The following is a 72,089-nucleotide window of genomic DNA, read 5'->3' on the forward strand; positions in this document are numbered from 1 at the left end:
CCATTATAATAGCAAACACTGAGGAAACTTAGTGGCATCCTAAAAGTGGCTGTTGGACTTCATTAGTGTCCCACTGGTGCCAAGCAATTTCCAGCACCTCTTCATTGCGTCCTCAAGCTCATTTTTACTAAGCCATTATAATAGCAAACACTGAGGAAACTTTGTGGCATCCAAAAAGTGGCTGTTGGACTTCATTAGTGTCCCACTGGTGCCAAGGAATTTTCAACACCTCTGCATTGCACCCTCAAGCTCATTTTTACTAAGCCATTATAATAGCAAACACTGAGGAAACTTAGTGGCATCCTAAAAGTGGCTGTTGGACTTCATTAGTGTCCCACTGGTGCCAAGCTATTTCCAGCTCCTCTGCATTGCACCCTCAAGCTCATTTTTACTAAGCCATTATAAGAGCAAACACTGAGGAAACTTAGTGGCATCCTAAAAGTGTCTGTTGGACTTCATTAGTGTCCCACTGGTGCCAAGCAATTTTCAGCACCTCTGCATTGCACCCTCAAGCTCATTTTTACTAAGCCATTATAGTAGCAAACACTGAGGAAACTTAGTGGCTCCTAAAAATGGCTGTTGGACTTCATTAGTGTCCCACTGGTGCCAAGCAATTTTCAGTACCTCTGCATTGTACCCTCAAGCTCATTTTTACTAAGCCATTATAATAGCAAACACTGAGGAAACTTAGTGGCATCCTAAAATTGGCTGTTGGATTTCATTAGTGTCCCACTGGTGCCAAGCAATTTCCAGCACCTCTGCATTGCACCCTCAAGCTCATTTTTACTAAGCCATTATAATAGCAAACACTGAGGAAACTTAGTGGCATCCTAAAAGTGTCTGTTGGACTTCATTAGTGTCCCACTGGTGCCAAGCAATTTCCAGCACCTCTTCATTGCACCCTCAAGCTCATTTTTACTAAGCCATTAAAATAGCAAACACTGAGGAAACTTTGTGGCATCCAAAAAGTGGCTGTTGGACTTCATTAGTGTCCCACTGGTGCCAAGGAATTTTCAACACCTCTGCATTGCACCCTCAAGCTCATTTTTACTAAGCGATTATAATATCAAACACTGAGGAAACTTAATGGCATCCTAAAAGTGGCTGTTGGACTTCATTAGTGTCCCACTGGTGCCAAGCTATTTCCAGCACCTCTGTATTGCACCCTCAAGCTCATTTTTACTAAGCCATTATAGTAGCAAACACTAAAGAAACTTACTGGCATCCTAAAAGTGGCTGTTGGACTTCATTAGTGTTTCACGGGTGCCAAGCTATTTCCAGCACCTCTGCATTGAACCCTGAAGCTCATTTTTACTAAGCCATTAAAATAGCAAACACTGAGGAAACTTAGTGGCATCCTAAAAGTGGCTGTTGGACTTCATTAGTGTCCCACTGGTGCCAAGCAATTTTCAGCACCTCTGCATTGCACCCTCAAGCTCATTTTTACTAAGCCATTATAATAGCAAACACTGAGGAAACTTAGTGGCATCCTAAAAGTGGCTGTTGGACTTCATTAGTGTCCCACTGGTGCCAAGCTATTTCCAGCACCTCTGCATTGCAACCTGAAGCTTAATTTTACTAAGCCATTATAATAGCAAACACTGAGGAAACTTTGTGGCATCCAAAAAGTGGCTGTTGGACTTCATTGGTGTCCCTCTGGTGCCATGCAATTTTCAGTACCTCTGCATTGTACCCTGAAGCTCATTTTTACTAAGCCATTATAATAGCAAACACTGAGGAAACTTAGTGGCATCCTAAAAGTGGCTGTTGGATTTTATTAGTGTCCCACTGGTGCCAAGCTATTTCCAGCACCTCTGCATTGCACCCTCAAGCTCATTTTTACTTAGCCATTATAATAGCAAACACTGAGGAAACTTAGTGGCATCCTAAAAGTGGCTGTTGGACTTCATGAGTGTCCCACTGGTGCCAAGCTTTTTCCAGCACCTCTGCATTGCACCCTCAAGCTCATTTTTACTAAGCCATTATAATAGCAAACACTGAGGAAACTTAGTGGCATCCAAAAAGTGGCTGTTGGACTTCATTAGTGTCCCACTGGTGCCAAGCAATTTTCAGCACCTCTGCATTGCACCCTCAAGCTCATTTTTAATAAGCCATTATAATAGCAATCACTGAGGAAACTTAGTGGCATCCTAAAAGTGGCTGTTGGACTTCATTCGTGTCCCACTGGTGCCAAGCTATTTCCAGCTCCTCTGCATTGCACCCTCAAGCTCATTTTTACTAAGCCATTATAAGAGCAAACACTGAGGAAACTTAGTGGCATCCTAAAAGTGTCTGTTGGACTTCATTAGTGTCCCACTGGTGCCAAGCAATTTTCAGCACCTCTGCATTGCACCCTCAAGCTCATTTTTACTAAGCCATTATAATAGCAAACACTGAGGAAACTTAGTGGCATCCTAAAAGTGGCTGTTGGATTTCATTAGTGTCCCACTGGTGCCTAGCAATTTCCAGCACCTCTGCATTGCACCCTCAAGCTCATTTTTACTAAGCCATTATAATAGCAAACACTGAGGAAACTTAGTGGCATCCTAAAAGTGGCTGTTGGACTTCATTAGTGTCCCACTGGTGCCAAGCAATTTCCAGCACCTCTTCATTGCACCCTCAAGCTCATTTTTACTAAGCCATTAAAATAGCAAACACTGAGGAAACTTTGTGGCATCCAAAAAGTGGCTGTTGGACTTCATTAGTGTCCCACTGGTGCCAAGGAATTTTCAACACCTCTGCATTGCACCCTCAAGCTCATTTTTACTAAGCGATTATAATATCAAACACTGAGGAAACTTAATGGCATCCTAAAAGTGGCTGTTGGACTTCATTAGTGTCCCACTGGTGCCAAGCTATTTCCAGCACCTCTGTATTGCACCCTCAAGCTCATTTTTACTAAGCCATTATAGTAGCAAACACTAAAGAAACTTACTGGCATCCTAAAAGTGGCTGTTGGACTTCATTAGTGTTTCACGGGTGCCAAGCTATTTCCAGCACCTCTGCATTGAACCCTGAAGCTCATTTTTACTAAGCCATTAAAATAGCAAACACTGAGGAAACTTAGTGGCATCCTAAAAGTGGCTGTTGGACTTCATTAGTGTCCCACTGGTGCCAAGCAATTTTCAGCACCTCTGCATTGCACCCTGAAGCTCATTTTTACTAAGCCATTATAATAGCAAACACTGAGGAAACTTAGTGGCATCCTAAAAGTGGCTGTTGGACTTCATTAGTGTCCCACTGGTGCCAAGCTATTTCCAGCACCTCTGCATTGCAACCTGAAGCTTAATTTTACTAAGCCATTATAATAGCAAACACTGAGGAAACTTTGTGGCATCCAAAAAGTGGCTGTTGGACTTCATTGGTGTCCCTCTGGTGCCATGCAATTTTCAGTACCTCTGCATTGTACCCTGAAGCTCATTTTTACTAAGCCATTATAATAGCAAACACTGAGGAAACTTAGTGGCATCCTAAAAGTGGCTGTTGGATTTTATTAGTGTCCCACTGGTGCCAAGCTATTTCCAGCACCTCTGCATTGCACCCTCAAGCTCATTTTTACTTAGCCATTATAATAGCAAACACTGAGGAAACTTAGTGGCATCCTAAAAGTGGCTGTTGGACTTCATGAGTGTCCCACTGGTGCCAAGCTTTTTCCAGCACCTCTGCATTGCACCCTCAAGCTCATTTTTACTAAGCCATTATAATAGCAAACACTGAGGAAACTTAGTGGCATCCAAAAAGTGGCTGTTGGACTTCATTAGTGTCCCACTGGTGCCAAGCAATTTTCAGCACCTCTGCATTGCACCCTCAAGCTCATTTTTAATAAGCCATTATAATAGCAATCACTGAGGAAACTTAGTGGCATCCTAAAAGTGGCTGTTGGACTTCATTCGTGTCCCACTGGTGCCAAGCTATTTCCAGCTCCTCTGCATTGCACCCTCAAGCTCATTTTTACTAAGCCATTATAAGAGCAAACACTGAGGAAACTTAGTGGCATCCTAAAAGTGTCTGTTGAACTTCATTAGTGTCCCACTGGTGCCAAGCAATTTTCAGCACCTCTGCATTGCACCCTCAAGCTCATTTTTACTAAGCCATTATAATAGCAAACACTGAGGAAACTTAGTGGCATCCTAAAAATGGCTGTTGGACTTCATTAGTGTCCCACTGGTGCCAAGCTATTTCCAGCACCTCTGCATTGGACCCTCAAGCTCATTTTTACTAAGCGATTATAATAGCAAACACTGAGGAAACTTAGTGGCATCCTAAAAGTGGCTGTTGGACTTCATTAGTGTCCCACTGGTGCCAAGCTATTTCCAGCACCTCTGCATTGCACCCTGAAGCTCAATTTTACTAAGCCATTATAATAGCAAACACTGAGGAAACTTAGTGGCATCCTAAAAGTGGCTGTTGGAATTCATTAGTGTCCCACTGGTGCCAAGCAATTTCCAGCACCTCTGCATTGCACCCTCAAGCTCATTTTTACTAAGCCATTATAATAGCAAACACTGAGGAAACTTTGTGGCATCCAAAAAGTGGCTGTTGGACTTCATTAGTGTCCCATTGGTGCCAAGCAATTTCCAGCACCTCTGCATTGCACCCTCAAGCTCATTTTTACTAAGCCATTATAATAGCAAACACTGAGGAAACTTAGTGGCATCCTAAAAGTGGCTGTTGGACTTCATTAGTGTCCCACTGGTGCCAAGCAATTTCCAGCACCTCTTCATTGCACCCTCAAGCTCATTTTTACTAAGCCATTATAATAGCAAACACTGAGGAAACTTTGTGGCATCCAAAAAGTGGCTGTTGGACTTCATTAGTGTCCCACTGGTGCCAAGGAATTTTCAACACCTCTGCATTGCACCCTCAAGCTCATTTTTACTAAGCGATTATAATAGCAAACACTGAGGAAACTTAATGGCATCCTAAAAGTGGCTGTTGGACTTCATTAGTGTCCCACTGGTGCCAAGCTATTTCCAGCACCTCTGTATTGCACCCTCAAGCTCATTTTTACTAAGCCATTATAGTAGCAAACACTGAAGAAACTTACTGGCATCCTAAAAGTGGCTGTTGGACTTCATTAGTGTTTCACGGGTGCCAAGCTGTTTCCAGCACCTCTGCATTGAACCCTGAAGCTCATTTTTACTAAGCCATTATAATAGCAAACACTGAGGAAACTTAGTGGCATCCTAAAAGTGGCTGTTGGACTTCATTAGTGTCCCACTGGTGCCAAGCAATTTCCAGCACCTCTTCATTGCACCCTCAAGCTCATTTTTACTAAGCCATTATAATAGCAAACACTGAGGAAACTTAGTGGCATCCTAAAAGTGGCTGTTGGACTTCATTAGTGTCCCACTGGTGCCAAGCTATTTCCAGCACCTCTGCATTGCACCCTGAAGCTTAATTTTACTAAGCCATTATAATAGCAAACACTGAGGAAACTTTGTGGCATCCAAAAAGTGGCTGTTGGACTTCATTGGTGTCCCTCTGGTGCCATGCAATTTTCAGTACCTCTGCATTGTACCCTGAAGCTCATTTTTACTAAGCCATTATAATAGCAAACACTGAGGAAACTTAGTGGCATCCTAAAAGTGGCTGTTGGACTTCATTAGTGTCCCACTGGTGCCAAGCAATTTCCAGCACCTCTTCATTGCACCCTCAAGCTCATTTTTACTAAGCCATTATAATAGCAAACACTGAGGAAACTTTGTGGCATCCAAAAAGTGGCTGTTGGACTTCATTAGTGTCCCACTGGTGCCAAGGAATTTTCAACACCTCTGCATTGCACCCTCAAGCTCATTTTTACTAAGCGATTATAATAGCAAACACTGAGGAAACTTAATGGCATCCTAAAAGTGGCTGTTGGACTTCATTAGTGTCCCACTGGTGCCAAGCTATTTCCAGCACCTCTGTATTGCACCTTCAGGCTCATTTTTACTAAGCCATTATAATAGCAAACACTGAAATAACTTACTGGCATCCTAAAAGTGGCTGTTGGACTTCATTAGTGTTTCACGGGTGCCAAGCTATTTCCAGCACCTCTGCATTGAACCCTGAAGCTCATTTTTACAAAGCCATTATAATAGCAAACACTGAGGAAACTTAGTGGCATCCTAAAAGTGGCTGTTGGACTTCATTAGTGTCCCACTGGTGCCAAGCAATTTTCAGCACCTCTGCATTGCACTCTCAAGCTCATTTTTACTAAGCCATTATAATAGCAAACACGGAGGAAACTTAGTGGCATCCTAAAAGTTGCTGTTGGACTTCATTAGTGTCCCACTGGTGCCAAGCTATTTCCAGCACCTCTGCATTGCACCCTGAAGCTTAATTTTACTAAGCCATTATAATAGCAAACACTGAGGAAACTTTGTGGCATCCAAAAAGTGGCTGTTGGACTTCATTGGTGTCCCTCTGGTGCCATGCAATTTTCAGTACCTCTGCATTGTACCCTGAAGCTCATTTTTACTAAGCCATTATAATAGCAAACACTGAGGAAACTTAGTGGCATCCTAAAAGTGGCTGTTGGACTTCATTAGTGTCCCACTGGTGAAAAGCAATTTCCAACACCTCTTCATTGCACCCTCAAGCTCATTTTTACTAAGCCATTATAATAGCAAACACTGAGGAAACTTTGTGGCATCCAAAAAGTGGCTGTTGGACTTCATTAGTGTCCCACTGGTGCCAAGGAATTTTCAACACCTCTGCATTGCACCCTCAAGCTCATTTTTACTAAGCCATTATAATAGCAAACACTGAGGAAACTTAGTGGCATCCTAAAAGTGGCTGTTGGACTTCATTAGTGTCCCACTGGTGCCAAGCTATTTCCAGCTCCTCTGCATTGCACCCTCAAGCTCATTTTTACTAAGCCATTATAAGAGCAAACACTGAGGAAACTTAGTGGCATCCTAAAAGTGTCTGTTGGACTTCATTAGTGTCCCACTGGTGCCAAGCAATTTTCAATACCTCTGCATTGTACCTTCAAGCTCATTTTTACTAAGCCATTATAATAGCAAACACTGAGGAAACTTAGTGGCATCCTAAAAATGGCTGTTGGACTTCATTAGTTTCCCACTGGTGCCAAGCTATTTCCAGCACCTCTGCATTGGACCCTCAAGCTCATTTTTACTAAGCGATTATAATAGCAAACACTGAGGAAACTTAGTGGCATCCTAAACGTGGCTGTTGGACTTCATTAGTGTCCCACTGGTGCCAAGCTATTTACAGCACCTCTGCATTGCACCCTGAAGCTCAATTTTACTAAGCCATTATAATAGCAAACACTGAGGAAACTTAGTGGCATCCTAAAAGTGGCTGTTGGACTTCATGAGTGTCCCACTGGTGCCAAGCAATTTCCAGCACCTCTGCATTGCACCCTCAAGCTCATTTTTACTAAGCCATTATAATAGCAAACACTGAGGAAACTTTGTGGCATCCAAAAAGTGGCTGTTGGACTTCATTAGTGTCCCACTGGTGCCAAGCAATTTCCAGTACCTCTGCATTGTACCCTCAAGCTCATTTTTACTAAGCCATTATAATAGCAAACACTGAGGAAACTTAGTGGCATCCTAAAAGTGGCTGTTGGATTTCATTAGTGTCCCACTGGTGCCAAGCAATTTCCAGCACCTCTGCATTGCACCCTCAAGCTCATGTTTACTAAGCCATTATAATAGCAAACACTGAGGAAACTTAGTGGCATCCTAAAAGTGGCTGTTGGACTTCATTAGTGTCCCACTGGTGCCAAGCAATTTCCAGCACCTCTTCATTGCACCCTCAAGCTCATTTTTACTAAGCCATTATAATAGCAAACACTGAGGAAACTTAGTGGCATCCTAAAAGTGGCTGTTGGACTTCATTAGTGTCCCACTGGTGCCAAGCTATTTCCAGCTCCTCTGCATTGCACCCTCAAGCTCATTTTTACTAAGCCATTATAAGAGCAAACACTGAGGAAACTTAGTGGCATCCTAAAAGTGTCTGTTGGACTTCATTAGTGTCCCACTGGTGCCAAGCAATTTTCAGCACCTCTGCATTGCACCCTCAAGCTCATTTTTACTAAGCCATTATAATAGCAAACACTGAGGAAACTTAGTGGCTCCTAAAAATGGCTGTTGGACTTCATTAGTGTCCCACTGGTGCCAAGCAATTTTCAGCACCTCTGCATTGCACCCTCAAGCTCATTTTTAATAAGCCATTATAATAGCAATCACTGAGGAAACTTAGTGGCATCCTAAAAGTGGCTGTTGGACTTTATTAGTGTCCCACTGGTGCCAAGCTATTTCCAGCTCCTCTGCATTGCACCCTCAAGCTCATTTTTACTAAGCCATTATAATAGCAAACACTGAGGAAACTTTGTGGCATCCAAAAAGTGGCTGTTGGACTTCATTAGTGTCCCACTGGTGCCAAGGAATTTTCAACACCTCTGCATTGCACCCTCAAGCTCATTTTTACTAAGCCATTATAATAGCAAACACTGAGGAAACTTAGTGGCATCCTAAAAGTGGCTGTTGGACTTCATTAGTGTCCCACTGGTGCCAAGCTATTTCCAGCTCCTCTGCATTGCACCCTCAAGCTCATTTTTACTAAGCCATTATAAGAGCAAACACTGAGGAAACTTAGTGGCATCCTAAAAGTGTCTGTTGGACTTCATTAGTGTCCCACTGGTGCCAAGCAATTTTCAATACCTCTGCATTGTACCTTCAAGCTCATTTTTACTAAGCCATTATAATAGCAAACACTGAGGAAACTTAGTGGCATCCTAAAAATGGCTGTTGGACTTCATTAGTGTCCCACTGGTGCCAAGCTATTTCCAGCACCTCTGCATTGGACCCTCAAGCTCATTTTTACTAAGCGATTATAATAGCAAACACTGAGGAAACTTAGTGGCATCCTAAACGTGGCTGTTGGACTTCATTAGTGTCCCACTGGTGCCAAGCTATTTACAGCACCTCTGCATTGCACCCTGAAGCTCAATTTTACTAAGCCATTATAATAGCAAACACTGAGGAAACTTAGTGGCATCCTAAAAGTGGCTGTTGGACTTCATGAGTGTCCCACTGGTGCCAAGCAATTTCCAGCACCTCTGCATTGCACCCTCAAGCTCATTTTTACTAAGCCATTATAATAGCAAACACTGAGGAAACTTTGTGGCATCCAAAAAGTGGCTGTTGGACTTCATTAGTGTCCCACTGGTGCCAAGCAATTTCCAGTACCTCTGCATTGTACCCTCAAGCTCATTTTTACTAAGCCATTATAATAGCAAACACTGAGGAAACTTAGTGGCATCCTAAAAGTGGCTGTTGGATTTCATTAGTGTCCCACTGGTGCCAAGCAATTTCCAGCACCTCTGCATTGCACCCTCAAGCTCATGTTTACTAAGCCATTATAATAGCAAACACTGAGGAAACTTAGTGGCATCCTAAAAGTGGCTGTTGGACTTCATTAGTGTCCCACTGGTGCCAAGCAATTTCCAGCACCTCTTCATTGCACCCTCAAGCTCATTTTTACTAAGCCATTATAATAGCAAACACTGAGGAAACTTAGTGGCATCCTAAAAGTGGCTGTTGGACTTCATTAGTGTCCCACTGGTGCCAAGCTATTTCCAGCTCCTCTGCATTGCACCCTCAAGCTCATTTTTACTAAGCCATTATAAGGGCAAACACTGAGGAAACTTAGTGGCATCCTAAAAGTGTCTGTTGGACTTCATTAGTGTCCCACTGGTGCCAAGCAATTTTCAGCACCTCTGCATTGCACCCTCAAGCTCATTTTTACTAAGCCATTATAATAGCAAACACTGAGGAAACTTAGTGGCTCCTAAAAATGGCTGTTGGACTTCATTAGTGTCCCACTGGTGCCAAGCAATTTCCAGCACCTCTGCATTGCACCCTCAAGCTCATTTTTACTAAGCCATTATAATAGCAAACACTGAGGAAACTTAGTGGCATCCTAAAAGTGGCTGTTGGACTTCATTAGTGTCCCACTGGTGCCAAGCTATTCCAAGCTCCTCTGCATTGCACCCTCAAGCTCATTTTTACTAAGCCATTATAAGAGCAAACACTGAGGAAACTTAGTGGCATCCTAAAAGTGTCTGTTGGACTTCATTAGTGTCCCACTGGTGCCAAGCAATTTTCAATACCTCTGCATTGTACCTTCAAGCTCATTTTTACTAAGCCATTATAATAGCAAACACTGAGGAAACTTAGTGGCATCCTAAAAATGGCTGTTGGACTTCATTAGTGTCCCACTGGTGCCAAGCTATTTCCAGCACCTCTGCATTGGACCCTCAAGCTCATTTTTACTAAGCGATTATAATAGCAAACACTGAGGAAACTTAGTGGCATCCTAAACGTGGCTGTTGGACTTCATTAGTGTCCCACTGGTGCCAAGCTATTTACAGCACCTCTGCATTGCACCCTGAAGCTCATTTTTACTAAGCCATTATAATAGCAAACACTGAGGAAACTTAATGGCTCCTAAAAATGGCTGTTGGACTTCATTAGTGTCCCACTGGTGCCAAGCAATTTTCAGCACCTCTGCATTGCACCCTCAAGCTCATTTTTAATAAGCCATTATAATAGCAATCACTGAGGAAACTTAGTGGCATCCTAAAAGTGGCTGTTGGACTTTATTAGTGTCCCACTGGTGCCAAGCTATTTCCAGCTCCTCTGCATTGCACCCTCAAGCTCATTTTTACTAAGCCATTATAAGAGCAAACACTGACGAAACTTAGTGGCATCCTAAAAGTGTCTGTTGGACTTCATTAGTGTCCCACTGGTGCCAAGTAATTTTCAGCACCTCTGCATTGCACCCTCAAGCTCATTTTTACTAAGCCATTATAATAGCAAACACTGAGGAAACTTAGTGGCATCCTAAAAATGGCTGTTGGACTTTATTAGTGTCCCACTGGTGCCAAGCTATTTACAGTACCTCTGCATTGCACCCTGAAGCTCAATTTTACTAAGCCATTATAATAGCAAACACTGAGGAAACTTAATGGCATCCTAAAAGTGGCTGTTGGACTTCATGAGTGTCCCACTGGTGCCAAGCTATTTCCAGCACCTCTGCATTGCACCCTCAAGCTCATTTTTACTAAGCCATTATAATAGCGAACACTGAGGAAACTTAGTGGCATCCTAAAAGTGGCTGTTGGAATTCATTAGTGTCCCACTGGTGCCAAGCAATTTCCAGCACCTCTGCATTGCACCCTCAAGCTCATTTTTACTAAGCCATTATAATAGCAAACACTGAGGAAACTTTGTGGCATCCAAAAAGTGGCTGTTGGACTTCATTAGTGTCCCACTGGTGCCAAGCAATTTTCAGTACCTCTGCATTGTACCCTCAAGCTCATTTTTACTAAGCCATTATAATAGCAAACACTGAGGAAACTTAGTGGCATCCTAAAAGTGGCTGTTGGATTTCATTAGTGTCCCACTGGTGCCAAGCAATTTCCAGCACCTCTGCATTGCACCCTCAAGCTCATGTTTACTAAGCCATTATAATAGCAAACACTGAGGAAACTTAGTGGCATCCTAAAAGTGGCTGTTGGACTTCATTAGTGTCCCACTGGTGCCAAGCAATTTCCAGCACCTCTTCATTGCGTCCTCAAGCTCATTTTTACTAAGCCATTATAATAGCAAACACTGAGGAAACTTTGTGGCATCCAAAAAGTGGCTGTTGGACTTCATTAGTGTCCCACTGGTGCCAAGGAATTTTCAACACCTCTGCATTGCACCCTCAAGCTCATTTTTACTAAGCCATTATAATAGCAAACACTGAGGAAACTTAGTGGCATCCTAAAAGTGGCTGTTGGACTTCATTAGTGTCCCACTGGTGCCAAGCTATTTCCAGCTCCTCTGCATTGCACCCTCAAGCTCATTTTTACTAAGCCATTATAATAGCAAACACTGAGGAAACTTAGTGGCATCCTAAAAATGGCTGTTGGACTTCATTAGTGTCCCACTGGTGCCAAGCTATTTACAGTACCTCTGCATTGCACCCTGAAGCTCAATTTTACTAAGCCATTATAATAGCAAACACTGAGGAAACTTAATGGCATCCTAAAAGTGGCTGTTGGACTTCATGAGTGTCCCACTGGTGCCAAGCTATTTCCAGCACCTCTGCATTGCACCCTCAAGCTCATTTTTACTAAGCCATTATAATAGCGAACACTGAGGAAACTTAGTGGCATCCTAAAAGTGGCTGTTGGAATTCATTAGTGTCCCACTGGTGCCAAGCAATTTCCAGCACCTCTGCATTGCACCCTCAAGCTCATTTTTACTAAGCCATTATAATAGCAAACACTGAGGAAACTTTGTGGCATCCAAAAAGTGGCTGTTGGACTTCATTAGTGTCCCACTGGTGCCAAGCAATTTTCAGTACCTCTGCATTGTACCCTCAAGCTCATTTTTACTAAGCCATTATAATAGCAAACACTGAGGAAACTTAGTGGCATCCTAAAAGTGGCTGTTGGACTTCATTAGTGTTCCACTGGTGCCAAGCAATTTCCAGCACCTCTTCATTGCGTCCTCAAGCTCATTTTTACTAAGCCATTATAATAGCAAACACTGAGGAAACTTTCTGGCATCCAAAAAGTGGCTGTTGGACTTCATTAGTGTCCCACTGGTGCCAAGGAATTTTTAACACCTCTGCATTGCACCCTCAAGCTCATTTTTACTAAGCCATTATAATAGCAAACACTGAGGAAACTTAGTGGCATCCTAAAAGTGGCTGTTGGACTTCATTAGTGTCCCACTGGTGCCAAGCTATTTCCAGCTCCTCTGCATTGCACCCTCAAGCTCATTTTTACTAAGCCATTATAAGAGCAAACACTGAGGAAACTTAGTGGCATCCTAAAAGTGTCTGTTGGACTTCATTAGTGTCCCACTGGTGCCAAGCAATTTTCAGCACCTCTGCATTGCACCCTCAAGCTCATTTTTACTAAGCCATTATAGTAGCAAACACTGAGGAAACTTAGTGGCTCCTAAAAATGGCTGTTGGACTTCATTAGTGTCCCACTGGTGCCAAGCAATTTTCAGTACCTCTGCATTGTACCCTCAAGCTCATTTTTACTAAGCCATTATAATAGCAAACACTGAGGAAACTTAGTGGCATCCTAAAAGTGGCTGTTGGATTTCTTTAGTGTCCCACTGGTGCCAAGCAATTTCCAGCACCTCTGCATTGCACCCTCAAGCTCATTTTTACTAAGCCATTATAATATCAAACACTGAGGAAACTTAGTGGCATCCTAAAAGTGGCTGTTGGACTTCATTAGTGTCCCACTGGTGCCAAGCAATTTCCAGCACCTCTTCATTGCACCCTCAAGCTCATTTTTACTAAGCCATTAAAATAGCAAACACTGAGGAAACTTTGTGGCATCCAAAAAGTGGCTGTTGGACTTCATTAGTGTCCCACTGGTGCCAAGGAATTTTCAACACCTCTGCATTGCACCCTCAAGCTCATTTTTACTAAGCGATTATAATATCAAACACTGAGGAAACTTAATGGCATCCTAAAAGTGGCTGTTGGACTTCATTAGTGTCCCACTGGTGCCAAGCTATTTCCAGCACCTCTGTATTGCACCCTCAAGCTCATTTTTACTAAGCCATTATAGTAGCAAACACTAAAGAAACTTACTGGCATCCTAAAAGTGGCTGTTGGACTTCATTAGTGTTTCACGGGTGCCAAGCTATTTCCAGCACCTCTGCATTGAACCCTGAAGCTCATTTTTACTAAGCCATTAAAATAGCAAACACTGAGGAAACTTAGTGGCATCCTAAAAGTGGCTGTTGGACTTCATTAGTGTCCCACTGGTGCCAAGCAATTTTCAGCACCTCTGCATTGCACCCTCAAGCTCATTTTTACTAAGCCATTATAATAGCAAACACTGAGGAAACTTAGTGGCATCCTAAAAGTGGCTGTTGGACTTCATTAGTGTCCCACTGGTGCCAAGCTATTTCCAGCACCTCTGCATTGCAACCTGAAGCTTAATTTTACTAAGCCATTATAATAGCAAACACTGAGGAAACTTTGTGGCATCCAAAAAGTGGCTGTTGGACTTCATTGGTGTCCCTCTGGTGCCATGCAATTTTCAGTACCTCTGCATTGTACCCTGAAGCTCATTTTTACTAAGCCATTATAATAGCAAACACTGAGGAAACTTAGTGGCATCCTAAAAGTGGCTGTTGGATTTTATTAGTGTCCCACTGGTGCCAAGCTATTTCCAGCACCTCTGCATTGCACCCTCAAGCTCATTTTTACTTAGCCATTATAATAGCAAACACTGAGGAAACTTAGTGGCATCCTAAAAGTGGCTGTTGGACTTCATGAGTGTCCCACTGGTGCCAAGCTTTTTCCAGCACCTCTGCATTGCACCCTCAAGCTCATTTTTACTAAGCCATTATAATAGCAAACACTGAGGAAACTTAGTGGCATCCTAAAAGTGGCTGTTGGACTTCATTAGTGTCCCACTGGTGCCAAGCTATTTCCAGCACCTCTGCATTGGACCCTCAAGCTCATTTTTACTAAGCGATTATAATAGCAAACACTGAGGAAACTTAGTGGCATCCTAAAAGTGGCTGTTGGACTTCATTAGTGTCCCACTGGTGCCAAGCTATTTCCAGCACCTCTGCATTGCACCCTGAAGCTCAATTTTACTAAGCCATTATAATAGCAAACACTGAGGAAACTTAGTGGCATCCTAAAAGTGGCTGTTGGACTTCATTAGTGTCCCACTGGTGCCAAGCAATTTCCAGCACCTCTGCATTGCACCCTCAAGCTCATTTTTACTAAGCCATTATAATAGCAAACACTGAGGAAACTTTGTGGCATCCAAAAAGTGGCTGTTGGATTTCATTAGTGTCCCACTGGTGCCAAGCAATTTCCAGCACCTCTGCATTGTACCCTCAAGCTCATTTTTACTAAGCCATTATAATAGCAAACACTGAGGAAACTTAGTGGCATCCTAAAAGTGGCTGTTGGACTTCATTAGTGTCCCACTGGTGCCAAGCAATTTCCAGCACCTCTTCATTGCACCCTCAAGCTCATTTTTACTAAGCCATTATAATAGCAAACACTGAGGAAACTTTGTGGCATCCAAAAAGTGGCTGTTGGACTTCATTAGTGTCCCACTGGTGCCAAGGAATTTTCAACACCTCTGCATTGCACCCTCAAGCTCATTTTTACTAAGCGATTATAATAGCAAACACTGAGGAAACTTAATGGCATCCTAAAAGTGGCTGTTGGACTTCATTAGTGTCCCACTGGTGCCAAGCTATTTCCAGCACCTCTGTATTGCACCCTCAAGCTCATTTTTACTAAGCCATTATAGTAGCAAACACTGAAGAAACTTACTGGCATCCTAAAAGTGGCTGTTGGACTTCATTAGTGTTTCACGGGTGCCAAGCTGTTTCCAGCACCTCTGCATTGAACCCTGAAGCTCATTTTTACTAAGCCATTATAATAGCAAACACTGAGGAAACTTAGTGGCATCCTAAAAGTGGCTGTTGGACTTCATTAGTGTCCCACTGGTGCCAAGCAATTTCCAGCACCTCTTCATTGCACCCTCAAGCTCATTTTTACTAAGCCATTATAATAGCAAACACTGAGGAAACTTAGTGGCATCCTAAAAGTGGCTGTTGGACTTCATTAGTGTCCCACTGGTGCCAAGCTATTTCCAGCACCTCTGCATTGCACCCTGAAGCTTAATTTTACTAAGCCATTATAATAGCAAACACTGAGGAAACTTTGTGGCATCCAAAAAGTGGCTGTTGGACTTCATTGGTGTCCCTCTGGTGCCATGCAATTTTCAGTACCTCTGCATTGTACCCTGAAGCTCATTTTTACTAAGCCATTATAATAGCAAACACTGAGGAAACTTAGTGGCATCCTAAAAGTGGCTGTTGGACTTCATTAGTGTCCCACTGGTGCCAAGCAATTTCCAGCACCTCTTCATTGCACCCTCAAGCTCATTTTTACTAAGCCATTATAATAGCAAACACTGAGGAAACTTTGTGGCATCCAAAAAGTGGCTGTTGGACTTCATTAGTGTCCCACTGGTGCCAAGGAATTTTCAACACCTCTGCATTGCACCCTCAAGCTCATTTTTACTAAGCGATTATAATAGCAAACACTGAGGAAACTTAATGGCATCCTAAAAGTGGCTGTTGGACTTCATTAGTGTCCCACTGGTGCCAAGCTATTTCCAGCACCTCTGTATTGCACCTTCAGGCTCATTTTTACTAAGCCATTATAATAGCAAACACTGAAATAACTTACTGGCATCCTAAAAGTGGCTGTTGGACTTCATTAGTGTTTCACGGGTGCCAAGCTATTTCCAGCACCTCTGCATTGAACCCTGAAGCTCATTTTTACTAAGCCATTATAATAGCAAACACTGAGGAAACTTAGTGGCATCCTAAAAGTGGCTGTTGGACTTCATTAGTGTCCCACTGGTGCCAAGCAATTTTCAGCACCTCTGCATTGCACTCTCAAGCTCATTTTTACTAAGCCATTATAATAGCAAACACTGAGGAAACTTAGTGGCATCCTAAAAGTTGCTGTTGGACTTCATTAGTGTCCCACTGGTGCCAAGCAATTTCCAGCACCTCTGCATTGCACCCTCAAGCTCATTTTTACTAAGCCATTATAATAGCAAACACTGAGGAAACTTAGTGGCATCCTAAAAGTGGCTGTTGGACTTCATTAGTGTCCCACTGGTGAAAAGCAATTTCCAACACCTCTTCATTGCACCCTCAAGCTCATTTTTACTAAGCCATTATAATAGCAAACACTGAGGAAACTTTGTGGCATCCAAAAAGTGGCTGTTGGACTTCATTATTGTCCCACTGGTGCCAAGGAATTTTCAACACCTCTGCATTGCACCCTCAAGCTCATTTTTACTAAGCCATTATAATAGCAAACACTGAGGAAACTTAGTGGCATCCTAAAAGTGGCTGTTGGACTTCATTAGTGTCCCACTGGTGCCAAGCTATTTCCAGCTCCTCTGCATTGCACCCTCAAGCTCATTTTTACTAAGCCATTATAAGAGCAAACACTGAGGAAACTTAGTGGCATCCTAAAAGTGTCTGTTGGACTTCATTAGTGTCCCACTGGTGCCAAGCAATTTTCAATACCTCTGCATTGTACCCTCAAGCTCATTTTTACTAAGCCATTATAATAGCAAACACTGAGGAAACTTAGTGGCATCCTAAAAGTGGCTGTTGGATTTCATTAGTGTCCCACTGGTGCCAAGCAATTTCCAGCACCTCTGCATTGCACCCTCAAGCTCATTTTTACTAAGCCATTATAATAGCAAACACTGAGGAAACTTAGTGGCATCCTAAAAGTGGCTGTTGGACTTCATTAGTGTCCCACTGGTGCCAAGCAATTTCCAGCACCTCTTCATTGCACCCTCAAGCTCATTTTTACTAAGCCATTATAATAGCAAACACTGAGGAAATTTTGTGGCATCCAAAAAGTGGCTGTTGGACTTCATTAGTGTCCCACTGGTGCCAAGGAATTTTCAACACCTCTGCATTGCACCCTCAAGCTCATTTTTACTAAGCGATTATAATAGCAAACACTGAGGAAACTTAATGGCATCCTAAAAGTGGCTGTTGGAATTCATTAGTGTCCCACTGGTGCCAAGCTATTTCCAGCACCTCTGTATTGCACTCTCAAGCTCATTTTTACTAAGCCATTATAGTAGCAAACACTGAAGAAACTTACTGGCATCCTAAAAGTGGCTGTTGGACTTCATTAGTGTTTCACGGGTGCCAAGCTATTTCCAGCACCTCTGCATTGAACCCTGAAGCTCATTTTTACTAAGCCATTATAATAGCAAACACTGAGGAAACTTAGTGGCATCCTAAAAGTGGCTGTTGGACTTCATTAGTGTCCCACTGGTGCCAAGCAATTTTCAGCACCTCTGCATTGCACCCTCAAGCTCATTTTTACTAAGCCATTATAATAGCAAACACTGAGGAAACTTAGTGGCATCCTAAAAGTGGCTGTTGGACTTCATAAGTGTCCCACTGGTGCCAAGCTATTTTCAGCACCTCTGCATTGCAACCTGAAGCTTAATTTTACTAAGCCATTATAATAGCAAACACTGAGGAAACTTTGTGGCATCCAAAAAGTGGCTGCTGGACTTCATTAGTGTCCCACTGGTGCCAAGCAATTTTCAGCACCTCTGCATTGCACCCTCAAGCTCATTTTTACTAAGCCATTATAATAGCAATCACTGAGGAAACTTAGTGGCATCCTAAAAGTGGCTGTTGGACTTCATTCGTGTCCCACTGGTGCCAAGCTATTTCCAGCTCCTCTGCATTGCACCCTCAAGCTCATTTTTACTAAGCCATTATAAGAGCAAACACTGAGGAAACTTAGTGGCATCCTAAAAGTGGCTGTTGGACTTTATTAGTGTCCCACTGGTGCCAAGCTATTTCCAGCACCTCTGCATTGCACCCTCAAGCTCATTTTTACTAAGCCAATATAATAGCAAACACTGAGGAAACTTAGTGGCATCCTAAAAGTGGCTGTTGGACTTCATGAGTGTCCCACTGGTGCCAAGCTATTTCCAGCACCTCTGCATTGCACCCTCAAGCTCATTTTTACTAAGCCATTATAATAGCAAACACTGAGGAAACTTAGTGGCATCCAAAAAGTGGCTGTTGGACTTCATTAGTGTCCCACTGGTGCCAAGCAATTTTCAGCACCTCTGCATTGCACCCTCAAGCTCATTTTTACTAAGCCATTATAATAGCAATCACTGAGGAAACTTAGTGGCATCCTAAAAGTGGCTGTTGGACTTCATTCGTGTCCCACTGGTGCCAAGCTATTTCCAGCTCCTCTGCATTGCACCCTCAAGCTCATTTTTACTAAGCCATTATAAGAGCAAACACTGAGGAAACTTAGTGGCATCCTAAAAGTGTCTGTTGGACTTCATTAGTGTCCCACTGGTGCCAAGCATTTTTCAGCACCTCTGCATTGCACTCTCAAGCTCATTTTTACTAAGCCATTATAATAGCAAACACTGAGGAAACTTAGTGGCATCCTAAAAATGGCTGTTGGACTTCATTAGTGTCCCACTGGTGCCAAGCTATTTCTAGCACCTCTGCATTGGACCCTCAAGCTCATTTTACTAAGCGATTATAATAGCAAACACTGAGGAAACTTAGTGGCATCCTAAAAGTGGCTGTTGGAATTCATTAGTGTCCCACTGGTGCCAAGCAATTTCCAGCACCTCTGCATTGCACCCTCAAGCTCATTTTTACTAAGCCATTATAATAGCAAACACTGAGGAAACTTTGTGGCATCCTAAAAGTGGCTGTTGGATTTCATTAGTGTCCCACTGGTGCCAAGCAATTTCCAGCACCTCTGCATTGCACCCTCAAGCTCATTTTTACTAAGCCATTATAATAGCAAACACTGAGGAAACTTAGTGGCATCCTAAAAGTGGCTGTTGGACTTCATTAGTGTCCCACTGGTGCCAAGCAATTTCCAGCACCTCTTCATTGCACCCTCAAGCTCATTTTTACTAAGCCATTATAATAGCAAACACTGAGGAAACTTTGTGGCATCCAAAAAGTGGCTGTTGGACTTCATTAGTGTCCCACTGGTGCCAAGGAATTTTCAACACCTCTGCATTGCACCCTCAAGCTCATTTTTACTAAGCGATTATAATAGCAAACACTAAGGAAACTTAATGGCATCCTAAAAGTGGCTGTTGGACTTCATTAGTGTCCCACTGGTGCCAAGCAATTTTCAGTACCTCTGCATTGTACCCTCAAGCTCATTTTTAATAATCCATTATAATAGCAAACACTGAGGAAACTTAGTGGCATCCTAAAAGTGGCTGTTGGATTTCATTAGTGTCCCACTGGTGCCAAGCAATTTCCAGCACCTCTGCATTGCACCCTCAAGCTCATTTTTACTAAGCCATTATAATAGCAAACACTGAGGAAACTTTGTGGCATCCAAAAAGTGGCTGTTGGACTTCATTAGTGTCCCACTGGTGCCAAGCTATTTCCAGCACCTCTGTATTGCACCCTCAAGCTCATTTTTACTAAGCCATTATAGTAGCAAACACTGAAGAAACTTACTGGCATCCTAAAAGTGGCTGTTGGACTTCATTAGTGTTTCACGGGTGCCAAGCAATTTCCAGCACCTCTTCATTGAACCCTGAAGCTCATTTTTACTAAGCCATTATAATAGCAAACACTGAGGAAACTTAGTGGCATCCTAAAAGTGGCTGTTGGACTTTATTAGTGTCCCACTGGTGCCAAGCTATTTCCAGCACCTCTGCATTGCACCCTCAAGCTCATTTTTACTAAGCCAATATAATAGCAAACACTGAGGAAACTTAGTGGCATCCTAAAAGTGGCTGTTGGACTTCATGAGTGTCCCACTGGTGCCAAGCTATTTCCAGCACCTCTGCATTGCACCCTCAAGCTCATTTTTACTAAGCCATTATAATAGCAAACACTGAGGAAACTTTGTGGCATCCAAAAAGTGGCTGTTGGACTTCATTAGTGTCCCACTGGTGCCAAGCAATTTTCAGCACCTCTGCATTGCACCCTCAAGCTCATTTTTACTAAGCCATTATAATAGCAATCACTGAGGAAACTTAGTGGCATCCTAAAAGTGGCTGTTGGACTTCATTCGTGTCCCACTGGTGCCAAGCTATTTCCAGCTCCTCTGCATTGCACCCTCAAGCTCATTTTTACTAAGCCATTATAAGAGCAAACACTGAGGAAACTTAGTGGCATCCTAAAAGTGTCTGTTGGACTTCATTAGTGTCCCACTGGTGCCAAGCATTTTTCAGCACCTCTGCATTGCACTCTCAAGCTCATTTTTACTAAGCCATTATAATAGCAAACACTGAGGAAACTTAGTGGCATCCTAAAAATGGCTGTTGGACTTCATTAGTGTCCCACTGGTGCCAAGCTATTTCTAGCACCTCTGCATTGGACCCTCAAGCTCATTTTACTAAGCGATTATAATAGCAAACACTGAGGAAACTTAGTGGCATCCTAAAAGTGGCTGTTGGAATTCATTAGTGTCCCACTGGTGCCAAGCAATTTCCAGCACCTCTGCATTGCACCCTCAAGCTCATTTTTACTAAGCCATTATAATAGCAAACACTGAGGAAACTTTGTGGCATCCTAAAAGTGGCTGTTGGATTTCATTAGTGTCCCACTGGTGCCAAGCAATTTCCAGCACCTCTGCATTGCACCCTCAAGCTCATTTTTACTAAGCCATTATAATAGCAAACACTGAGGAAACTTAGTGGCATCCTAAAAGTGGCTGTTGGACTTCATTAGTGTCCCACTGGTGCCAAGCAATTTCCAGCACCTCTTCATTGCACCCTCAAGCTCATTTTTACTAAGCCATTATAATAGCAAACACTGAGGAAACTTTGTGGCATCCAAAAAGTGGCTGTTGGACTTCATTAGTGTCCCACTGGTGCCAAGGAATTTTCAACACCTCTGCATTGCACCCTCAAGCTCATTTTTACTAAGCGATTATAATAGCAAACACTGAGGAAACTTAATGGCATCCTAAAAGTGGCTGTTGGACTTCATTAGTGTCCCACTGGTGCCAAGCAATTTTCAGTACCTCTGCATTGTACCCTCAAGCTCATTTTTACTAATCCATTATAATAGCAAACACTGAGGAAACTTAGTGGCATCCTAAAAGTGGCTGTTGGATTTCATTAGTGTCCCACTGGTGCCAAGCAATTTCCAGCACCTCTGCATTGCACCCTCAAGCTCATTTTTACTAAGCCATTATAATAGCAAACACTGAGGAAACTTTGTGGCATCCAAAAAGTGGCTGTTGGACTTCATTAGTGTCCCAATGGTGCCAAGCTATTTCCAGCACCTCTGTATTGCACCCTCAAGCTCATTTTTACTAAGCCATTATAGTAGCAAACACTGAAGAAACTTACTGGCATCCTAAAAGTGGCTGTTGGACTTCATTAGTGTTTCACGGGTGCCAAGCAATTTCCAGCACCTCTTCATTGAACCCTGAAGCTCATTTTTACTAAGCCATTATAATAGCAAACACTGAGGAAACTTAGTGGCATCCTAAAAGTGGCTGTTGGACTTCATTAGTGTCCCACTGGTGCCAAGCAATTTTCAGCACCTCTGCATTGCACCCTCAAGCTCATTTTTACTAAGCCATTATAATAGCAAACACTGAGGAAACTTAGTGGCATCCTAAAAATGGCTGTTGGACTTCATTAGTGTCCCACTGGTGCCAAGCTATTTCTAGCACCTCTGCATTGGACCCTCAAGCTCATTTTACTAAGCGATTATAATAGCAAACACTGAGGAAACTTAGTGGCATCCTAAAAGTGGCTGTTGGAATTCATTAGTGTCCCACTGGTGCCAAGCAATTTCCAGCACCTCTGCATTGCACCCTCAAGCTCATTTTTACTAAGCCATTATAATAGCAAACACTGAGGAAACTTTGTGGCATCCTAAAAGTGGCTGTTGGATTTCATTAGTGTCCCACTGGTGCCAAGCAATTTCCAGCACCTCTGCATTGCACCCTCAAGCTCATTTTTACTAAGCCATTATAATAGCAAACACTGAGGAAACTTAGTGGCATCCTAAAAGTGGCTGTTGGACTTCATTAGTGTCCCACTGGTGCCAAGCAATTTCCAGCACCTCTTCATTGCACCCTCAAGCTCATTTTTACTAAGCCATTATAATAGCAAACACTGAGGAAACTTTGTGGCATCCAAAAAGTGGCTGTTGGACTTCATTAGTGTCCCACTGGTGCCAAGGAATTTTCAACACCTCTGCATTGCACCCTCAAGCTCATTTTTACTAAGCGATTATAATAGCAAACACTGAGGAAACTTAATGGCATCCTAAAAGTGGCTGTTGGACTTCATTAGTGTCCCACTGGTGCCAAGCAATTTTCAGTACCTCTGCATTGTACCCTCAAGCTCATTTTTACTAATCCATTATAATAGCAAACACTGAGGAAACTTAGTGGCATCCTAAAAGTGGCTGTTGGATTTCATTAGTGTCCCACTGGTGCCAAGCAATTTCCAGCACCTCTGCATTGCACCCTCAAGCTCATTTTTACTAAGCCATTATAATAGCAAACACTGAGGAAACTTTGTGGCATCCAAAAAGTGGCTGTTGGACTTCATTAGTGTCCCAATGGTGCCAAGCTATTTCCAGCACCTCTGTATTGCACCCTCAAGCTCATTTTTACTAAGCCATTATAGTAGCAAACACTGAAGAAACTTACTGGCATCCTAAAAGTGGCTGTTGGACTTCATTAGTGTTTCACGGGTGCCAAGCAATTTCCAGCACCTCTTCATTGAACCCTGAAGCTCATTTTTACTAAGCCATTATAATAGCAAACACTGAGGAAACTTAGTGGCATCCTAAAAGTGGCTGTTGGACTTCATTAGTGTCCCACTGGTGCCAAGCAATTTTCAGCACCTCTGCATTGCGCCCTCAAGCTCATTTTTACTAAGCCATTATAATAGCAAACACTGAGGAAACTTAGTGGCATCCTAAAAGTGGCTGTTGGACTTCATTAGTGTCCCACTGGTGCCAAGCTATTTCCAGCACCTCTGCATTGCACCCTGAAGCTCAATTTTACTAAGCCATTATAATAGCAAACACTGAGGAAACTTAGTGGCATCCTAAAAGTGGCTGTTGGAATTCATTAGTGTCCCACTGGTGCCAAGCAATTTCCAGCACCTCTGCATTGCACCCTCAAGCTCATTTTTACTAAGCCATTATAATAGCAAACACTGAGGAAACTTTGTGGCATCCAAAAAGTGGCTGTTGGACTTCATTAGTGTCCCACTGGTGCCAAGCAATTTTCAGTACCTCTGCATTGTACCCTCAAGCTCATTTTTACTAATCCATTATAATAGCAAACACTGAGGAAACTTAGTGGCATCCTAAAAGTGGCTGTTGGACTTCATTAGTGTCCCACTGGTGCCAAGCTATTTCCAGCACCTCTGCATTGCACCCTGAAGCTTAATTTTACTAAGCCATTATAATAGCAAACACTGGGGAAACTTTGTGGCATCCAAAAAGTGGCTGTTGGAATTCATTGGTGTCCCTCTGGTGCCATGCAATTTTCAGTACCTCTGCATTGTACCCTGAAGCTCATTTTTACTAAGCCATTATAATAGCAAACACTGAGGAAACTTAGTGGCATCCTAAAAGTTGCTGTTGGACTTTATTAGTGTCCCACTGGTGCCAAGCTATTTCCAGCACCTCTGCATTGCACCCTCAAGCTCATTTTTACTAAGCCATTATAATAGCAATCACTGAGGAAACTTAGTAGCATCCTAAAAGTGGCTGTTGGACTTCATTCGTGTCCCACTGGTGCCAAGCTATTTCCAGCTCCTCTGCATTGCACCCTCAAGCTCATTTTTACTAAGCCATTATAATAGCAAACACTGAGGAAACTTAGTGGCATCCTAAAAATGGCTGTTGGACTTCATTAGTGTCCCACTGGTGCCAAGCTATTTCCAGCACCTCTGCATTGGACCCTCAAGCTCATTTTTACTAAGCGATTATAATAGCAAACACTGAGGAAACTTAGTGGCATCCTAAAAGTGGCTGTTGGACTTCATTAGTGTCCCACTGGTGCCAAGCTATTTCCAGCACCTCTGCATTGCACCCTGAAGCTCAATTTTACTAAGCCATTATAATAGCAAACACTGAGGAAACTTAGTGGCATCCTAAAAGTGGCTGTTGGAATTCATTAGTGTCCCACTGGTGCCAAGCAATTTCCAGCACCTCTGCATTGCACCCTCAAGCTCATTTTTACTAAGCCATTATAATAGCAAACACTGAGGAAACTTTGTGGCATCCTAAAAGTGGCTGTTGGATTTCATTAGTGTCCCACTGGTGCCAAGCAATTTCCAGCACCTCTGCATTGCACCCTCAAGCTCATTTTTACTAAGCCATTATAATAGCAAACACTGAGGAAACTTAGTGGCATCCTAAAAGTGGCTGTTGGACTTCATTAGTGTCCCACTGGTGCCAAGCAATTTCCAGCACCTCTTCATTGCACCCTCAAGCTCATTTTTACTAAGCCATTATAATAGCAAACACTGAGGAAACTTTGTGGCATCCAAAAAGTGGCTGTTGGACTTCATTAGTGTCCCACTGGTGCCAAGGAATTTTCAACACCTCTGCATTGCACCCTCAAGCTCATTTTTACTAAGCGATTATAATAGCAAACACTGAGGAAACTTAATGGCATCCTAAAAGTGGCTGTTGGACTTCATTAGTGTCCCACTGGTGCCAAGCTATTTCCAGCACCTCTGTATTGCACCCTCAAGCTCATTTTTACTAAGCCATTATAGTAGCAAACACTGAAGAAACTTACTGGCATCCTAAAAGTGGCTGTTGGACTTCATTAGTGTTTCACGGGTGCCAAGCAATTTCCAGCACCTCTTCATTGAACCCTGAAGCTCATTTTTACTAAGCCATTATAATAGCAAACACTGAGGAAACTTAGTGGCATCCTAAAAGTGGCTGTTGGACTTCATTAGTGTCCCACTGGTTCCAAGCAATTTTCAGCACCTCTGCATTGCACCCTCAAGCTCATTTTTACTAAGCCATTATAATAGCAAACACTGAGGAAACTTAGTGGCATCCTAAAAGTGGCTGTTGGACTTCATTAGTGTCCCACTGGTGCCAAGCTATTTCCAGCACCTCTGCATTGCACCCTGAAGCTCAATTTTACTAAGCCATTATAATAGCAAACACTGAGGAAACTTAGTGGCATCCTAAAAGTGGCTGTTGGAATTCATTAGTGTCCCACTGGTGCCAAGCAATTTCCAGCACCTCTGCATTGCACCCTCAAGCTCATTTTTACTAAGCCATTATAATAGCAAACACTGAGGAAACTTTGTGGCATCCAAAAAGTGGCTGTTGGACTTCATTAGTGTCCCACTGGTGCCAAGCAATTTTCAGTACCTCTGCATTGTACCCTCAAGCTCATTTTTACTAATCCATTATAATAGCAAACACTGAGGAAACTTAGTGGCATCCTAAAAGTGGCTGTTGGATTTCATTAGTGTCCCACTGGTGCCAAGCTATTTCCAGCACCTCTGCATTGCACCCTGAAGCTTAATTTTACTAAGCCATTATAATAGCAAACACTGAGGAAACTTAGTGGCATCCTAAAAGTGGCTGTTGGACTTCATTAGTGTCCCACTGGTTCCAAGCAATTTCCAGCACCTCTGCATTGCACCCTCAAGCTCATTTTTACTAAGCCATTATAATAGCAAACACTGAGGAAACTTAGTGGCATCCTAAAAGTGGCTGTTGGACTTCATTAGTGTCCCACTGGTGCCAAGCTATTTCCAGCACCTCTGCATTGCACCCTGAAGCTTAATTTTACTAAGCCATTATAATAGCAAACACTGAGGAAACTTTGTGGCATCCAAAAAGTGGCTGTTGGACTTTATTGGTGTCCCTCTGGTGCCATGCAATTTTCAGTACCTCTGCATTGTACCCTAAAGCTCATTTTTACTAAGCCATTATAATAGCAAACACTGAGGAAACTTAGTGGCATCCTAAAAGTGGCTGTTGGACTTTATTAGTGTCCCACTGGTGCCAAGCTATTTCCAGCACCTCTGCATTGCACCCTCAAGCTCATTTTTACTAAGCCATTATAATAGCAATCACTGAGGAAACTTAGTAGCATCCTAAAAGTGGCTGTTGGACTTCATTCGTGTCCCACTGGTGCCAAGCTATTTCCAGCTCCTCTGCATTGCACCCTCAAGCTCATTTTTACTAAGCCATTATAAGAGCAAACACTGAGGAAACTTAGTGGCATCCTAAAAGTGTCTGTTGGACTTCATTAGTGTCCCACTGGTGCCAAGCATTTTTCAGCACCTCTGCATTGCACCCTCAAGCTCATTTTTACTAAGCCATTATAATAGCAAACACTGAGGAAACTTAGTGGCATCCTAAAAATGGCTGTTGGACTTCATTAGTGTCCCACTGGTGCCAAGCTATTTCCAGCACCTCTGCATTGGACCCTCAAGCTCATTTTTACTAAGCGATTATAATAGCAAACACTGAGGAAACTTAGTGGCATCCTAAAAGTGGCTGTTGGACTTCATTAGTGTCCCACTGGTGCCAAGCTATTTCCAGCACCTCTGCATTGCACCCTGAAGCTCAATTTTACTAAGCCATTATAATAGCAAACACTGAGGAAACTTAGTGGCATCCTAAAAGTGGCTGTTGGAATTCATTAGTGTCCCACTGGTGCCAAGCAATTTCCAGCACCTCTGCATTGCACCCTCAAGCTCATTTTTACTAAGCCATTATAATAGCAAACACTGAGGAAACTTTGTGGCATCCTAAAAGTGGCTGTTGGATTTCATTAGTGTCCCACTGGTGCCAAGCAATTTCTAGCACCTCTGCATTGCACCCTCAAGCTCATTTTTACTAAGCCATTATAATAGCAAACACTGAGGAAACTTAGTGGCATCCTAAAAGTGGCTGTTGGACTTCATTAGTGTCCCACTGGTGCCAAGCAATTTCCAGCACCTCTTCATTGCACCCTCAAGCTCATTTTTACTAAGCCATTATAATAGCAAACACTGAGGAAACTTTGTGGCATCCAAAAAGTGGCTGTTGGACTTCATTAGTGTCCCACTGGTGCCAAGGAATTTTCAACACCTCTGCATTGCACCCTCAAGCTCATTTTTACTAAGCGATTATAATAGCAAACACTGAGGAAACTTAATGGCATCCTAAAAGTGGCTGTTGGACTTCATTAGTGTCCCACTGGTGCCAAGCTATTTCCAGCACCTCTGTATTGCACCCTCAAGCTCATTTTTACAAAGCCATTATAGTAGCAAACACTGAAGAAACTTACTGGCATCCTAAAAGTGGCTGTTGGACTTCATTAGTGTTTCACGGGTGCCAAGCAATTTCCAGCACCTCTTCATTGAACCCTGAAGCTCATTTTTACTAAGCCATTATAATAGCAAACACTGAGGAAACTTAGTGGCATCCTAAAAGTGGCTGTTGGACTTCATTAGTGTCCCACTGGTTCCAAGCAATTTTCAGCACCTCTGCATTGCACCCTCAAGCTCATTTTTACTAAGCCATTATAATAGCAAACACTGAGGAAACTTAGTGGCATCCTAAAAGTGGCTGTTGGACTTTATTAGTGTCCCACTGGTGCCAAGCTATTTCCAGCACCTCTGCATTGCACCCTCAAGCTCATTTTTACTAAGCCATTATAATAGCAATCACTGAGGAAACTTAGTAGCATCCTAAAAGTGGCTGTTGGACTTCATTCGTGTCCCACTGGTGCCAAGCTATTTCCAGCTCCTCTGCATTGCACCCTCAAGCTCATTTTTACTAAGCCATTATAAGAGCAAACACTGAGGAAACTTAGTGGCATCCTAAAAGTGTCTGTTGGACTTCATTAGTGTCCCACTGGTGCCAAGCATTTTTCAGCACCTCTGCATTGCACCCTCAAGCTCAATTTTACTAAGCCATTATAATAACAAACACTGAGGAAACTTAGTGGCATCCTAAAAATGGCTGTTGGACTTCATTAGTGTCCCACTGGTGCCAAGCTATTTCCAGCACCTCTGCATTGGACCCTCAAGCTCATTTTTACTAAGCGATTATAATAGCAAACACTGAGGAAACTTAGTGGCATCCTAAAAGTGGCTGTTGGACTTCATTAGTGTCCCACTGGTGCCAAGCTATTTCCAGCACCTCTGCATTGCACCCTGAAGCTCAATTTTACTAAGCCATTATAATAGCAAACACTGAGGAAACTTAGTGGCATCCTAAAAGTGGCTGTTGGAATTCATTAGTGTCCCACTGGTGCCAAGCAATTTCCAGCACCTCTGCATTGCACCCTCAAGCTCATTTTTACTAAGCCATTATAATAGCAAACACTGAGGAAACTTTGTGGCATCCTAAAAGTGGCTGTTGGAATTCATTAGTGTCCCACTGGTGCCAAGCAATTTCCAGCACCTCTGCATTGCACCCTCAAGCTCATTTTTACTAAGCCATTATAATAGCAAACACTGAGGAAACTTAGTGGCATCCTAAAAGTGGCTGTTGGATTTCATTAGTGTCCCACTGGTGCCAAGCTATTTCCAGCACCTCTGCATTGCACCCTGAAGCTTAATTTTACTAAGCCATTATAATAGCAAACACTGAGGAAACTTAGTGGCATCCTAAAAGTGGCTGTTGGACTTCATTAGTGTCCCACTGGTTCCAAGCAATTTCCAGCACCTCTGCATTGCACCCTCAAGCTCATTTTTACTAAGCCATTATAATAGCAAACACTGAGGAAACTTAGTGGCATCCTAAAAGTGGCTGTTGGACTTCATTAGTGTCCCACTGGTGCCAAGCTATTTCCAGCACCTCTGCATTGCACCCTGAAGCTTAATTTTACTAAGCCATTATAATAGCAAACACTGAGGAAACTTTGTGGCATCCAAAAAGTGGCTGTTGGACTTCATTGGTGTCCCTCTGGTGCCATGCAATTTTCAGTACCTCTGCATTGTACCCTAAAGCTCATTTTTACTAAGCCATTATAATAGCAAACACTGAGGAAACTTAGTGGCATCCTAAAAGTGGCTGTTGGACTTTATTAGTGTCCCACTGGTGCCAAGCTATTTCCAGCACCTCTGCATTGCACCCTCAAGCTCATTTTTACTAAGCCATTATAATAGCAATCACTGAGGAAACTTAGTAGCATCCTAAAAGTGGCTGTTGGACTTCATTCGTGTCCCACTGGTGCCAAGCTATTTCCAGCTCCTCTGCATTGCACCCTCAAGCTCATTTTTACTAAGCCATTATAAGAGCAAACACTGAGGAAACTTAGTGGCATCCTAAAAGTGTCTGTTGGACTTCATTAGTGTCCCACTGGTGCCAAGCATTTTTCAGCACCTCTGCATTGCACCCTCAAGCTCATTTTTACTAAGCCATTATAATAGCAAACACTGAGGAAACTTAGTGGCATCCTAAAAATGGCTGTTGGACTTCATTAGTGTCCCACTGGTGCCAAGCTATTTCCAGCACCTCTGCATTGGACCCTCAAGCTCATTTTTACTAAGCGATTATAATAGCAAACACTGAGGAAACTTAGTGGCATCCTAAAAGTGGCTGTTGGACTTCATTAGTGTCCCACTGGTGCCAAGCTATTTCCAGCACCTCTGCATTGCACCCTGAAGCTCAATTTTACTAAGCCATTATAATAGCAAACACTGAGGAAACTTAGTGGCATCCTAAAAGTGGCTGTTGGAATTCATTAGTGTCCCACTGGTGCCAAGCAATTTCCAGCACCTCTGCATTGCACCCTCAAGCTCATTTTTACTAAGCCATTATAATAGCAAACACTGAGGAAACTTTGTGGCATCCTAAAAGTGGCTGTTGGATTTCATTAGTGTCCCACTGGTGCCAAGCAATTTCCAGCACCTCTGCATTGCACCCTCAAGCTCATTTTTACTAAGCCATTATAATAGCAAACACTGAGGAAACTTAGTGGCATCCTAAAAGTGGCTGTTGGACTTCATTAGTGTCCCACTGGTGCCAAGCAATTTCCAGCACCTCTTCATTGCACCCTCAAGCTCATTTTTACTAAGCCATTATAATAGCAAACACTGAGGAAACTTTGTGGCATCCAAAAAGTGGCTGTTGGACTTCATTAGTGTCCCACTGGTGCCAAGGAATTTTCAACACCTCTGCATTGCACCCTCAAGCTCATTTTTACTAAGCGATTATAATAGCAAACACTGAGGAAACTTAATGGCATCCTAAAAGTGGCTGTTGGACTTCATTAGTGTCCCACTGGTGCCAAGCTATTTCCAGCACCTCTGTATTGCACCCTCAAGCTCATTTTTACAAAGCCATTATAGTAGCAAACACTGAAGAAACTTACTGGCATCCTAAAAGTGGCTGTTGGACTTCATTAGTGTTTCACGGGTGCCAAGCAATTTCCAGCACCTCTTCATTGAACCCTGAAGCTCATTTTTACTAAGCCATTATAATAGCAAACACTGAGGAAACTTAGTGGCATCCTAAAAGTGGCTGTTGGACTTCATTAGTGTCCCACTGGTTCCAAGCAATTTTCAGCACCTCTGCATTGCACCCTCAAGCTCATTTTTACTAAGCCATTATAATAGCAAACACTGAGGAAACTTAGTGGCATCCTAAAAGTGGCTGTTGGACTTTATTAGTGTCCCACTGGTGCCAAGCTATTTCCAGCACCTCTGCATTGCACCCTCAAGCTCATTTTTACTAAGCCATTATAATAGCAATCACTGAGGAAACTTAGTAGCATCCTAAAAGTGGCTGTTGGACTTCATTCGTGTCCCACTGGTGCCAAGCTATTTCCAGCTCCTCTGCATTGCACCCTCAAGCTCATTTTTACTAAGCCATTATAAGAGCAAACACTGAGGAAACTTAGTGGCATCCTAAAAGTGTCTGTTGGACTTCATTAGTGTCCCACTGGTGCCAAGCATTTTTCAGCACCTCTGCATTGCACCCTCAAGCTCATTTTTACTAAGCCATTATAATAGCAAACACTGAGGAAACTTAGTGGCATCCTAAAAATGGCTGTTGGACTTCATTAGTGTCCCACTGGTGCCAAGCTATTTCCAGCACCTCTGCATTGGACCCTCAAGCTCATTTTTACTAAGCGATTATAATAGCAAACACTGAGGAAACTTAGTGGCATCCTAAAAGTGGCTGTTGGACTTCATTAGTGTCCCACTGGTGCCAAGCTATTTCCAGCACCTCTGCATTGCACCCTGAAGCTCATTTTTACTAAGCCATTATAATAGCAAACACTGAGGAAACTTAGTGGCATCCTAAAAGTGGCTGTTGGACTTCATTAGTGTCCCACTGGTGCCAAGCAATTTCCAGCACCTCTTCATTGCACCCTCAAGCTCATTTTTACTAAGCCATTATAATAGCAAACACTGAGGAAACTTTGTGGCATCCAAAAAGTGGCTGTTGGACTTCATTAGTGTCCCACTGGTGCCAAGGAATTTTCAACACCTCTGCATTGCACCCTCAAGCTCATTTTTACTAAGCGATTATAATAGCAAACACTGAGGAAACTTAATGGCATCCTAAAAGTGGCGGTTGGACTTCATTAGTGTCCCACTGGTGCCAAGCTATTTCCAGCACCTCTGTATTGCACCCTCAAGCTCATGTTTACTAAGCCATTATAGTAGCAAACACTGAAGAAACTTACTGGCATCCTAAAAGTGGCTGTTGGACTTCATTAGTGTTTCACGGGTGCCAAGCAATTTCCAGCACCTCTTCATTGAACCCTGAAGCTCATTTTTACTAAGCCATTATAATAGCAAACACTGAGGAAACTTAGTGGCATCCTAAAAGTGGCTGTTGGACTTCATTAGTGTCCCACTGGTTCCAAGCAATTTTCAGCACCTCTGCATTGCACCCTCAAGCTCATTTTTACTAAGCCATTATAATAGCAAACACTGAGGAAACTTAGTGGCATCCTAAAAGTGGCTGTTGGACTTCATTAGTGTCCCACTGGTGCCAAGCTATTTCCAGCACCTCTGCATTGCACCCTGAAGCTCAATTTTACTAAGCCATTATAATAGCAAACACTGAGGAAACTTAGTGGCATCCTAAAAGTGGCTGTTGGAATTCATTAGTGTCCCACTGGTGCCAAGCAATTTCCAGCACCTCTGCATTGCACCCTCAAGCTCATTTTTACTAAGCCATTATAATAGCAAACACTGAGGAAACTTTGTGGCATCCAAAAAGTGGCTGTTGGACTTCATTAGTGTCCCACTGGTGCCAAGCAATTTTCAGTACCTCTGCATTGTACCCTCAAGCTCATTTTTACTAATCCATTATAATAGCAAACACTGAGGAAACTTAGTGGCATCCTAAAAGTGGCTGTTGGATTTCATTAGTGTCCCACTGGTGCCAAGCTATTTCCAGCACCTCTGCATTGCACCCTGAAGCTTAATTTTACTAAGCCATTATAATAGCAAACACTGAGGAAACTTAGTGGCATCCTAAAAGTGGCTGTTGGACTTCATTAGTGTCCCACTGGTTCCAAGCAATTTCCAGCACCTCTGCATTGCACCCTCAAGCTCATTTTTACTAAGCCATTATAATAGCAAACACTGAGGAAACTTAGTGGCATCCTAAAAGTGGCTGTTGGACTTCATTAGTGTCCCACTGGTGCCAAGCTATTTCCAGCACCTCTGCATTGCACCCTGAAGCTTAATTTTACTAAGCCATTATAATAGCAAACACTGAGGAAACTTTGTGGCATCCAAAAAGTGGCTGTTGGACTTCATTGGTGTCCCTCTGGTGCCATGCAATTTTCAGTACCTCTGCATTGTACCCTGAAGCTCATTTTTACTAAGCCATTATAATAGCAAACACTGAGGAAACGTAGTGGCATCCTAAAAGTGGCTGTTGGACTTTATTAGTGTCCCACTGGTGCCAAGCTATTTCCAGCACCTCTGCATTGCACCCTCAAGCTCATTTTTACTAAGCCATTATAATAGCAAACACTGAGGAAACTTAGTAGCATCCTAAAAGTGGCTGTTGGACTTCATGAGTGTCCCACTGGTGCCAAGCTATTTCCAGCTCCTCTGCATTGCACCCTCAAGCTCATTTTTACTAAGCCATTATAAGAGCAAACACTGAGGAAACTTAGTGGCATCCTAAAAGTGTCTGTTGGACTTCATTAGTGTCCCACTGGTGCCAAGCAATTTTCAGCACCTCTGCATTGCACCCTCAAGCTCATTTTTACTAAGCCATTATAATAGCAAACACTGAGGAAACTTAGTGGCATCCTAAAAATGGCTGTTGGACTTCATTAGTGTCCCACTGGTGCCAAGCAATTTCCAGCACCTCTGCATTGGACCCTCAAGCTCATTTTTACTAAGCCATTATAATAGCAAACACTGAGGAAACTTAGTGGCATCCTAAAAGTGGCTGTTGGACTTCATTAGTGTCCCACTGGTGCCAAGCAATTTCCAGCACCTCTTCATTGCACCCTCAAGCTCATTTTTACTAAGCCATTATAAAAGCAAACACTGAGGAAACTTTGTGGCATCCAAAAAGTGGCTGTTGGACTTCATTAGTGTCCCACTGGTGCCAAGGAATTTTCAACACCTCTGCATTGCACCCTCAAGCTCATTTTTACTAAGCGATTATAATAGCAAACACTGAGGAAACTTAATGGCATCCTAAAAGTGGCTGTTGGACTTCATTAGTGTCCCACTGGTGCCAAGATATTTCCAGCACCTCTGTATTGCACCCTCAAGCTCATTTTTACTAAGCCATTATAGTAGCAAACACTGAAGAAACTTACTGGCATCCTAAAAGTGGCTGTTGGACTTCATTAGTGTTTCACGGGTGCCAAGCAATTTCCAGCACCTCTTCATTGAACCCTGAAGCTCATTTTTACTAAGCCATTATAATAGCAAACACTGAGGAAACTTAGTGGCATCCTAAAAGTGGCTGTTGGACTTCATTAGTGTCCCACTGGTGCCAAGCAATTTTCAGCACCTCTGCATTGCACCCTCAAGCTCATTTTTACTAAGCCATTATAATAGCAAACACTGAGGAAACTTAGTGGCATCCTAAAAGTGGCTGTTGGACTTCATTAGTGTCCCACTGGTGCCAAGCTATTTCCAGCACCTCTGCATTGCACCCTGAAGCTCAATTTTACTAAGCCATTATAATAGCAAACACTGAGGAAACTTAGTGGCATCCTAAAAGTGGCTGTTGGAATTCATTAGTGTCCCACTGGTGCCAAGCAATTTCCAGCACCTCTGCATTGCACCCTCAAGCTCATTTTTACTAAGCCATTATAATAGCAAACACTGAGGAAACTTTGTGGCATCCAAAAAGTGGCTGTTGGACTTCATTAGTGTCCCACTGGTGCCAAGCAATTTTCAGTACCTCTGCATTGTACCCTCAAGCTCATTTTTACTAATCCATTATAATAGCAAACACTGAGGAAACTTAGTGGCATCCTAAAAGTGGCTGTTGGATTTCATTAGTGTCCCACTGGTGCCAAGCAATTTCCAGCACCTCTGCATTGCACCCTCAAGCTCATTTTTACTAAGCCATTATAATAGCAAACACTGAGGAAACTTAGTGGCATCCTAAAAGTGGCTGTTGGACTTCATTAGTGTCCCACTGGTGCCAAGCTATTTCCAGCACCTCTGCATTGCACCCTGAAGCTTAATTTTACTAAGCCATTATAATAGCAAACACTGAGGAAACTTTGTGGCATCCAAAAAGTGGCTGTTGGACTTCATTGGTGTCCCTCTGGTGCCATGCAATTTTCAGTACCTCTGCATTGTACCCTGAAGCTCATTTTTACTAAGCCATTATAATAGCAAACACTGAGGAAACTTAGTGGCATCCTAAAAGTGGCTGTTGGACTTTATTAGTGTCCCTATGGTGCCAAGCTATTTCCAGCACCTCTGCATTGCACCCTCAAGCTCATTTTTACTAAGCCATTATAATAGCAAACACTGAGGAAACTTAGTAGCATCCTAAAAGTGGCTGTTGGACTTCATGAGTGTCCCACTGGTGCCAAGCTATTTCCAGCTCCTCTGCATTGCACCCTCAAGCTCATTTTTACTAAGCCATTATAAGAGCAAACACTGAGGAAACTTAGTGGCATCCTAAAAGTGTCTGTTGGACTTCATTAGTGTCCCACTGGTGCCAAGCAATTTTCAGCACCTCTGCATTGCACCCTCAAGCTCATTTTTACTAAGCCATTATAATAGCAAACACTGAGGAAACTTAGTGGCATCCTAAAAATGGCTGTTGGACTTCATTAGTGTCCCACTGGTGCCAAGCTATTTCCAGCACCTCTGCATTGGACCCTCAAGCTCATTTTTACTAAGCGATTATAATAGCAAACACTGAGGAAACTTAGTGGCATCCTAAAAGTGGCTGTTGGACTTCATTAGTGTCCCACTGGTGCCAAGCTATTTCCAGCACCTCTGCATTGCACCCTGAAGCTCAATTTTACTAAGCCATTATAATAGCATACACTGAGGAAACTTAGTGGCATCCTAAAAGTGGCTGTTGGACTTCATGAGTGTCCCACTGGTGCCAAGCTATTTCCAGCACCTCTGCATTGCACCCTCAAGCTCATTTTTACTAAGCCATTATAATAGCGAACACTGAGGAAACTTAGTGGCATCCTAAAAGTGGCTGTTGGAATTCATTAGTGTCCCACTGGTGCCAAGCAATTTCCAGCACCTCTGCATTGCACCCTCAAGCTCATTTTTACTAAGCCATTATAATAGGAAACACTGAGGAAACTTAGTGGCATCCAAAAAGTGGCTGTTGGACTTCATTAGTGTCCCACCGGGGGCAAGCAATTTCCAGCACCTCTGCATTGCACCATCAAGCTCATTTTTCTAAGCCATTATAATAGCAAACACTGAGGAAACTTAGTGGCATCCTAAATGTGTCTGTTGGACTTCATTAGTGTCCCACTGGTGCCAAGCAATTTCCAGCACCTCTGCATTGCACCCTCAAGCTCATTTTTACTAAGCCATTATAATAGCAAACACTGAGGAAACTTAGTGGCATCCAAAATGTGGCTGTTGGACTTCATTAGTGTCCCAGCGGGGGCAAGCAATTTCCAGCACCTCTGCATTGCACCCTCAAGCTCATTTTTCTAAGCCATTATAATAGCAAACACTGAGGAAACTTAGTGGCATACTAAAAGTGGCTGTTGGACTTCATTAGTGTCCCACTGGTGCCAAGCAATTTCCAGCACCTCTGCATTGCACCCTCAAGCTCATTTTTACTAAGCCATTATAATAGCAAACACTAAGGAAACTTAGTGGCATCCTAAAAGTGGCTGTTGGACTTCACTAGTGTCCCACTGGCGCCAAGCAATTTCCAGCACCTCTGCATTGCACCCTCAAGCTCATTTTTACTAAGCCATTATAATAGCAAACACTAAGGAAACTTAGTGGCATCCAAAAAGTGGCTGTTGGACTTTATTAGTGTCACACTGGTGCCAAGCTATTTTCAGCACCTCTGCATTGCACCCTGAAGCTCATTTTTACTAAGCCATTATAATAGCAAACACTGAGAAAACTTAGTGGCATCCTAAAAGTGGCTGTTGGACTTCATTAGTGTCCCACTGGTGCCAAGCTATTTCCAGCACCTCTGCATTGCACCCTGAAGCTCATTTTTACTAAGCCATTATAATAGCAAACACTGAGGAAACTTTGTGGCATCCAAAAAGTGGCTGTTGGACTTCATTAGTGTCCCTCTGGTGCCAAGCAATTTTCAGTACCTCTGCTTTGTACCCTCAAGCTACTTTTTACTAAGCCATTATAATAGTAAACTCTGTGGAAACTTAGTACTTGGCACCAGTGGGACACTTTTAGTATGCAGAAGTTTTTTGCCCCCTGAAACAATTATGTGGGCTTCGCCATATTTTTGTATGCTAGCCAGGTACAGCTGGCAGATACGGCTGCCCCTAACCCCCAGTTGCCTATTTGTACCCGGCTGGGAACCAAAAATAAAGGAAAGCCCTTTTTTATTATTTCATGAATTTCATGAAATAATTAGAAAACAAATGACGTAGGCTTCGCCCCATTTTTGTGTCCAGCCAGGTACAACTAGGCAGCTGGGGATTGGAATCCGCAGCACAGGTTGGCCTGAGCTTTCTGGGCCCCACTGCTGCGAATTGCAGTCTGCAGCCGCCTCAGAAAATGGCACTTTCATAGAAGCGCCATCTTCTGGCGCTGTATCCAACTCTTCCAGGACCTGCCTGCAATACCTGGCTAGCATACAAAATATGGCGAAGCTCACGTCCTTTTTTTGTAGTTTTTTGGCAAAAAAAAATAAAAAATGCTTCCCTGGATTTTCCATTGCCAGTGAAGGTAACACCAAGCAGTGGGGGTTAGCAGCCAGTAGCTTCTTGGATTACCCTTAGCTAGCAATACAAAAAATGCAGCCCATATATATTTTTTTTAATTATTTATTTAAATAACTAAAAACAAAATGGGCTTCCAAGTATTTTGATTGCTGGACATCACAGTGCTGTAAAAATAAATCTTTAAAAAGCGCAGATAAAGCAGACAGCTATGGGTTGCCACCCCCATCTGCCTGCCGTTACCTTGGTTGGCAATCAAAATACAGGGAAGCCCATTCATTTTTTCTATTTAAAAAATAGTTAAAAAAAAATGACGTTGGGTCCCCCCATTTTTGATAGCCAGCTAGGGTAAAGCAGACGGCTGTAGCTTGAAAACCAAAGCTGGCAGCTTTACCGTGGTTGGGGATCCAATGTGGAGGTCCCCCTAGGCTCTTTTTTTATAATTATTTTATAAATATTAATAATTATACAAAAAAAGTAGGGTCCCCCTAAAATTGGATCACCAGCCAAGGTAAAGCGGACAGCTGTGGTCTGGTATTCTCAGGGTGGGAAGGTCCATAGTTATTGGGCCTTCACAGCCTAAAAATAGCAGGCCGCAGGCACCCCAGACGTGGCGCATCCACTAGATGCGCCAATCCTGGCGCTTCACCCCAGCTCATCCCGTGCCCTGGTGCAGTGACAAACGGGGTAATAAATCGGGTTGATACTAGCTGTAAGGTCACCTGACATCAAGCCCAGCAGTTTGTGATGTCATGGCGTCTATTAGATACCCAATATCATAAACTGTCAGTACTAACAAAAAAAAAATCGACAAAAGAAATTTATTTGAAAAAACAGTCTCCAAAACATTTCCTCTTTCACCAATTTATTGTAAGAAAAAATATAAAGGGGTCCCACGACGACTCTGGACCATCTAGAATATGGGGGGAGACACTCAGGGAACGTATCCCCCATTTTTTGGAGTGCAGACCCTTCATGTGAGGAGTGTGGATGCAATGAATCTGCACTCACTCTCCCCGGGTCCACAGCAGCAGAGTCCATGTCGTAATGGTTGCTACCAAAGCTGCAATGCCCTGCTCATGAGGTAAGGGCATGCCTAATCAGGAGAACTATTCTACATTTCCAAATATTGGTATTTGCTGATATTATTGCTATTCCACCTACTATATATTGGGGATAGGATCTTGGAGATGGAATACCCCTTTAAGTCCAGTTATCCAGCTGAATGAATACTTAACAACAGAGCTCGCTATTTAGATGTGTTTTCTTGTGGCGGACTCTCATGTTTGGTAGTCATTCAGCAGGGAAACTATAAAAGCAAATCCCTCCATTTGGAAATGTAGTATATAGCTCTCCTGATCAATTATGTTCCTTACCTCATGAGCAGGGCATTGCAGTAAAAATAATAATTTATTCATTTATATAGCGTTATTAATTCTATAGCGCTGTATGTCTTTGGAGTGTGGGAGGAAACCGGAGTACCCGGCGGAAACCCACGCAAATACGGGGAGAACATACAAACTCCTTGCAGATGGTGTCCTTGTTGAGAATTGAACCCAGGACCTCAGCGCTGCAAGACTGCAGTGCTAACCACTGAGCCACCGTGCCGCCCATTTAGCTTACAGATGCATAACCACCACTCTTTTTGTCTGAACACAGGAAGCTGAGCTGACAGCCGCTCTGTGCATGCGGCAGCGTCTATTGTGAAGGAGAGGGCCGTGGGGGGGATCAACGCTGCACAGGTACCGTGGGACACCGGGGAACACCAGTGGAGTTATAGAGGGTGACCTGGCAGGGCCTGGGGAGGAGTTTTCTGTCGCATGTGTCATGGCACATGCGACAAAAATCAGAGGAGTAGGGTGAATGCGGCCGGCGCGCTGCTGTGCGTGCGGCCATCTTGGATTTCTGAGAGGGCATCAGGGGGGGCACTTTGGCGACACCGGGGGACCGGAGAGGACCAGGGAGGAGATTTATCATGTTTGTTCATGCCATATGGGAGATAAATAATTTTTTACCGGCGCTGTCATTTACTGTAACGTGATCATCGGTGTACGGTGTATACCTGTGATCACGTGAGCGGGGACCGGAAAAACCGTCCTGAATCATGATCTCCAGGGTCTCAGCTAGCCCTGAAACCCCGGAGATTTTCTGACGCTAAGGGGCGTTATTCACTTATTTCTGCCTGCTGTTTATAAATGGCAGATCAGAATAAGGCTACATTAACACGACCGATCCATTTTTGCGGTCTGCAAAAAACAGTCCATTTTTTTTCACGGGTGCATCCGTGTGGCATCCGTTTCCATTCGGTAGACGGTCCGTATGTCATCTGTTTGTCATCCGTGTGCCTTCCGTTTTTTGTATGTACTGCAAAAAAACTGAAGGAGGGTAAATGCATAAATTTACCCAGGATCCATAGCTTCATCCTACATGAGGCGGTCACATGTTCACTCCAGTGCCATTTTCTACTGCTTTTCACAGCGTAGAGCGCTCTGGTGATTTTCTTGTGCTTGTGCACTTCATATCAGTCTTTTCTGTCATTATAATGGCAGAAAGACACATAATGTCGCACTCTCCTGCATTTTGTAATTTTGCACCCTTTGGTGCCTTTCATGTGGCACTAAGGGGTGCTTAGCTTTGTATTTAGCCAAAAAAATGAAAAACAAAATGACGTAGGGTTCCCCCTATTTTTGTAGCCAGCTAGGGTAAAGCAGACGGCTGCAGCCTGCAGACCACAGCTGGCAACCTCACCTTGGCTGGTAATCCAAAACTGAAGGCACCTCACGCTGTTATTTTAAATTAAATAAATAATTAAAAAAAAAAAACCATGTAGGGGTCCCCCCAAAATTGGATCACCAGCCAAGGTAAAGCAGACAGCTGGGGTCTGATATTCTCAGACTAGGGAGGTCCATGGTTCTTGGACTCTCCCCAGCCTAAAAATAGCAGGCCGCAGCCGCCCCAGAAGTGGCGCATCCATTAGATGTGCCAATCATGGTGCTTCGCCCCAGCTCATCCCGCGCCCTGGTGCGGTGGCAAACGGGGTAATATATGGGGTTAATACCAGATGTGTAATGTCACCTGGCATCAAGCCCTGGGGTTGGTGAGTTCAGGCGTCTATCAGATACCCGACATCACCAACCCAGTCAGTAATAAAAAAAAATAGACGACAAACACATTTTTATTTGAAAAAACACTCCCCAATACATTCCCTCTTTAACCAATTTATTAGAAAGAAAAACAAATCCAGGTCTGGTGTAATCCAAGGGGTTGCCATGATGATCCACACTGTCCCAGTCAATGAAGAGCAGGATGTTCCCCATTGGCTGGGAGAGCAGTGCAGTGACCTGAGCTAACATCAATGGGTCAGCCCAGGTCACTGCAGGGGATGACAAATGCTGCTGTCAGCGAGGTACATTACCTGCGCTGATCTCCTGCACTGCTGACAGCACCTGTCACTGAGTTCAATGACCGCCGCCTTCACAGCCAAGTATCGCGAGTGGCCCGTGACGTCACCGCTAGCCACAGTCTCGGGTCGGAAGCGAGAAAAGGTGATGTGACAAGCGGCAGCCATGGAGGACAGTGACAGCGCTGAGGTTGGGACTTCATCACCGCAGGTGAGCCGAGCGGGACCATGTGTGCAGAGTGCAGGTGGGCGGAGCCATGTGTGCTGGCGGCGGAGTGCGAAGTGGGTGGCGCTGAGGACGTCAGTGTAGTGGACTGCTTGGCTGGGGACAGGTGAGTGTGAGTGTGAGTGTGTGTGTGTGTGTGTGTGTGTGTGTACATGCCGCGTGCAGGAGGGGGCGGAGTGAGCTGAGCGGGGAAGTGTGGGCTTCCTGCACGTAACTAGGATAAACATCGGGTTCCTAACCAAAGCGCTTTGCTTGGATAACCGATGTTTATCTTGGTTACCAGCTTCTGGCAGGCTGCCAGCGATGGCTCCTGCACACTGTAGCTGTGAAAAGCCCTGCTTTTTGCTGCTAGAACCATTCTTGAATGTATCTAGAACTATCGAGCTTTAGCAAAAAGCTTGAGTTCTAGTTCGATCTAGAACAGCCCCCAAAATCACTCGAGCCGCGAACTGGAGAACCTCGAACCGCGAACCGCGCTCAACTCTAATCCCAAGTACAGGCAAAGAAAGAGGCTGAAAGTAAGCGTAACATTTATGATGATGATGTTGACCATGATGAAAAACTATCATAGCAGGACTTAGAAAGTTAACCAAAGGGGCCTTTGCTCGTGTTGAGGTATAAAGTGAACCGAAGGGGCCTTTGCTTGTGTGCAGTATGGCAATATGTATGATCAATTGTTTATGATATTGTAGTCATATCATTAGCATTGGGCAAAATGACAACTATATGACAGCTATGCTTTTAGTTTCTAAATAAAAAAGCAACATGTAGGAATTTTTTAAGCTTCTGATAGAGTGTCAAAACTGGAAGGATAAAATATCCTTCATGCCTGGCAAAGGTTACTCATACCAGACGTCTGCCAACTATATGGCTGACCAGGAAAGCCCTCTTCCCTCATCGCTAAGCCAACATTATCTAGCATGTGCCAGAAGTTTGTATATAGCAATTAGCAAAGGAAGCTGTAATTACAGTTTACAAGAATTAATGGACCAGTTGTTTTATCTAACATTGCTCCAACCTGATGCAGTTCAGCAAAAAGGATGTACTATCTGAACAAGCAGGTTCAGTTGTACCTTGATTGTGTCCTTTCTTCGAAATCTTAGCCCCAACCATTTGGACTTTAGTGTTAGCTCACTGGACGATGAGCAAGAAATAGCCCAGTTTTCCAAGGGCAAAATGTGTTGTCCAGCTTCTAATGTACTGCCAGAGAGTGACTGGCATGGATCAGATTGTATACCAAATGTTCAAATTCTCAAGCATCACAAAAAGCAAACATACAGATCCCATTAGGATTAGTTGGCTAAAGCTGTCCCTTTAATGCACATACATTATTGGGCAAACCCAATGGATCAGGAAACAATATAAACAGCAACTGGTTGCCCCGTACGTCACATTATAAAGTTGTTGAGGACTTAAAAAAATTACAACTGTTTGGAATACGTATGTATAACATTGTTTACTCTGGATTTACTTTGCTTCTAGCTTCTATCGGAAAACTACTGTAATGTTCCATAAAACATTGGACAGGATTATGCAAAGTATTGACTAAATGTGATTACAAATAGAATATATCAAAATGTGCTAGATAGCTAATGCTTGCTGAAAAAAGTATTCCCAGTATAAGGAATTATTTCAGTATTATTTTTAATCTTCAGGACATAATCTAATTATATATCTATTGTGAATTCAACATTTCAGAAGGGCTATAGCATTGCTAGAAAATTGAATTCTACACTGCTGAAATGAAGAACAACTGGTGAAATATTAGCACTAGGTTTGACAGATTCCAATAAAACTACTTAAAAGTACAGCAGAGCATACCGCAATATATCACCATAAAAAATATTAAAATGTGATATTCTCCTGCTGTTCCTGATCAGAAATAATGACATTATTTTCATAAACTCTTGGGTATGTTTATGTCTTATGTCAATGTTGTTATATCATGTTTAGAGCTAATACTGTGAAAATGTATATATTATTTTCTTTTGATATTTCCTAAAAGTGTATATAAAAGGGGCATCTTTTATGTCATCTTTTAACATTGTGTATACAAAATAGATTAATAGTAAAGTAACCTCTTTCTAGAAGCCCATTTAACACAGATGGAAATGCATACGACCTTACTGTCAAGTTTAACATTTAACACAAATTAGTTTCTGATATTATTATCTTGAGGTTATTTATCATGTGCCCTTTTAAATACACAAGAGGAAATCTTGTCATAAACTCAGCAGGGCAGATGTTCAAATATTACTCGGAGCCTTGTGACAAAGTTGCAGTTTTTTGTAGGCAGCCTAAATCAGGAACTTTTCAGAAGCCAGATCTATGACGCTAAATATCTTACTGCATGAGCTTTATGACAGATCTGATCAACGCAAAAGTCAGAGTAATGAAAATTGGCTTTGTCCCAATGGAATCATTTGCTTAGAAATTATAATTTGATTACCATGGTCAAAAATATTTTTGAGAAAAATATAAATAAGCACACACATACCATCTATTTATTATTAACCCCTTAAAGCAAAATTACATACATTTACATTATTATGGGGATTCCAATGTTTGGAGAGGGCTGAGGAATTGAGCTTTTTTCCACAATAATTCACAATCAAAAAATAATAATTGTGCTTTAGAGCTGAGAAAGCCTTGGAGAAGAATCCGCAGGTAATCATACGTCCAGAGGGAGACCTTTGCATGAGGATGACAACAAACCCAGAATCCTCTTGGAAGGACTGCCTGTTCACTTCAGATCTATGTAAGATGGGAGCAGAAGAGAAGGACTGCTTAAGGTAAAGAAACACCTCTTTGGTTTCAGGAGATCAGGTCTTGGCATTTTCTCCCTTTCGAGTCATAGCCAAGATAGGAGTGGTCCGAGCAGAGAAGTAAAGAATTAACTGATAGTAATAATTAGCAAAAACAAGAAACTGCTGAATAGCCATACCTCCCACGGGACAAGGCCATTTGCAAACAGAAGACACTTCCTAGGACTCTATCTTCAATCCCGTGTTGGAGAACACATGACCAAAGAAAGGAAAGGAAGTCCGTACGAAGATACCCTTTTCAAACTTAGCATAAAAGTGGTTTTCCCTGAGTCTCTGTAAGACCTGGCAAACATCTGTCCTATGAGTAGGGAGGTCCAAGGGTAAAACCAGGGTATCATCAGATAAGCCACCATGCTAGTATAAAGGAGGTCTCATAAAACATCATCAACCAACACCTGGAAGACCGACTGGAGCATTACTGAACCTGAACGACAGGATCCTTATAGTGGCCATCCCGCGTGTTAAAGGCAGTCTTCCATTTGTCACTCTTTCGAATGCAGATAAGGTTGTACACCCCACAATGGTCTAACGTGGTGAATATTTGGGCTTTTCAATTGTACGGTCAATGTCGGGGCAAGACCTTAGCCTCTTTCTTGTCGAAGACATCTGTAAAAGACCAATAGACAGATGGAAAACCAGGCAGATTTGATAGAGACAGCGGTCACTAAACAGGTCGTATTTAGAGGAGACACTTCTTCTCATGGTATGACTGGCCCAAATTGATTACCTCTCCAGTACGCCAGTCAAGAACGGGTGTGTGAGTCCACACCAACGGCAGGCACAAAAGGAGTAGATGAGCCAGATCTGGTAGTAAGTAGAAGGTAATCCTCTCCGTGCGTAACGTGCCTATCTGGAGTTCCATAGTCTCGGTAACGAAGTGAACGGATTCAGACAGGGCTTTCCATCAACAGAAGAAATCAACAAGGGATTCTAAAGAGAGGTAACTGGGATCTGATTTTTGTCCACCACAGCCTACTGCATGAAGTTCCCAGCCAAATAGCAATCCAGATATCCCACCTCCATAAGCCAAGCCATAACAAATTATACTAGCATGGTTACAACAAGAGGTGAAGAGATGTCATTTTCTCCTAGGGTGGCCTCTCCAACCAGACCTAAGCTTTGGAGTTTACCAGGTTCTCAAAGTGGATAAGATGTGCTGCACTCCCACAGTAAAAACACAACCTTTTGATCAAAAGATCCTCCTGGTATTGTTCATCCATCTTAACATGATCGACCTCCATACGCTCTGGAGGAGAAGCGAATGCATCTGGCTGAGATGGGAGCAACTTCTGGAAGGAAGGTGCTAGATGCATGTGTCTTCTATCTCGAGACACCTCTCTAGATTGCACGTGGAACCTCGGGTCAATCTGGTTGTTAAGAGAGACTAAAGGGTGCTTTACACGCTGTGATATTGCTAGCGATAGCAAGCGATGTCGAGCACGATAGCACCCGCCCCCGTCGTACGTGCGACATTTGGTGATCGCTGCCGTAGCGAACATTATCTCTAAGGCAGCGTCACATGCACATACCTGTGCAGCGACGTTGCTGTGACCGCCGAACAATTCTTCATTCAAGGTGGAGGTGAATTCGGCGTCCCCGCGACGTCACCGCGACATCACTAAGCGGCCGTCCAATAGAAGCGGAGGGGCGGAGATTAGTGGTAACTAACATCCCGGCCACCTCCTTCCTTCCGCATTGCCAGTGGATGCAGGTAAGGAGATGTTTGTCATTCCTGCGGTGTCACACATAGCGATGTGTGCTGCCGCAGGAACGACAAACAACATCATACCTGCAGCAGCAATGATATTAAGGAAAGGAGCAACGTGTCAACGATCACCATTTTTGGACGATTTTGTGATCGTTGATCGTCACTCCTTAGTGTCACATGCTGAGATGTCGCTACCGGCGCCGGATGTGCGTCACTAATGACGTGACCCCGACGATATATCGGTAGCGATGTTGCAGCGTGTAAAGCACCCTTATGTTGTCCAGAGTAGTTGGAACATCACGACCAGCCTGTTCATCCTTACTCCTGTGCGATAATAACCAGGAAAGCGGCAAAAAGAGCCTCATTGTTGCAGGCCAGTTTCGAAAAGAGTGCGGAAGTGTATGGCATACTGGCCAATGGTGAGAATTCTGTGATGCAGTCTAAGCAGCAAATATGCTACTGAGGTGACTCGACCCAGCTTATGGAACACCTTTCAAAATATCTCCAATAAACCTTGCAAATTCAAGATGACCGAATCGCCTCTCTCTCATAGGGGATTTACAAGGTAAATGCCTCTCTTTCCAGATGGGCCATGAAAAAGGCCATTATGGTTTGGTCAGAGGCGTGAAGTGGTGAAGAAGAAGCATAAAACGCAGTGTGCACTCATTTAGAAATTCTCTACATAAGTTGAGATCAATTTTTTAAGCAACTAGATTCACCAGTTGGTGACTCTGCAGGGACAATACTCACAAACAATTTAGGTAGACAGCACCAGTGAGAAATAATTCTAAAACTTAGCCTTTAATTTTATTCATTAAAATGTGTAATATATTAAAATACATACAAATTTGGATCACCCTGCGGGTAGCCAAGGCCCGTATTCTTACACTGAGTCGGGATACCAATGGACAAACACCATTAGGGGATAACAATATAGTGTGTTTAGGGTAATGGTAAGACTCTTATATTGCACAGTAATACAGGGATGATGGACAGTGGTCCTGCTATTAGCATGCAGTATATATCTATATAGCATCAAATCCCACAGTTACTGGCCACAGAGAATAGCCTTATACCTCTTTTAGATTATTAAACACACAGATAATAACAAATTGGAAGGGTCTCACCCATTTAGATGATCTTCCTAAGTTTTGCACAGCATTTCCACATTGGAGGGGTCACAGCGGGGCTTGAAATCCGGGCTCGATGTAACTTGCCCTATGCCCCCTTGACTCCCGTCCTTACAAGGACGGTCCACATCTGAACCTAAGTCCTTGTGCACAGCTGCCCCACATGCCTCCCTACGCGTTTCGTCACAATGAAGTAACTCATCAGGGGACCGGGCATGAAAGAAAAAGTATGGAGGGCCAAAGAGTGGTGTGACACCTGCAAGGTCCATACACCAAATGCTGCAACCCGTTAGCCCCATAGGTGATGGCTTATAAACCTATAATCAGGACCCATACCACCAATCCAAACGGCCTCCGATCAAGTGCATTCAATAGTCACAGGTGGTCATATAATTAGATCGACACTTTCCACCACCGGGTAACACGTGTCGTAGCGATTCTCCATTATGCAAACTCCATATTCCCGGTGCGTGCATCGCATTTCCGGGTTGTATATGCGAAAGTGAGGCTTGTACCTCATCACGTGGTGCAGAAAGCACCACGTGATCAGACATGTGATTTCCCGCGTCACCGCTGAAAACCAGGAAGCGATATAGTGTAAGGACGCTCTGCGAGAACGAGGCTTGGACCGCGTCATGTGGTGCAAACAGCACCACATGACCCAACATGTGATCTGCCGCGTCATCGCTGAATCAAAGAATGCGTTCTCATTTAGAAACACGCCCCAAAAACATTCATTCAAACTGGAGAAGGAATCAAAACGCCCATTGCATGACATAGTCGGCCATGGAACATCGCAGGGCTCACTTAAATATACAAAGCTCACAATTATCTGAACCCTCTAGGTGGTCCAAAGGCACGATCAGGTCACATCATTTGACATTAGCCTGTGATAGGGCACAAAAGGACACACATCACTAATTCCTTCCCAAGGCGATAGAACGCCCCCAAATCGTATGTAGGGGCGGTTATCAATAGCCTGACATGATATTCCACTTAAACAAAGATAGTTCTGATGGAACATGTACGTATAAGTCCATACACCCCATTATTGTACAGGGTGGTTATACCACATACACACCAGTTTACATCTTCATTATCTTAAGACAAACTAAGTCATAGGGGAAGATTAGAGTATGACCTCCTAGTGAGTGTGTTAGAGGTTGATGCATTTTCAATATATATTTAGTTTTTTATATTTAGAATGCGGCGGAAAAAACTTTTCACCGCAATGGTATCAGGGGCCAATTCATGACCCTAAACTGTCCATTGATAATATTTTTGGCAAAGCCAAGACGTTACAGAAAAGTATGCTGGTTGAGGATTCAGGAGTGGATACAAAAGGGCATACACTATATCCCAGAATAAATTAGATATAGCAGCCAAACTGTAGCTGCTCATTAAGGCCCCGAGGTGTCACAGTGTCAAGCCTAAAAATCCACCTGGCTTCACGTTGCAAAATTAGACGATCCCAGTTCCCCCCCTTGTGGGTGGATCAATCTTGTCAATACCAATAAATGAGATCACACTCTTTTTCCCACCATGTATGTTGTTAACATGGCGGGCCAAGGGGGTCTCTCTCTTATGTTCCATGAACTAAAATGGGGAGACAAAAGGGCGCAATAGGGTCTTACCCGATATAACATATGATGTTAGAGAAGGTACAGTAACACTCACCTGGTGGGGTTGTGCCAGTCACAACTCCTTCAAAGACATGTGAGTGTCCGCGTGGTTCAAGCAGCGGCCCCGTAGGCACGATATAAAAATAATGGTGGACAAAAGAAAAACGGGTATATGCCGCACTTAAAAACCACTGAGTTGGAAGTGATATAATATTTCTCTTTTATTTACAGCATTCCTACGCGTTTCAGAGACAACAGACCGTCTCCTTCTTCAGGGAAAAAAGAAATCTTATGTTCCATGTCACCCAAATGGTCTCCAATACGTCTTCTAAATTCTCTGATGGTTTTCCCGACATATTCTACCCCGCATTCGCAGGTAGCCTTATAGATAAGTCCTCTTGGTTCATGCATATGAGTAGACGCTCTGTGCGCGTTCCTCTAGGCATTCCTCTGTCTATGCTAGGTGAGCGCTACCGGCAGGGTAGCATTCTTATACCTTACAGCTTCGGCTGCTGTCCGTATCCTTACCTCTTAGGGGAGCGGACATAGGCAGGTGCCTGAGGCACATGGTCTGGCTGGGCCTTGTGATTCTACTCGTAGGTGGACGTTGCCGCTAGGGTAACGTTCCTTATACTGCGTCTGGCAGTTGTTCTAGGGGAGCGAACAGAGGTAGGAGCTTTGTGCGGCTTACGCTGCTGTTCGTCTCTTTTGCACCACTAGAAGAGCGGACCTAGGTAGGTGCCATTTCGCACACATTGCCTTTGTCTCTGTGATTATTAACAGAGATCATTCCACACACCCTCCAAGTAAGGGAGGAATTGCTTTACTTACTTATTATATCCTTCTGTGAGTTAACAGAGGTATTGCACTCTGCCATAGTCTGCAGCAAAGTCTTTGCACGGTGGACCCTGACTGTCTGATACTCCTTTCGGTTATTATCAGACAGCCCCCCGTAACATTAGGACTGAGCCAAGGGTCTGGCAGTTATGGCAGAATATCAGCAGTTACACCGTTACATACAAGTACTTGAGTCACGGCTCAAGAGTATAGAGGATAAACCTCAGACCATGGTGACATCTGCACATGATCCTCGACTTGCTCTGCCAAACAGATATTCTGGCGATGCCAGATCATGTCGTGGTTTCATTAGTCAGTGTCAGATACACCTAGAGGTCAACTCTTCTCGCTTCTCTACGGAGAGGTCCAGAGTAGGCTTTATCATCTCCTTACTTCAGGACAAAGCCTTAGAATGGGCGACTCCCCTATGGGAGCGCTCTGATGTGTTTACTCTGAGACATCAAGACTTTCTTGATGCTCTTAAAGCGGTATTCATGGGTCCGCAGGTTACCCATGATGCGGCCCTGAGACTGTTAGATCTATCTCAGGGTTCGTTATCCACTAGTTCTTATGCCATTGCTTTTAGAACTCTGGTGGCAGAACTAGATTGGCCAGAGAAGGTGTTGATTCCTATCTTCTGGAGAGGGTTGGCAGGCTATGTCAAGGATGCCCTTGCTACTCGTGAGGTCCCTGCTTCTCTGGAGGACTTGATCACAGTAGCAACGAGGATCGATGTACGCCATAAGGAACGTAGACTCGAGGTCTCTTCCTCACGCCCTAAGCATCGGGCTATTCCAGTTGTTGAGGGTCCACTACCATCTTCCTCAGCATCTGAAACATCTCCCACTCCTATGGAGTTAGGTCATACGTTCTCCAGACTACGCAAGTCTGGTCCTCCTATATGTTACGTATGTCGTCAGGCTGGGCACTATGCCAACAAGTGTCCTAGTCGTCCGGGAAACTCCCTGGCCTAGTAACCATTAGAGGGGGGTTACTAGAGACGTCTTCTGCACCCTCTAAGTGTTGTATCCCAGGTCAGCTCTCGTTATCTGAGAATACATGGCCTATTATGGCTTTTGTGGATTCCGGAGCTGACGGGATTTTTGTGTCCTCAGGATTTGTAAAGGGACACAATATTCCCTCTATCATGTTAGAGGCGCCTATTCCTGTCCGTGTTGTTAATGGAACTATGTTGTCTGACTCCATTACATTGAGGACAGTTCCCTTGCGCCTTTCCCTGTCTCAGGGTCACATAGAGGAGATTTCTTTTCTTGTTTTGCCTGAGGGTATAGACGACATCCTTCTGGGTCTTCCATGGCTTCGGACTCATGCTCCTCACATTGACTGGGAGTCTGACAGCATTATTAGTTGGGGTTCGAAATGTCAGTCCCGATGTCTTCCCTTACCACCTAAGGTTGTTGCGGTTGCATCAACTGATCTCTCTCCCATACCTACACCCTATTTGGATTTCGCTGACGTGTTCTCCAAACAGGGTGCTGAAGTTCTTCCACCCCATAGGCCGTATGACTGTGCCATAGACCTTATCCCAGGTTCGGTTCCACCTAAAGGCAGGGTTTACCCCCTGTCGATACCTGAGTCGGAGGCCATGTCGACCTATATAAGAGAGAGTTTAGAGAAGGGGTTCATTCGTAAGTCTGTATCTCCCGCGGGAGCTGGGTTTTTCTTTGTTCGGAAGAAAGAGGGTGATTTGCGTCCCTGCATAGATTACAGGGGTCTCAACGCAATCACAATAAAGAACAAATACCCATTACCTTTAATTTTGGAGCTGTTTGACAGACTGAGAGGAGCTCAAGTTTTTACGAAGTTGGATCTGCGGGGTGCGTATAACTTGGTACGAATTCGAAAGGGTGACGAATGGAAGACCGCTTTTAACACCCGAGACGGTCACTATGAATACCTCGTCATGCCTTTTGGGTTATGTAATGCACCCGCAGTATTTCAGGACTTCGTAAACGATGTGTTCAGGGATTTACTGTTATCCTCAGTAGTGGTGTATCTGGACGACATCCTGATTTTTTCTCCTGATCTGGAGACTCATCGTCAGGATGTCGTTCGTGTCCTTTCCCGTTTAAGGGAGCACTCATTGTTTGCTAAACTCGAGAAATGTGTATTCGAGCAGTCCTCATTGCCTTTTTTGGGTTACATTATCTCACAAGAGGGTCTGGCTATGGATCCTGCGAAGCTCTCTGCTGTCCTGCAATGGTCCGAACCTCAAAGGTGGGTGGGCATTTTGGTATTAGGCGGACACGAGAGTTACTGGAGAGGTGGTATTGGTGGCCACACTTAGCCAGCCACGTCAAGAGATACGTCGGTTCCTGCTACTCGTGTGCTCGCAACCGTCCATTACGGCAGAGACCGGCTGGGCTCTTGCATCCTTTACCAGTGCCAGATAGACCATGGGAGGTGGTAGGCATGGACTTTGTGGGTGATCTTCCATGTTCACAGGGACATAGATTTGTGTGGGTCATTACGGACCATTTCTCCCGGATGGTTCATCTCGTACCGTTATCGAGAATCCCATCTTCCAGGGTACTAGCCAAACTATTCCTCAAGCATGTCTTTAGGCTTCACGGGATGCCAGATCGTATCATTTGTGATAGAGGCCCGCAATTTACTTCCCGTTTCTGGCGAGATCTTTGTAGCCTTCTGCAAATTGAGTTGAATCTCTCTTCGGCATACCATCCGGAGACTGATGGTTTGGTTGAACGTACCAATCAATCTATGATTATATACCTTCGACACTTTGTTGCTGAGAACCACGATAACTGGTCCTCCCTCCTACCCTGGGCAGAATTTGCCCTTAACAATTCGCTGGCTGAGGCCACTGGGCAGACACCGTTCGCACTCAGTAATGGGCAACACCCTAGGGTACCGGTACCGTTTCCCGCTGCTGCACCTCCTCCTCTTGTGGCCGACTGGGCAACTAATGCCAGAGAGGTTTGGGATCAGACTCAAGAGTCGATCCAAGCAGCTAAGGACCGTATGAAGACCGTGTCCGATCGGTTTCGTCGCCCGGCTCCTGTCTTTTCTCCAGGGGACTTTGTGTGGCTCTCTGCAAAACACGTGAGACTTAGAGTGAGCTCTGTCAAATTTGCTCCTCGCTTCCTGGGTCCTTATGAGGTTCTTCGACAGGTAAATCCTGTAGTCTATCAATTGAAGTTACCTGTCCATCTTAGGATTCATGACAAATTCCATGTCTCACTGCTAAAGCCGGATATTTTACCTCACGCTCGTGAAGTGCACTCTCCTGCCTCTGATTCCTCTCGCTCTAGCTATGAGGTACGAGCCATAGTTGGTTCTAAGATGGTTAGAGGGCGCAGGTTCTTCTTGATAGATTGGGAGGGCTATGGCCCGGAACATCGCTCTTGGGAGCCTGAGGAGGCTGTCCATGCTCCCGACTTAGTTGCCGATTACCTGCGTCGCCGGGAGGGGGGCCCTTGAGGGGGAGGTACTGTTACGGTTGCTGCGAGCACTGGAGACTATGTCCAGATTTCTTGCTACTGCACATGTGCGAGCGCTGGAGACTAAGTCCAGATTTCTTGCTACTGCACATGTGCGAGCGCTGGAGACTAAGTCCAGATTTCTTGCTACTGCACATGTGCGAGCGCCGGAGACTAAGTCCAATCTTGGAGCCATTGCACATGTGCGGGTGACATCATCGCTGACACGAGGTCACATGTCTATGACACCTTCTATGCCGATTGGTCGCTGGTCATGTGCTTGTGACGTCTTGCTCGGTGATAGGCCAGCATGACGTCACTCCTGTCGTTCTGGCAGCGGATTGGCTCTGGTGTCCTCCATCTTGGATGAGGCACAGAGTCTATATAAGACCCTGACACACGCCGCATGGTGCTCAGTCCTCTTGGTTCATGCATATGAGTAGACGCTCTGTGCGCGTTCCTCTAGGCATTCCTCTGTCTATGCTAGGTGAGCGCTACCGGCAGGGTAGCGTTCTTATACCTTACAGCTTCGGCTGCTGTCCGTATCCTTACCTCTTAGGGGAGCGGACATAGGCAGGTGCCTGAGGCACATGGTCTGGCTGGGCCTTGTGATTCTACTCGTAGGTGGACGTTGCCGCTAGGGTAACGTTCCTTATACTGCGTCTGGCAGTTGTTCGTATCCTCGCACACTAGGGGAGCGAACAGAGGTAGGAGCTTTGTGCGGCTTACGCTGCTGTTCGTCTCTTTTGCACCACTAGAAGAGCGGACCTAGGCAGGTGCCATATCTAGTGGTTCGTGTCCTCGCACACTAGTGGAGCGAACGCAGGTAGGAGCTTTGTGCGGCTTACGCTGCTGTTCGTCTCTTTTGCACCACTAGAAGAGCGGACCTAGGTAGGTGCCATTTCGCACACATTGCCTTTGTCTCTGTGATTATTAACAGAGATCATTCCACACACCCTCCAAGTAAGGGAGGAATTGCTTTACTTACTTATTATATCCTTCTGTGAGTTAACAGAGGTATTGCACTCTGCCATAGTCTGCAGCAAAGTCTTTGCACGGTGGACCCTGACTGTCTGATACTCCTTTCGGTTATTATCAGACAGCCCCCCGTAACAGAACCCTACTGTTCATGCATGGCCCACGGAGCCAAGAGATGGATGACCTGGGAACCAGCAAGGTAAGTACGTCAGTGCCCCTATCATGTGGAGTGCGGGGATGCTGATGGCATAACACCAGCACTGAAATACAGATATACTTGTATCTAGATCATTATGTAAATAGCAGTAACATTGTATTTATGTGCATATAGATGAACCAAAGTTGGTACAGAGTGAATGGCACAGGCAACCAAACAAATAGTAGTCAAAATTCACCCTAGTAGGGTAATTAAAAAAAGCACCTAAATGCAAATAGTATATGATCAAAAACCCAGAAGAAAATCCTGGGGAAGAAGCTAAGGTGAAACATGCATAGGAATTCCATCCAGGCAGCTCCAGGTTACATCATGTTGTAGGTTGTTGATCATTTACCACTTGCAGTTATATACTGCTTTTTTTAATGGACCCCCAGGGTAAATGACAGCTGTGGTGGTAGGCCCACTGCAGGTAGGGCTGAGCCTGGGAGATGTATGATGGAGTAATAAGGGAGACCACACCGTGGATTCTAAACAACAGTCTCTACTCACTCAGACCCTTGGACAGCTGGTTCAGGTCCCTGTACTTCTAATGCAGTTGATGACCCTTTTGCTCTGTCCCCGGCACTCTCAGTGTGGTTGGGACCCCAAAGCCTGGCACTTTGGGGGTCCCCCAGCTGTGATACAGCGGTCTGTCCATTCGGCTGGCAGTGTGGACCTTGTGGGGAGCTATATGTCCGAACCCCGATCTTTGCTTTACTGCTCATGCCCCCGGATCTGTAGGTCAGTGAGGCCCATGAAAGACCCTCACCGTGCAGGTAATTGCCAGGCCATCTGAAACTGTCGCCTGACCTAGGGTCTGTGCCCCGTGCGTGCCCGGTTCCAGTTGTGCTCCCTCGTACCATCCCTGGTGACTTAACTCCGTTCCAGAGGTACTGGTTTGTCCCTATTCTGGCAACCTCACTCCTGTGCCCCCGGGTCACTGTTACATGACCCAGCTCTCAGGCAAATCCGTTCACTTCACTGTGCACCACTCCTCAATCTAGACTGACTGACTCTTACTGACTCGCTACTTCTTGTCTGCCTTGTCCCCTCCCACCAGGCTGTCTAGTTCCCTAGCCAGGCTCTGCCCTTTAGGTGGCCCTCCCCTTGTGTGACTAGGCAGTGCCCCCTGGTGTGGAGTGGTAACTAGGATTTTGGTGTGTGGATGTTTCTGGCACTGGTGTTCCAGGTCCAAGGGGGTAGGTCCTGCATCCCCGTGAGGGTGCAGTTCCCTGTAGTGCCCTAAGGGTCTCAGAGGAGCTAAATTTTCTTTACTGTTTCTTTTCTTTTGTCCTCTAATGGTTTCTTATAGGGATGCATCTTGACTGGCTCATGAATTAAATGCTTATGAGGAAGACAGTCATTCATATGATAGTATGCAGCATATTATATGTAGCAGTCCTTTTACATTTTGCTGTCAATTTTTGCATAATTAGCTTCTATAATCTCTTGTACTTTTCTAAGTAACTGTATATATTGTTATTTAATTATTTTAATCATATATGCAGTAAGCCCATTTCCGTACAAGGCCTACTTTTTCCATTTGTGACGCATCCTCACAGGGAAGATAGAGAAGCACAAGGTCTCTAATATCCATCAGCTCTCTGATATCAGCATGGAGGATGGAAGAGGATTTTAGTGGCTCCTGTGAAGCTGTAGTGAACCCCATGCCCAAAAGAGTAAATGCAGTGCTTGAAAGTAATGGTGGTCTCACAAAATATCGTAAGTTTGGGCTCAATTTGGCCATTTTCACTTAGGAGAGTGGTCACTTTTGCCAGCTATTTTGACTTTAATTGGTGTCTTGAGTTATTTAGACGGCACACCAAGTTTATACTATTATACAAGCTTTACACTGACTACTTTACATTGTACCAAAGAGTCATATCTCCAGTTTTGTACCATGAAAATATATAATAAAATATTTACAAAAATGCGAGGCCTATATTCACTTTTGTAATATACTGCATAGGGACCTCCACCATGTTTAGGGCAGTCACCCTTCCTGTATACTACTTTTTTCTGTTCCTGTAACAATATATTAAATTTATGTTTTTTTGAAGACATATTTTGATATATTTTGAATTAAAGGATTAATGCAAGCATAACCACTCATTTATTGCTTGATATTTGTATTATTGTGTCTCCATGCACATAAATGTTTTAAATTCTTTTATAAGTTAATGATAAAGCTATATGTTTGCAATTGCAATGGGCGAATAGTGAATTATTCGGCTTCAGATTATTCACCTCCAATACTTCGTATTATTCGTGTATTCGTCACGAATAACAAATGTAATGCAAGTCAATGGGAAACTCAAACAATTTTCCAGCAGCTCCTCCCAGGATGTCTGGCAGAGCTGTGAAAATGCTGAAATGGATGGAAAAGTGCTGAAATTGAATGGGAATAGCATGGGTAAGATGCCTGGATGCATCTCTTAAAGACAGGTTACTTCTGGGAACAATGTTGTCAAAGTATTAGGCCACCTTGATGTGCATTTCCCCGCCTATTTGTGATAACCAGCACATGTAAATTAGACAGCTGTGGGCTGCAGCCCCCAACTGTGTGATTTATCTTGGCTGGTTGTCAAAAATAGAGGCTCCCTGACAACCTTTTTTTAAAAAATTATTTAAATAAATAATAAAAAAATAATGTGAGCTCCTGCCCATTTTTTATAACCAGTGCATATATAGCTAACAGCTGAGGACTGGTATTCTCAGGCTGGGAAGGTCAATGGTTATTGGGCCCCTCCCAAGAATAAAAATAGCAGCTGCCGCACAATTGGTGCATCTACATAGCCAACCCAAGGCGTGATGGCAGCTATGACTTTAGATAAATCACAGCTGAAATCAATCCCATATGTTACCCCAATTGCTACCACACCAGGGCAATCGAGATGAGCCAGATAAAGCGGCTCAGTTGGAGCATTTAGTGGATGCATCAATTGTGGAGTGGCTATTTTTAGACTGGGGAGGGCCCAATAGCCATGTACTTTTTCAGCCTGAGAATTCCAGTCCCCAGATGTCTACTTTCCCTTTGCTAGTTAATACAAATAGGCGCGGGATGGGACATCATTTTTTTCACTGCCAATCACAGTCATGCCTGTAGCAAAGATAGCTATAGCATTACCATGACTGGCAGGCAATTACATTTTTAGTGGCTGAAAATCAAGTGCAAAACGTGTATGGACGGGACAAAAATCTCATGAAGTGAATACCAAAATATTTGACAAGTAACAAATATCCCGAATATCATTAATATTTGTGCGAGTAATCAATAGTGCCAAATATAATTGTTCACCACTAGTTTCTCACTATTTATGTTATGTGTAGTCTTTCTTTATATGTTTAATAATTGTATTCTTGACTACATCCAGTATGACATTGGAAATATTTGTAGTTTTTCTAGTAATTAGAAAAGGCAAATTCTACATGTATTCTAACTTGATGGATTTCTAGAAAACTATAATACACATGGGCCACAATTAAATTTTAGAAGTTGGGATTTATTTTAAATATATCAGATGGCAACCATATTCCATCCAAAACTAATCTACCTTAATATTGAATTCTTATTTTTATACTTACAAATTTAGCAGATAGGCCTTGAAGTATATCTTGTCTTTAGGGAATGCTTGCTGCTAGGCAAATGGTTGATAATCAAGTCACTGGATTATGTCAATTATCCTTAATTAATTAGCAGAATCTTTGCCATTAAATTGCTGGAGATTACGAGATCTCATTATACCCAATATATCAAGTTTATAAACAGTTGCAAGTTGTCACTGGAAATCTATAGAGTTTCCAGTATTCAATCTAAATTATTATTATTATTATTATTTATTATTATAGCGCCATTTATTCCATGGCGCTTTACAAGTGAAAGAGGGTATACGTACAACAATCATTAAACAGTACAAGACAGACTGGTATAGGAGGAGAGAGGACCCTGCCCCGCGAGGGCTCACAGTCTACAGGGAATGAATGAACTGATTTTTTGACTCATAGATATTATCAGTCAGTGAATAGAAGGTTTAAAGAATCTAAAGGTGGCTTTACATACTGCAACATCGCAAACGACATCGCTGTAACGTCACCGGTTTTGTGACGTAATAGCGACCTCCCCAGCGACATTGCAGTGTGTGAAACACATCAGCGACCTGGCCACCTGCTGGGAAGTTGCTGATCGCTACAAATCGTTCAGGACCATTCTTTGGTCCTTTGTTTCCCGCTGTGCAGCATGATCGCTAGAAAGTCTCAGTGTCTAAAGGGGACTTAAATGTGCAGGCAGCAGGAGCCGGCTTCTGCGGACACTGGTAACCACGGTAAACATCGGGTAACCAGAAGCCCTGTCCTTGGTTACCCGATATTTACCTTCGTTACCAGCCTCCGCCGCTCTCATTGTCAGTGCCGGCTCCTTCTCCTTGCACGTGTAGCAGAGTACACATGGGGTAATTAACCCCATGTGTGCTGTAACTAGGAGAGCAGGGAGCCAGCGCTAAGCAGTGTGCGCTGCTCCCTGCTCTCTGCACGTGTAGCTACAGCACACATCGGGTAATTAACCTGATGTGTACTGTAGCTAGGAGAGCAGGGAGCCAGCGCTAAGCAGTGTGCGCGGCTCCTGCTCTGTGCACATGTAGCTGCAGCACACATCGGGTAATTAACCAATGTGTACTGTAGCTAGGAGAGCAGGGAGCCAGCGCTAAGCAGTGTGCGCTGCTCCCTGCTCTCTGCACGTGTAGCTGCGTGCCGCTGGTAACCAAGGTAAATATCGGGTTGGTTACCCGATATTTACCTTAGTTACCAAGCGCAGCATCGCTTCAGTGCGTCGCTGCTGGCTGGGGGCTGGTCACTGGTTGCTGGTGACAGGCTCACCAGCAACCCGTGTAGCGATGCTCCAGCGATCCCTGCCAGGTCAGGTTGCTGGTGGGATCGCTGGAGCGTATGACTGTGTGACCTCTCACCAGCAACCTCCTAGCAACTTACCAGCGATCCCTATCAGGTTGTATCATTGTTGGGATCGCTGGTAAGTTGTTTAGTGTGACGGTACCTTTAGAGTCCTGTGATAAACTAGGTAAATATTGAATATGGTTTTTAAAATACAAGTTGTATTTAGTCCATCATACATTGTTTTTATACACATTTTTAACAGCATTTTGCTATTTAGACTAGAGATTAGTGATGAGCAAACGATTTATATTTTGATTCACCGAATAAGCATGGACCCAAAAAAAATTGGGTTTGGTAGCTGAACTTGACCCCAAACTTTACCTGGGACAACAAACCCTATCCAAGTCAATGGGGAGAAAAAAGTTCTGGGATGTAAAATGTTCTTAGTAAAGGACCAGGGGGCTTCAAAGTGAATTTAAAAAGAAGCAAGAGCATGCCAATTGCCCTGCAAACAAATGCCATAGAGAAATTACTTAAATAGCTTCTGTCACTATAGCAACATGGTTACATAATAAGTAAAGGAAGAACCTAAAAATTTTAACAATGACCCCTCAGATATGGATTTCTCAGATTCTCCACACACCACCAATATAAAAATGGCATTGCAGAGCTTGTATTCTCATTTCACCCACACAGTTAAGATTGTCATTTTAACCACAGAGTGTACATTTTAAATCTAGGCCTCAACAAAGCCTCTTTAACCCTTCACTCCGGCCACTAAAAACACCCTAATGACCGGGCCATTTTTTGCAATTCTGAGCAGTGTCAATTTGACAGGTTATAACTCTGGAACGCTTCAACAGATCCTGGCGATCTGAGATTGTTTTTTTGTGACATATTGTACTTCATGTCAGTGGTAAATTTAGGCCGATATTTTTTGCATTTATTTGTGAAAATTTTGGAAATTTTGTGAAAATTTTGAAAATTTTGCAAATTTTCAAACTTTGAAAATGTATGCTTATAAATCTGAGAGATATGTCACACACAAAATAGTTACTAAATAAAATTTCCCACATGTCTACTTTACATCAGCACAATTTTCGAAACAATTTTTTTTTTTCGTTATCAAGTTAGAATGGGTCAAGGTTCATCAGCAATTTTCTCATTTTTCCAACATAATTTACAAAATAATTTTTTTAGAGACCACCAACACATTTGAAGTGACTTTGAGAGGCCGAGGTGACAAAAAATACCCAAAAGTGACCCCATTCTAAAAACTGCACCCATCACACTGCTCAAAACCACATCCAAGAAGTTTATTAAACCCTTTAGGTGCTTTACAGGAACCAAAGCAATGTGGAAGGAAAAATGAAAATTTTACTTTTTAACACAAAAATGTTACTTTAGCCATAAAATTTTCATTTTCACAAGAATAACAGGACAAAATGCACCATCAAATGTATTGTGCATTTTCTCCTGAGTATGCAGATAACTCATATGTGGTGGAAATCAAATGTTTGGGCACACGGCAGGGCTCGGAAGGCAAGGAGCGCCATTTGAATTTTTCAACATAAAATTAGCTGCACTCATTAGCGGACGCCATGTTGGTTTGAAGACCCCCTGAGGTGCCTAAACAATGGAGCTCCCCCACAAGTGACCCCATTTTGAAAACTAGAGCCCTCAAATTATTTTTCTAGCTGTTTGGAACCCCTGGGGGCTTCACAGAAGTTTATAACGTTGAGCTGTGAAAAGAAAAAAAAATACCACAAAACTGTTGCTTCAACTAGGTAGCTTTTTTTCACAAGGGTATGAGGAAAAAATGCACCATAACATTTATAGTGCATTTTTTCCTGAGTATGACGATACCTTATATGTGGTGGAAAGTAATTGTTTGGGCGCATGGCGGGCTCAGAGAGAAGAAGCACCATTTGACAGCAAAATTGGTTGGAATCATTAGCGAATGCCATGTCACGTTTGGAGACCCCCTATAGTGCCTAAACAGTGGAGCTCCTCCATAAATGACCCCATTTTGGAACTAGACCCCTCAAGGAATTTATCTAGATGTTTGGTGAGCCCCTTGTACCCCCAGGGGCTCCACAGAAGTTGATAACGTTGAACCATGAAAATTATTTATTTTTTTTACCACAAATTTTTTTGCATCAACCAAGGTAGGTTTTTTTTTTTTTTACAACAGTACCAGGCAAAATGCACCATAAAAACGTATTGTGCAATTTTCCTGAGTACACAGATACCTCATAAGTGGTGGAAAGTAATTCTTTAGGCGCACGGCAGGGCTCGGAAGAGAAGGAACGCCATTTGACTTTTCAAATGCACAGAACGCGGTGCACTGATCGGCCGCTGCAGGACGCACGGTCGGATAAGATACAAAAAGCATTGGGGATACGGAAAACAAAAAGTCCCACCAAAAATTGAGCAGGAATGCAGATCCGTGCATCCCTGATCAGCGCTCGGCGGGACGCACGGACAGATACGATACAAAAAGCGTCAGGGATACGGAATAAAAAAAGTCACGCCAAAAATTGAGCAGGGATGCTGATCCGCTATGTGCATCCCTGATCAGCGCTCCGTGGGCCGTACGGATGGATGCGATACAAAAGGCGCCAGGGATATGGAAAAAAAAAGTCACGCCAAAAAATGAGCAGGGATGCCGATCCGCTATGTGCATCCCTGATCAGCGCTTGGTGGGGACGCATACGATGCAAAAAGCGTCGGGGATACGGAAAAAAAAAGTCACGCCAAAAATTGACCATGGATGCAGATACGTTATCTGCATCCCTGATCAGTGCTCGGCGGACGCACAGACGGATGATGTGTAAAAATGGACAGGGGATACAGAGAAAAAAAAAGTTATACTCACAGTACCCAGAGGATTTGCAGGAGGATCACTGACCAGAGGAACTGCAGGAGGAACAGATGGCAGCGAGATGGATAGCTTCTTACAGGAGCAGCAGGCAGGAGGTTGGACAGCTTATCAGAAGACCCAGGAAGGACCCAGCAAATGGAGGCAGATGTGATTGGGCCAGTGAAGACCTCGGACAACCCGGTGGAGGCAGGTAGGGGACGTCGGAGGGAGAGCAGATGGGGAGTGGGTGGGGGAGAAGCAGCTGCAGAAGCAGGGAAGCAGAATAGAGATCACGAGGGAGGCAGGCAGATCGCGGGGGGAGCAGATCGGGATGTCGGGGGCAGATCGGTGGGGTGGGGGGGGCAGATAGCGGGGGGGCACGGGCAGGGGGACATCGCGGGAGCGCAATACTTACAGTTGAAGCAGGAGCGGTGACATAATCAGCAGCAGCAGCGGCAGCAGCGTTGGCATGGTACTACAAGTACCAGTCAGTGCACGCTGCAGACATGCAGGGGGGGACTCCCCAGACCAACACAAGCCAGGGGAGGGCGGCCACCTGCAGATCAGACCGCCCCACTGCAAACTGATTGCAGCGATTGCGCGTCAAAGCACAATCGCTCCAATCAGTGCTGCAGGGGCTGGGGGGGCGCCGTGGTTGATCTCCAGCTATGATTTGCTGCAGCTGCTGCAGACACCTCATAGCAGGATCTCACAGTATTGCACTGATTCAGGCATTGGTTTTAGCCGAAATCAGTGCGAATGATGTGGTTGGCGGTTCAGATTTGAACAGCCAATCACAACAATCGTTGATTAGGGGGTGGGATGCCACCCCCCTGGGGTCAAGCAAAGGTCCCCTGCTGTAAGAAACAGCAGGGGACATCATTTGAAAGCCGTTGCTATGGCCATGGCAATCAAATGAACTTTAGGCAGTAAAGTTACGTCCCTGGTCATTAAGTCACGTTAAAATAGGACGTAACTTTACTGCCTGCGGTCGTGAAGGGGTTAAATAGTTGCCCCACATAGCCAAGTTTGCCAACGTTTAACAACAAAGCGTAAGTTTAAAACAAAGGCCTCAACAGAGCCTCTTTAATCAGTTGCCTCAAACAGCCAAGATTGCCAGACTTCCCCCAAAGAGCAAGAAGTTTTAACAAATTTGCCCTATATAGCCTGTATTCCCAGTTCCTCAAAGAGCCAAGATTAACAGAAGTCCACCACAGACCATCGAATTATCAAAAAGCCAGTAAACAGCCTTTTTACCAGGTTAACTCTCACAGCCTAAATTGCCCGAGATCCACCACACAGCACCCAATGTTTAAAAAGGCCCCTAAACAGCATTTTTACCCTGTTGACCCTCACAGCTATCATTGCTCAAGATCCACCGCATGGCACCAAATTAAAACAGAAATGGGCCACAGAACCCCATCCAAAAACCAGTGCTAAAAAAACAGAACAGGTGCCTGACTTTTTGAGGGACACACTGCTTTGCTTGTTTTCAAATGGGTGACATTAACATTCATGAAAGATGCCCATCCTCCTCATTTGATAACTCTGCTCTTTCAGCAGGGCATTGACTGCCTGTTTTAACAGTTCCCTCACAGTAGCAAATTTTTTGCTCTAGTGGTGAACAGTCTGCTTGCTGCATTAAAAAAAGCTCATAGTTGAATTTGGAATCATGCCAGCGGTACATCGACTAGACTTGCTATTGCCAGCCCCAGCCATTTAGAATTGAACCAGCTCACCCATGCTGATCAGTGTCTATCTCGAGAATGGGAAGCATTTCTATTGAAAAAATATTGCTCAAAGCAAGCGCTATGTCTGAATATGACAGCTTTGAATAATGGAATAAGACTGTTTCCATTTTTGGTATTGTTGGTACCACGGCCATGATGAAGAGGGGACTTGGCCACACTTCAGTGATGGCACCTTGATGTAGTAGTGAGCATTCAGCAGGGTGGCCACCCAGTAAGCAGCACTGGTAACCCGAGCTGCCACCAGGAATTTCAGAGCCCCATAATGGCAACATTTTTGGGCTCACTTGAGACTCCGCTCAGGCTCCCCCCCAGCTCCGTCACACTCTTGATTCCCTTACTGATAATCTTCTGTGAACCTTTTTCTTGCAATACATTTGTTGTATCGGGTTATATATTTGTGCCTCATATTGAGGTATCTTTTTATGTGTGATTTTTTATTACTATTATATTCAATAAAGACTTAAAAATTTTATTACATATTTCATGATCACTTCTTTTTTCAGGATTCAAGACTTATCCAGGTTCTGTGATGTTTTTACAAGTTTGTACTCATAGTATCATAGTATCATAGTTTTTAAGGTTGAAGGGAGACTCTTAGGGGCACTTTGCACACTACGACATTGCAAGCCGATGCTGCGATGCCGTGCGCGATAGTCCCCACCCCCGTCGCAGCTGCGATATCATTTTGATAGCTGGCGTAGCGAACATTATCGCTACGCCAGCTTCACATGCACTCACCTGCCCTGCAACGTCGCTCTGGCCGGCGACCCGTCTCCTTATTAAGGGAGCGGGTCGTGCGGTGTCATAGCGATGTCACACGGCAGGCAGCCAATAGAAGCGGGGGGCAGAGATGAGCGGAACGTAAACATCCTGCACACCTCCATCCTTCCGCATAGCTGGCGGGAGCCGCAGGACGCAGGTAGCAGATGTTGCTTGCTCCTGCGGCTTCACACACAGCGATGTGTGCTGCCGCAGGAACGAGGAACAACATCGTAACAGGCTCTGCTTAAATGTTAGTAGTGAATCACTCATTACAACATCATGTGGCAGAGAGTTCCATAGTCTCACTGCTCGTACAGTAAAGAATGTGATTATGATTAAATCTTCTTTCCTCAAGACGTAGCGGATGCCCCTGTGTTCCAGTCGCAGGCCAGGTATTGAAGTGCCTTGTTACAGTATAATGTAAATGCATTGACAGGTAAAAAAGAAAACAATGTTTTGAAATTTCAGGCTACTTATTTCATCATCCACTACAGCTTTGAAAGTGAGCCTACCTTTCTTTTGTAGACCATCTTGATTATCCCATAAATAAATTTAACTTGCTGCTATTTAGCATATAATTACTTAAGCAGATTCTTGTCATGTCTCTGCATTGTTACTGTTTTGCTGTCAAACTCCTTCTGGGCATATTCTCTATTAGATTTTAGCATGTCTTGATCAAAATCTGATTCCAAGTCTTTTCTACATGTTCCCAAAGTTGGTGCATGATGGTCAACTCCAAGTCCAAGTGTTTAGTGTTTTAATTTAGGCATGTTTGGCTGTTTATGTCTGCATGTGTTCCAAGGCCTGGGGTAGGGACAGCTGAACTTTGCACTGGGAGAAGGAAGTGAACATGATTGCCGATTAGTGTTTACAAATGTGGAATGACCAGTACAGGGTGGGAGGCATCAGTACCTGTGTCCTGGATAGGGAATTGCCAAGGATGTGGACACAGGTGTTTCGCTCAGATAGGTGAGTGCTTTGATTAAGTGTGCCTGAGCATGCTAGTGGTGGTCGACTGGTAGTGGTCAGGTCCCTGCTAATGTTTATATGGCAGAGGTTTCAAATGACTATTTTTTTTTCTTCACCCTCACTTTCTTGAAAAGGTCCAGATTGGGGAACACCTAACCCTTGGCCTTTGAACTTCCTGCGGTGTGTGCTTTGGTGAATAGTATAACACCTACTTTCCTAGCTACTCCACTGTCTCTCCTTGTTTGTTGCAGTGCTACAGATCCCTCTCCCTCTGCACTGTTGTCCTTGGTCTGTTTTCCAGGTCGGGTCAGTGACTTCATTTTCTACCACTGTGTCTTCCACTTATGAACTTTTTTCCTCTTCCTCACTTGTTGACTTAATGGCATTACCTGTTGTCAACTGTATCTCATCATCATCTACCTCAACAGGTATATGACAATAGTTGCCATTCCCCAACATCAACTTCTTCTGACTAGACATGAGTGAATCTTTCAAAGTTATTCTCACTGAGTCTTACTGAACAAACGCTACATTCGGCGAACTATTTGTCGAATCTTTTCGAACGTCCTTGGATTTAATGGGAGGCCAAAACTAAGGCAGAGAAAACACCTTTAGGAGAGTCGAAAAGCCTCCAAAAGAGCAAAAACACATTTTACAGTGGAGCCCCACTGTTTGGCATAGCCATTAGCTTTCTAGACTATTGACATGATAAATATATCTGTAAATGAGAGATAGGAGTAGGGCTGATACTTCCACACCCTTGCCAATACAGACAAGATACAATTTGGAGATCCATCTTGGAATCTTGATATTTAAAAACATTTCAGGAGATAGCAGGACAGTAGCATTAGCTGCCCCCCATTTTCACATGGTGTCTTTGCATAGCAGGGAGGTATGGTCCATGCAAGACACAAGATGTGGACTGGCATTTTCATTTTTAAATGTGAGCACACAGTGACTGTGGCTTCTGCAACAGTGCATCCAGGCAGGTATAGTGGCCTAGAAATTTCTGTACAACCAGGTTGAGGATGTGCACCATACAAGGCATATGTGTGATGTCGCCCAGGTGCAATGCTGCCACCAGGATTGCACCGTTATTGCACACGGTCTTCTCTGGTTTCAGGTTTAGTGGAGACAGCCATTGGTCAAACTCGGCCTGGATAATGGTCCACAGCTCTACAGCTGGGTGACTATGTTCTCCAATGCATAGTAATTTCAGCACCACCTGATTGCTTTGACTTACAGACAGGATGTGGCTTGGTATTTCAATTTTAAAATCAAGAGGTGCATGACTGACAGGATTAGGCCTGTTGCTCCCACATCCCAGCCTGTACAGACAAGACACACTTTGGAGACCCTACTTGGAGTTTACACATTTCCAAAAATTAAGGTTAAACAACAGGGAAAGTAGACACTATTGGCACAAAGTAAATATAGTGGAATGCCGCAACATGGATGCATGGGACTGACTCTGTAACAAGGCCTGAAACTTTTCAACCTTCACAAGAGACAACAAGATGACAGGCAAGTGTAGGGCTCTTGTAGGGCTCCCAGTACCCTGTTACTACAGAAAATACACAACTTGGAGACCCAATTTGGAGTTCTGAAAATTTAAAACCTTTCAGGCAGACAGCAGGATAGTGGCATTAATTGCCCTTCCCATTTCCTCCTAGTGTATTTGCATAGCAGGGAGTTATGGTCCATGCAATACAATTTCCTTTTCTGGAGTTTTGGAGTAAAGACTTGTGCTTTATGTGCTGAACACTAGCATTGTTTTGGCTACAGGTGTCTGAATCAAGTTTGCACAGTAGAGCATGTTGCTGGACATTAAATGGTAGCGCTGGCCTTTTTTTTTCCCTCTACTTTGAAAACCATTTGACTAATTTTGAGCAGGCAGTAATAAGTAGCAATACCTATTTACATCGTTCATTGGCAACTCTTTAGCAAGCACTCACAAGTAGCTATCCCTACTTGTATCAAGAAATGCCGATTTGTGGCACACACACCTTTCCATACACTAAATTTCCTTATTCTACACTATCGCTCTTCTATCTATCTCAACTACCTATCATTAAACCCCTAGCTAAGGTAACTGTTTAACAGCAACGGCGGTATCACTGGTGGCAGCACCTTACCTAATTTTTCACATTCACAAAATGGCACTGACACCACATGTCCGCATTTTATATGCAGACGGACAGGTGACTTAGGCAGTGAATGACACAAGCCCTTCTGTCTGTACCTTGTGGATGTTTGCTTGTTTGACTGCAGGAACATCCGCAAATAAAGTTAAGAAAATAAAATGGCACCTTGTGCGTCTCCCAAGTCCCAACCCCCTCCAATTGTTACACACATCCCTACAATCATCATAGAGCATTAAAATCCTATCCTAAAGCATAACATGTTATTAGAAAACCATTTTTGGAAAGCGTAGTCAGTGATCGAACAAAGCTGAATATTGCTGACGTTTGGGAAAGTTTCTGTGTTACGAAGCCAGAGCCGAACAGGCTAAGGCTGGTACCGAATTTGAAATTAGCGAACCTTTATAGAACAGGTTGGCTCATCTCTACTTATGACCATTTCTGCTCAAATATTTGGGCATCATGGTATAAGATCTCTTCATGTGCCTCTTGAAACATTCTTGGCGAGAGACTAGAATCAATTCATGTAAACATAAAGAGCTTCTCACAGTGTCTCAGTGTGCAATCACTTGTGTCCCGGGACTTGTCATGGTAGGATGATCAGGGGAAGGATTATGTGGTCCAGACTCTTGGCTAGTGAAACTTGACCTTGTGGAAGACAGGGTTGTGCTGGGAAACAGACTGGTAGCTTTATCAGCCATTAAACTCACCACTTTTTCATACTGTTTTGGCTTAAACAGTGGTGTCCGTACCCTCCTGTAAAGTGGGACTGGAAGATAGGTCCTGTGGAGTACCATGTTTGTTATGCTCCAACAGCAGGCACAGTGTCATTTTACTACGGCCTTGGCCTCTGTGTGCACCATCAGCAATATGTCAACTCCTCCATCCTTTACCATATGCCTTGAACATTAGAAATTAGGTATGCAGCTAACAGCAGTAATAATAGGCATTAAAATATAATAGGTGTCGGACTGAAAATGACTTTTGTTTTTACTTTGCAGGATCAAGGAATGTAATGCAGTAATCACTGCCTATATGTCTTTAATGGAAATGTAATACACAATCTAGGCCTTGTTCATTTTGATAATAGTTAGCCTGTTAGCATTTTCATTTGACAGGAGGATGCACTTATCAATTATTATGCACCTGGCGGCACTAAAAACACACAATCAACTTATTCAAGAATGGAAAGTTACTGCGGCCTGTGAATATCATATTTGGCACGTTGTGATGAGACGAGGCTGGGCTGTGTGTTATCACCCACACCCACTACTGTTTCTTGCTGCAACTCATCGCGCTCCGCCTGCAATACATCATGTTTGGTTTTGAGCAGAGACCGTTTTAGAAGGCAGAGTAGCGGTATGGTGACGCTAATAATGGCGTCATCACCACTCACCATCTTGGTGGAGTCCTCAAAGTTTTGGAGGATGGTACATAGGTCGGACATCCATCTCCACTCCTCAGGCGTTATGTGTGGAGTTTGACCCATTTTCCGACGGCTTAGGTGATGCAGGTACTCAACAACTGCCCTCTTCTGCTCACATATCCTGACCAACATGTGCAGAGTTGAATTCCAACGCGTGGGGACATCACACACCAGTCTGTGAGCCGGAAGATGCAAACTGCGCTGAAAGCCGGCAAGGCCGGCTGAAGCAGTAGGTGACTTTCTAAAATGTGCAGACAGGCGGCGAACTTTTACCAGCAGATCAGACAGCTCTGGGTATGACTTTAGAAACCGCTGAACCACGAGGTTGAGCACATGGGCCACGCATGGAACATGTGTCAGCTGGCCTCGCCTCAAAGCCGCCACCAGGTTCCGGCCATTGTCACACACGACCTTTCCTGGCTTTAGGTTCAGAGGTGTGAGCCAGTGATCTGCCTGCTGTTTCAGAGCTGTCCACAGCTCTTCTGCATTGTGGGGTTTGTCACCTATGCAGATTAGCTTCAGCACAGCCTGTTGCCGCTTCGCCGAGGCAGTGCTGCAGTGCTTCCAGCTTGGGACTGGTGTGGAGGGTACAGTGGATGAGGATGCGCAGGAGGAGGAGGAGGCTGAAGAGCATGACATTCCGGAGCTGTAGAGTGTGGGTGAAACACTGACTGAGGTAGGGCCTGCAAACCTTGGTGTGGGAAGGACGTGTTCCGTCCCTCGCTCAGACTGGGTCCCAGCTTCCACAATATTAACCCAGTGTGCCGTCAACGAGATGTAGCGGCCTTGCCCACAAGCACTTGTCCACGTGTCTGTGGTTAGGTGGACTTTGGGTGAAACAGCGTTGTTCAGGGCACGTGTGATGTTTTGTGACACGTGGTTATGCAACGCGGGGACGGCACACCGGGAGAAATAGTGGCCGCTGGGGACCGAGTAACGTGGGACAGCTGCCGCCATCAGGTCGCGGAATGCTTCTGTCTCCACCAGCCTAAAAGGCAACATTTCCAGCGCAAGCAGTCGCGAAATGTTAGCATTTAGAACTGTGGCATGTGGGGTGTTGGCAGTGTATTTGCGCCTGCGTTCAAAGGTTTGCTGAATGGATAACTGAACGCTGCGCTGGGACAAGGACGTGCTTGATGATGGTGTTATTTCTGCGTAGGCAACTGCAGGTGCAGGACCGGAGGAGGCTTGTTCGCAGGCAGCATGGACAGGGGATTGGCTCGCATGCACAACCAGCGAAGACGTAGCAGTGACATTAGCAAGCACTGCTCCTCGACTCTGTTGTACTTCCCACAAAGTCGGGTGCTTGGCTGACATGTGCCTGATCATGCTGGTGGTGGTCAGGCTGCTAGTTTTGGTACCCCTGCTGATGTTGGCACGGCAGGTGTTGCAAATGGCCTTTTTAGAATCATCTGGATCCAACTTAAAAAACTGCCAGACTCGGGAAGACCTAACATTTGTACAGGCACCTTGTGTCGTGTTGTTGTTCCGGGGAACGGTTGCCTGACTTCTGCCTGGAGCCACCACCCTGCTTCTTACTGCCTGTTGGGATGCTACGCCTCCCTCCCCCTGTGCACTGCTGTCCTCACTCTGCATATCCTCCTGCCAGGTTGGGTCAGTTACTGGATCATCCACCACGTCGTCTTCCTCTTCCGCACCCTGCTCCTCCTCCTGACTTCCTGACAATTGTGTCTCATCATCGTCCACCCCTTGTTGAGACACGTTGCCAACTTCGTGAGAACGTGGCTGCTCAAATATTTGGCCATCTGTACATACGATCTCCTCATGACCCACTTCAACATGAGCTGGCGAGAGGCCAGAATGTGCGAATGGAAACGTGAACAGCTCTTCCGAGTGTCCAAGTGTGGGATCATTAATGTCCGAGGACGTGTACTCAGCCTTGTGGTAGGAAGGAGGATCAGGTTCTGAAATGTGCGGTGCAGTATCACGGCTACTGACAGTTGACCGTGTGGAAGACAGAGTGTTTGTGGTGGTGCCAATCTGACTGGAAGCATTATCCGCTATCCAACTAACAACCTGTTGACACTGGTCTTGGTTCAAGAGCGGTGTACTGCTGCGGTCCCCAAGAATTTGGGACAGGACGTGCGAGCGACTAGATGTGGCCCTTTGTTGTGGCAAAATTAGAGCTTGCCCACGACCTCGGCCTCTGCCTGCACCACCATCACGTCCACTTCCTTGTTCCTTGCCAACGCCCTTGCACATTTTGCAATGCTGTGCTGACGTGTATTCACTAGACTTGGGCGTTATATCAAAGTTTGTGCAAATCGTGCACATCGTGGTACGCTGCCACCGACAGGCACACATGTGCGGTTTTTAAATGCAAGCACGGACGCACTAAGAACCTAACACAGGTTTTAGGAGCAAAAATTAAGAACTCTGACACTATCAGCCACTGCTGACTGACGTGTATTATACACTACACTTGTGCGTTATATAATATTTTTGTAAAAACGCACACAAGTGCACCTGTACGCTGCCACCGACAGGCACACACGTGCGGTTTTTAAATGCAAGCACGGACGCACTAAGAACCTAACACAGGTTTTAGGAGCGACAATTGCTGAGAAGTCTGACACTATCAGGACTGTTTTAGACTGTGTACACCAGCCCCAGATATGATGAAGGCTGGTATACGGTCACCACTAGGAATGGCTATATACCCTGCCTGCCTGCCTGCCTGTATACTGCTACAATAGTCCTGACAAGGACTCTTTTGGTCACTAGCCTGTATTCCAACCTGGCTATACCCTGCCTGTATACAGCAACAATAGTCCTGAGAAGGACTCTGCTACTGTACTCCGACCTGGCTATACCCTGCCTGCCTGTATACAACTATAATAGTCCTGAGAAGGACTTTTGGTCACACTGTTTACAGCCCTGATACGGAAATAGCTATAAAGGGCCGCAAAACTTTCCCTGAAGCAGCGACACTCTCCCTGCACTGACTGTCTGGATAGCTGTGAGCAGAGCACAGCGCGCCCGCCGGTATA

Source organism: Anomaloglossus baeobatrachus, chromosome 4, assembly GCF_048569485.1.
Source record: "Anomaloglossus baeobatrachus isolate aAnoBae1 chromosome 4, aAnoBae1.hap1, whole genome shotgun sequence".
NCBI classification, from domain to species: domain Eukaryota; kingdom Metazoa; phylum Chordata; class Amphibia; order Anura; family Aromobatidae; genus Anomaloglossus; species Anomaloglossus baeobatrachus.